General features: G+C 49.9%; 4 protein-coding genes across 8 annotated transcripts in view; all 4 read left to right on the top strand.

The window, feature by feature from the left end:
- Tex45 (testis expressed 45) overlaps positions 1-5711 on the top strand; it is an 11499-nt gene extending 5788 nt beyond the window's left edge. Inside the window, exons 2-8 of the mRNA XM_051162951.1 lie at positions 717-820; positions 913-1013; positions 3177-3289; positions 3381-3490; positions 3764-3965; positions 5038-5123; positions 5484-5711. Of these exons, the coding sequence (XP_051018908.1) occupies positions 717-820; positions 913-1013; positions 3177-3289; positions 3381-3490; positions 3764-3965; positions 5038-5123; positions 5484-5711 (944 nt within the window). The remainder of the gene's footprint in view (positions 1-716; positions 821-912; positions 1014-3176; positions 3290-3380; positions 3491-3763; positions 3966-5037; positions 5124-5483) is intronic.
- Positions 5712-17103: 11392 nt separating this feature from the next.
- Positions 17104-19136, top strand: Znf358 (zinc finger protein 358). Its single transcript, XM_051162949.1, has one exon. It carries the CDS (start codon positions 17377-17379, stop codon positions 19048-19050), a length of 1674 nt encoding a protein of 557 aa, XP_051018906.1. The 5' UTR covers positions 17104-17376; the 3' UTR covers positions 19051-19136.
- A 9418-nt stretch (positions 19137-28554) lies between these two features.
- Mcoln1 (mucolipin TRP cation channel 1) lies at positions 28555-40125 on the top strand. The gene is made up of 14 exons (XM_051162928.1): positions 28555-28780; positions 30460-30627; positions 30712-30877; positions 31475-31583; positions 31826-31922; positions 32101-32200; positions 33517-33623; positions 33737-33886; positions 34010-34111; positions 35226-35348; positions 36335-36550; positions 38250-38380; positions 38480-39028; positions 40012-40125. Exons 1-13 carry the CDS (start codon positions 28691-28693, stop codon positions 38514-38516), a joined length of 1596 nt encoding a protein of 531 aa, XP_051018885.1. The 5' UTR covers positions 28555-28690; the 3' UTR covers positions 38517-39028; positions 40012-40125.
- Pnpla6 (patatin like phospholipase domain containing 6) lies at positions 40046-68727 on the top strand. Of its 5 annotated transcripts, none has more exons than XM_051162933.1 (33): positions 40046-40252; positions 40586-40673; positions 40826-40908; positions 41256-41353; positions 45331-45471; positions 45558-45717; positions 46295-46375; positions 46534-46662; positions 46847-46927; positions 47021-47186; positions 47578-47661; positions 48067-48176; positions 48308-48475; positions 48562-48639; positions 56652-56857; positions 57294-57425; positions 57506-57629; positions 57864-57977; positions 58163-58238; positions 60271-60411; positions 60581-60644; positions 61139-61307; positions 61502-61684; positions 62245-62363; positions 62589-62745; positions 63073-63189; positions 63277-63346; positions 63591-63707; positions 66080-66381; positions 67045-67161; positions 67374-67470; positions 67595-67704; positions 68403-68727. In XM_051162933.1, the coding sequence occupies exons 1-33, from the start codon at positions 40226-40228 to the stop codon at positions 68475-68477; spliced, it is 3984 nt and encodes a 1327-aa protein (XP_051018890.1). In that variant the 5' UTR covers positions 40046-40225; the 3' UTR covers positions 68478-68727. The 5 variants fall into 5 exon arrangements, with proteins under 5 accessions (XP_051018890.1, XP_051018888.1, XP_051018886.1 ...); XM_051162931.1 differs by lacking the exon at positions 63591-63707 and adding an exon at positions 63793-63909 and having other exon boundaries at positions 40048-40252; positions 68403-68725; XM_051162929.1 differs by lacking the exon at positions 40046-40252 and having other exon boundaries at positions 40336-40673; positions 68403-68726.
- Positions 68728-69091: the final 364 nt, after the last annotated feature.

Below are 69091 nucleotides of genomic sequence, written 5' to 3'. Positions count from 1 at the left end.
GCTGCCTGCTAATAAAGTTTGAGAGCTTGATCAATACTTCAGACTTGCTCTCCTTCTTTGTGTCTTGCATTCCAACAGGTGAATCTCCTCCTGAGTTTTAGTCAAACCCTGCAGGCAGGGTCAAGAGAGAAAAGATTAATGGGAACAGTAGACCTTTTTAGACCAGTTCCTTGGAGCAATTCCACTGGCGGAGTTGGCAGGATTCCAGCAGACTCATCAAACAGCAAACCAGCACAGCAGTTCAGCAAAGGGGACTGCAAACTGCAGCAGCCAGAACCCAGAACCTCAAAGCATTTGCTGGAATGGCTCTCTCTAGGAGCATCTTGAAGGAGAGCCATAAACAGCCAACCAGTAGGAAATGATGCCAAGACCAAAAAGCTCAGCCTCTTGTTTTGGGCTTATTCAGAGTCCATACCCAGATGTTGATCAGCTGGCAAAGATCATGCCCCTGCAAGAGGCAGTTCCTCTTCTAGTGGACGAACATCATGTGTTCTCTCACAAGTCTATTTCCAGTAGACGAAACTGCACATCCTCACACAAGTCTGTTTCACATCCCACACTTGGGATCAGAACAGAAACATGTTTACATCCACTACCGATCTAGAATAATCAGGGCTGCCTACTTCCCTTCCTGTGGATAGAATCCCAGGTGGTTTTAAGGGTGCAGAAAGTCAACCCCATTCTCTTCCACTCTCCTCTGAATTTTTCTTCCTTAGGTGGCCCCAACACCCTGAAGTGGAACTACAAAGGACAGGAAGGCACCTCCTACAAGAAACACTTTCAGGCCCTCCCAGGCCCACCCGCCTTGATGTGTAAAAGGGTAAATCGAGGTAGCATTTGGTTCTGCTGGAAGCTCGGGGCAGCCACGGTAGCACGGGTTGTTCTGACCTTTCCATCCTCTTTTGCCTGCAGGCCTCTTCCAGTATAAACCTAGGAAACTGCAAGACTGGCTACAGCCCCCTGTGCTCACTCGTGAAACAGACCTACACACCTCAGGCGCTGTCCCCACACAGGTAAAAAAGGCCGCTGCCTCCCTTCAGTTCGCTTTCAGCAGCATGTGCACCACTTGGGGCTTTGGAACTTCCACTTGCCTTGGCAATGTCCATCCCAAGCTCCACTTCAGTGCCACATTACCTGAGGCTAGGGAGATGGCTCAGCATGTGAAATGGCTCACTGCACATGCATGAGGACCTGAGTTCAAGTCCTCAGCACCTACCTACAAGACTGGCTGTGACCATGTGCCTGTCATCCCTGTGATATGGTGCACACAGACAGGGAGATCACTGGGGCTTGTCAGCTGCCAGCCTAGCTTCAGGTTTAGTGAGACTCTATCTCAAAAGGGGTAAGGAGCGGGCCAATGAGATGGCTCAGTGGTTAGAGGTGCTTGCCACCAAGCCTGAGTTCAGTCCCCTGGAGCCACATTGTGGAAGGAGGGAGCTGATTTCCACAAGCACTCCTCTGACCTCCATGTGTGCACCATGGAACAAACACAGGCAAGTATACACACACACACACACACACACACACACACACACACACACACACGACAGACAGAGAGAGAGAGAGACGCTAACACTTGCACACACCCTGTATATACACAACCATATACTAGCACACATGCCAAAATAAAGAGAAAGAGAGATGTTCCACAGTTAAGAGCACCTGATGCTCTTGTAGAGGACCAGAGTGTAGTTCTCAGCATCCGTGTGGTGGCTCACAACAGCCTGTACCTTGAGTTTCAGGAGATCCAACACGCTCTTCTAGCATCTGCCAGCACCCACATATATGGGGCACATACACACAGACATACAAAATAAGAATAAAAAATATTTTAAAAAACAAATGGGGGGGCTGTTCATTAGTGAAATCACTGGATGCTGTTGCAGAGTACCCAAGGTTGGTTTCCTAGCACCCACGTGGCAGCTCACAACTGTTTGTAACTCCAGTTCCAAGAAATTTGAACACCTTTCTCTTGTCTCCTCAGGCACCAGGCATGAATGTGGTGCACAGATACACATGCAGGCAAAATACTCATACACAGAAAAAATAAAAAAACTTTTGTGTGGTTTTTATGGTTTCTCTGTATAGCCCAAACTGGCCTTGGGCTCACAGAGATCCACCTGCCACTGCCTCCTAAGTGCTGAGACTAAAAACATACACCGCCACGACCACCCAGCCAATAAAACTTTTTAAAAGGGGGAGCTGGATGTGGTGGTGAATGCACTTGGGAGGCAGAGAACAGCACTTCACTGTGAAGTTGAGGCTAACCTGGTCTACATAGTTCTGGGCTAGCCAAGACCACATAGTGAGACCCTGTCTCAAAATAAAAAGACCTAGAGGGGTAGCTCATCAGGTAAGTGTACTTGTTGCTCTTGCAGAGGACCCAAGTTTGGTTTCTAGTACCCACACGGTGAGTCACAATTATTTGTAACCCCAGTTCTAGGAGATCTGACACCCTCATCTGGCTTCCGTAAGCACCAGGAATACATGTGGTATACTTAAATGTATGCAGGCAAACACGTACACATGAAATTTAAAAAAAAAAAAAAAAGGGCTGGGTATAGTGGCATGTGCCTTTAATTCTGGAACTCCTGTCCTATTTGGGTTTCTGTGGCTTTGATAAACACCAAGGCCAGAAGCAACTTTGGGAGGAAAGTGTTGGTTTGGTTTATTGGTTACATTCCGTCACTGAGGGGGAAGTCAAGGGAACTCAAGAAGAAACCTAGAGGCAGGAACTGTAGCAGAGACTACAGAGAAATGCTGCTTACTGGCTAGTTCCCCAGTGCTCACTCTGCCCGCTTTCCAATACAACCCAGGGTCACAGCCCGGGCGTGGCACCACCCACAGGGGCCCATGCCTTTCCACATCAATCATTAATGAGGAAAGTGCCCCACAGACAGGCACCACAGGCCAACCTAATGGGAAACAATTCCTCAGCTGAGGGTGTCTCTTTCCAGTTGGTGCTAATTTGTGCTGAGTTGACCAAACTAACCAACACAGCTCTGAGGCAGAGATAGGTGGATCTCTGGGAGTTCCAGGCCAGCCAGGGCTACATTTCAAAAAATGTATACAAATGATTATTCATGCACCCCAGACTCAGCCATAGGTCACCTGGCCCTATCACCTTTCCTGAAAGTTCTGAGTACCTACCTTGATCCTAACTTATCTTGTCTGAGGTATGACAAGTTCCAGACTGCAGCCCACATCCACAAGGTGAGCATTAGTCCTGGAGACCGCCTGTTCCATGACAGGACCACCATGAATGACCACTTCTACCCCGTGGAGCCAGGTAAGAGCCTACTGCGTGTGCACGCTGGCCCCTGGTTCCCTTTGCAACTCGGACTCTGTTGCTTAACCCTGACACGCCCTCTCCCTGGCAGATCCTTTTGTTCTTCATCACGATAAGACACCGGATTCGCACATCCTGAAAGGAAACTGGTGCCCTGGCCCAGGCAGCCTTGTTACCTCCACAAAGTTCTTCTACGGTGAGGTCAGCTTTCAGCAGAAAGCGGGAAAGGGTGGCAGCGTGCTCTCATCAGACAGAAGGGCTCTCAAAGGCAGAATAAGAGGTGGATTTCAATGTAGACCTGGGTTGGACATACACCAACATCAGCCTCAACGGTTCTGTCTGTAAATACAACATAACTCAACCATTGAAGCCAATGTGGAACCCAGGGGGTGGGAGCTATCCACACGGCACAGAAGGACTTTCCGGGCTGGAGCCTCTAGGCTGGACATACCTAGAAGTCCTGTACTTCTGCAGCCACCTCCTGTGACTCAGCCTTCAAGACGAAATGTGCTCCATGAAAAACTCAAGGATCACGTGACCTTGGGAGACTCAAAGCTGCTCGGAGAATTCTTCCAAACCTCCATGGCCTCTGACTACTGCCCACCGGCTGCCACCCCAATACAAAGGGCCCACAACCCTTCTGTTTGGCAGAGTAACTTCCCAGAAGGCACAGGTGGTGAGTGTGACACCTACCTGTCTTTGAGAGCCCTGCCCCACCCCCCAGAGATCTGCCCTAGTTCCTGGAAGCTCTGCCCATCACGGAAAGTCTCCTCGTTCAGAAAAACCTGTCCCTCCTTGAAGGCTGCCCTGCACCCCATCTCCTCCAACTCTATTTTTTTTTAAGATTTATTTATTTATTTATTTATTTACTATGTATACAGAGCTCTGCCTGCATGTATATCTGCAGTCAGAGGAGGACATCAGATCACATTATAGATGGTTGTGAGCCACCATGTGGTTGCTGGGAATTGAACTCATGACCTCTAGAAGAGCAGACAGTGCTCTTAACCACTGAGCCATCTCTCCAGCCCCTCCTCCAACTCTAAAGAGTTGCTTTTTTTCCCTGGAAGGCCTGTCCATTGATGAAAACAGCACCTCATTCTTAATGCCCCACCCTTCTGAAAGCAGGGTACCAGTACTAAGCCCCCCCCACACACACCAAGCCTCAAACTCAGAGATCCAAAAATTAAAGTCACGAGCCACCAAACACGAGCTTCTTAGACCTAGAAACCCTACTTGTAAGTGAAAGCCTCACTCCATTTCCAAAGACCTTCCTATTTCTGAAGACTCCGCTACAATTTCCAAGCACGGGCTCCCTGGAAGCCTCACCCACATCCCCAAGTTCCTCTCCTTCCTAAAACCCCGCCCCATTCCCAAAGTTCTGGCCCCCAAAGTGCCTCCCACCACCTACCTTGAACTGACCTTGAAAGACAACTCCCATCACCAAGGCTATTGATACCACCCCTTGTGAAACTCCAGCCCTCTGGTCTGGCCAAGGCTCCTCCCCCTTCCTTATTCTCCCTCCTCCATCTCTAGCCCTCCTCCTCCTCCTCCTCCTCTGTCAGTCCTCTGGCACAGCACAGTTCCTTCCCCGGCCCCGCCCACCCTTCAGGCTCATTTGATCTGCCCCCCTCCCATGCTTCACGCCATCCTCAGTCTCAGCTCAAAATCAGTGCTTCCACCCTTAGTTCCTCATATCTCTGATTCATTTCCTCTGCTCCCCAAATTTCCCCAAACCCAAATCTCAGAATTAGACTTTTTAACCACCCACCAAAGGATGATGAAGCCGCATGGACTAGTTCGAGCCTACATCACTGAAGAATTGTTACAGAAGGTGAGCCGGTGGGAATGGATGCATCCCCTCATAAGCACCCTCAAACTAGTGTTAACCCCATAGGTATCTGTGAGTTCAAGGACAGTCTGGTCTACAGAGTAAATTTCAGGCATTCATGGGCATATATATATGAATGGACATACACATGCCATGGTGTGTGTGTGTGTGTGTGTGTGTGTGTGTGTGTGTGTGTGTATACACATATGGTCAGAGGACAACTTGTAGTTCTCTTCTTCTACCATGTGGGCCCCAGGGGTCTCTTCTCGTCCTTCGTGCCCTCCCCTGAGTGGGTCTAGAGGTGGCCAGGGTGAGTCCGCAACCCTAAGGATCTCTGGCAAACTGCTTACTTTAACTTCACAGTGCAAATACAGCCACATAGAGCCCCCACTGGGAGGACAGCGCTTCTTCTCCACCGAATATCAAGACCAGTTTCCTCTCAAGTACCAGGGCCGGGTAGTACAGAAGCTAAGTAACAGACAGGAGAGCCATGTGCCCCTAGGCACGCCCACTTACTTTGGCTGCTGGGGTGAGAAAGTAGACCCTCAGGGTCCCCAGCTCCCTATGTATCCTTGCCTGAGCCAGCAATAAATATCAATTGATTATTAACTCGACAGAATGTATCTTTTTACTTCTTTTGGTTTCTTTGTTTGTTTCCAAGACACGGTTTCTCTGTATAGCCTTGGCTGTCCTGGACTCACTTTATAGACCAGGTTGACCTTGAACTCACAGAGATCTACTTGCCTCTGCCTCCCAAGTGCTGGCATTAAAACTCACATCTGGCTTCTTTTTGGGGGGAGCTGCTTCTTTTTACATTGATTTGGTATGCGCACGATCGTGCAGGTGCCACGGGTGGGGGTTGGGCGGGGGGGGGGGTATCAGAAAACAATTTGCAAGATCTGGTTCTCTCCTTCCACCATATGAGTTCCAGAGAATTGATTTCAGGTCCCCAGGGACCAAGTTTTTTTAGCAAGTGTTAGGATTAAAAATGAGGCGACACACAACAGATATGAAATGGAGAGATTTATTTGAGGGAAGGGAAAGAGAGAGGAGTTGAGGCTTGAGTGAGCCATGAAGGTAGAGGGAGACAGAGAGAGAGAGAGAGCGCACGAGAGAGAGAGGAGAGAAGAGAAAGGAGAGAGAGGGAGAGGGAGGGCAGGAGGAAGAGAGAGAGTAGAGAGAAGGAGGGAAGGAGAGAGAGAGGAGAGGAGAGAATGAGAGAGAGAGATAGGGTGGGAGAGAGAGAGGAGAGAAGAGAAAGGAGAGAGAGGGAGAGGGAGGGCGGGGAGGGAGGAAGAGAGAGAGGAGAGAGAAGGAGGGAAGGAGAGAGAGGAGAGGAGAGAATGAGAGAGAGTGAGAGAGAGAGAGGATGGGAGGGAGGGAGGGAAAGAGAGAGGAGAGAGAGGGAGGGAAGGAGAGAGAGAGAGAGAGAGAAGAGAGGAGAGAGAGAGAGGGAGAGAGAGAGAGAGGAGGCAAGAAGAGAGAGAAGGCGGGAGGAGACGAGCGAGAGAGAGGGAAGAGAGGAGCGAGAGGAGGGAAGAGAGAGAGGGAGGGAAGGAGAGAGAGGAGAGGAGAGAGGGAGAGAGAGAGAGAGAGGAGAGAGAGGGAGTGTGTGTGTGTGTAATACTGAGATTGCCCAGTGTAATACCAAGATCACTCAGATCATGAGACCTCCCCCCCCAAATGGCCACCAGGACTCAATACCGATGCAACATACACAAGGTCCTGTATTTCGGGCTTGAGCTTCAGATCACAATCCTCCTTGACACAGCAGGATAAGAGGGTGACCCCGAGCTTCAAGGGAAATGGGTTTATAAGGAGAAACGCTGTTAATTTGGGGTTCGAGTCACAGGGAAATAAAGAAAAAACCATAAGCGGGCATTGGGTGGGGGGGGGGGCGTCACAGGAATGCCAACCTTCAGGCAGGTTAGTGCTGGACTCAGGCCATCTGAGTCCATCCCTGGAAGCCCAATTGAGAGACAGAGTCCGGATTGGATGCAAAAGCAAAGGAATTTTATTAAGCTGAAGTGCCAGGGTCCACCAATCTCCGAGGAGATGGAAGATCCCGTCCTACAAAACCTCAGGGTTTAAATATCTTTTACAGAAACAGAACTTAGTGACAATGGTTAGTTAAAGAGTGCTAGGCTAACAATAGGAGTCTAAGGTAGTAAATTCTAAGTAGGGTCAGATAAGGGCAGTAAATTCCGGGGGCGAGGTCCAGATGGAGACTAGTGGAGAATTTTTACTTGCTCCGCTCAGTTCGCTGTTATTTTGTTTGCTTTCATTATTGGCCTGCAATTCTTACTTGCTTGCTCGGCTGACAACGCTATTGTCGTGGTGGCTGAGTCCAGGCCACCTGGAATCTTATATTTTCTTAGCTAATAAAACACCATTTCCTTAGCTAATAATGAAACACTTATTCCTTAGCTAAAAATGTCACTGCTGAGTTCAAGCCATCTAGAATCTTACATTGGGTCCAAGAGGCTGACTCTCCAGGGAAGTTGTTTTTATCACAGAGGATCATTGGGAGTTAATTGTATCTAATCGCTCCCAGTGGAATTTCTGGAGACTGCTGGCAGGTCTAGTTTATGGCAGTGCGTGGTCCTATCCAGAACACAGGAAGAAGTGAGGTCACCTGGAGAACAAGTTCTTACAGAACATTCACAGACCATGGCATTAGTTGTTGCAGAATATAGATTAAATATAAAATATGGCATTAATTTTGCCCGAGAGAGAGAGAGACAGACAGACAGACAAAGAGAGAGAGACAGAGAGACAGAGACAGAGGAGAGAGAGAGGGGGAAGACAAACAAAGAGAGAGAGACAGAGAGAGAGGAGAGACAGACAGAGACGAAGGAGAGACAGAGAGAGAAACTAAAAGAGACAGACAGAGGAGAGAGAGACAGAGACAGAGAACCAAAATGTCTGGATTATATAGTGAAGAGCCTCTGGGGGTGAGGAGTTCAAGGGAGGGGGGCACACAATAGGTAGGGACTGAGGAATACTGGAAGAACCGGGAGGCTAAGTTTGCTTTATTATGTTAAATAGGCATATCAGGGATTTGTCCTGATTCTGAAACCCACACTAAGTACCAGCATTCTTCACTGCCTGCCATTTCCTGATGGTGGAAGCAATGTAACGAGCTGCCTCGGTGGCTCCTGTCACCTTTATATCCCACTACGATGAACTGTACCCTCCAACTGTAAGGTTTTCTCTTTCCTTGGTGTATGTGGTTGGTTGTCTGCACACCACATACAGGCATGGTGCCTGTGGAAGCTCCAAGACAATGGCTTCCCTCAAAGCAGAGGGACAGATAGCTGTGAGCCTCTTTGTAGATGCTGAAAATTAACCCCGGTCTTCTGGAAGAGCAGGAATGCTCTTTGGTTGGTTGGTTAGTTGGTTTTTCAAGACAAGGCTTTTCTGTGTAGCCTCTGTCCATAGACTAGGCTGGCCTCGAACTCAAAAATCCACCTGCCTCTGCCTCTGAGTGCTGGGATTAAAGGTGTGTGCCACTGTGGCCCAGAATTCAGCCAGTGCTTGTTTTTTGTTTGTTTGTTTGTTTTGTTTTAAGATTTATTTATTTATTAGCTATACAGTGTTTGCCTGCATTTACACCAGAAGAGGCACCAGATCTCATTATAGATAGTTGTGAGCCACCATGTGGGTGCTGGGAATTGAACAAAGGACCTTTAGGAAGAGCAGCCAGTGCTCTCAACCTCTGAGCCATCTCTCCATCCCCCTCATCCAGTGCTCTTGATGGCTGAGCCATCTCTATAACCCCAAACTGTGAGCTTTTATCAGATATCTTCTCATAGTGATGGGCCAAGTTATTAGAGCAGAGGGCATCTTGCCCTCTCCATCAGTCATCACGAAAGGGGAGGTCTGAAGAAACGCCAGGAGAAGGGGCCATGTTGGAAACACATGGATATGCGCATAGGCACATAATTAAAAACTGAAAGTCAGGAGAAATGGCTCAGCAGTTAAGATCACTGCCTGCTCTTCCAAAGGACCAGGGTTCAATTCCCAGTGTCACATGGTGAATCACAACCAACCGGCTGTAACTCCATTTCCAGGGCATCTGATGCCCTCTTCTGGGCCCTGATGGAACTTGGATCCATGCGGTGCACAGACATACATGCAAGCCAAACACTCATACACAAAAAATAAAAATGAATATATATTTTTCAAATCTTTAGAGTAGTTAATATAAAAAAGAAAAGATGGCTAGTGTTGGACAGAGGCACTGGGCAAGGATGTCAAATGTGATAAAGAGCCCTGGGGCTTCAAAGACAGCATCAATCCAGACTCCTTCAGGTCTTAAATATACATTTAAAAAATTTTTTTTGAAAATATCTATTTTTAAACTGGGCAGTGATGGTGCACGCCTTTAATCCCAGCACTAGGGAGACAGAGGCAGGCAGATTGCTGTGAGTTTGAGGCCAGCCTGGTCTACAAAGTGAGTCCAGGACAGTCAAGGCTACACAGAGAAACCCTGCCTCAAAAAACAAAGAAAAAAATATTTTTAGCCAGGCATGGCAGTGCACACCTTTAATTCTGGCACTCAAGAGGCAGAAATGGATGTCTGAGTTCGAGGCCGGTGTGGCCTACAAGAAGAGTTTCAAGACAGCCAGGGCTGTTACACAGAGAAACCCTGTCTTGAAAAACAAGCATGTATATACTTATATGCGTGTATATATATGTATCTATGTATTGTATTTGTATACATATACACATAATATATAATATATGTGTATACATAAAATATAATATACAATATATAATACTATATAGTATATATTATATATAACAAACATGCATATAATTATATATATAACAGTATAATATATGTTATATATTATATATGATTATATGTGTCTTTGTTGTATCCACAGAAGCCAGAAGATGCCATCATGTCCTCTGGAGCTAGAGTTATAAGGCAGTTGTTGAACCACCCTATGTGGATGCTGGGAACTGAACTCTAGTCCTCAGCAACAGCAGCAAGAGCATTTAACTGCTGAACTGTCTCTTTAAGGCACCACCCCCCCCCCCTCCTAATTTTGGAGACAAGGTCTCACTATGTTACTAAGGCTGGCTTAGAAGTCTCTAGGTAGGTCAGGCTGTCTCAAACTCATAGAGATCTGCTTGCTTCTGCTTCCTGGGTACTGGGACTAAAGGTGGGTACCAGCTTGCCAGGGGTTTTTAAAGTTTATTTTTGTTGTTCTTTTCTTTTGTTTTGCTTTGTTTACATTCATTTACTTAGTGCAGATGACTGGGGGGCACATGTGTCATGTCTCTTGGGCAAAGGACAACTTGTAGGAGTTGTTTTTCTCTCTGTACAATGTGGATGAGGAGGGGGCTTGAACTCAGCTTGGCAACAAGTACCTTTGCCAACTAAGCCATCCTTCTGGCGCTCTCTCGCTCTCTCTCTCTCTCTCTCTCTCTCTCTCTCTCTCTCTCTCTCTGTATATATATATATATATGGTCTCACTATATGGCCTTGGTTAGCCTAGAGCTCTCTGTGTAGACCAGGCTGGTCTTAAATGCCTGGCCATACCATAATCTTTACAATCTAGGGCTTAACATTTCTAGCTCCTGTCTCCTAGCAACAGACCTACATTTGCCCAGACCATCTATCTAGTTAAAAGTCATAACTGAAGAGTAAATAAACCTGAGTGAGGTCTCACTGCTGAAAGTGATGCTTAGGCTCTGTGGATAGGCAGTATTTAGCATGTCAGGAGAGCAGGCAGCTAGAATCCCCCTAGATTAGCCCTGATGACCTAGTTGTATCTCTGCCTCATCATGTTCCTCTTTCAGAATAGACAGAGAATTCAGCACCAGCCGTTTCACGTGGCGTAGAAACCGTCTCTTTGGCAAAGAATGTGTGCAAGAAGCTTATGTCTTTTAAGGTCCACTTCAGGGGCCAGTGAGATGGCTTAGCAGGTACAACTTGTGGCCAACTGGGGAGACTCGGAGTTGCTGCCTGAAAACCTACGTGGTGGAGGGAAAGAACTGACCTGCCAGCTAGGTACACTCTAACCTGTTACGGAAGTTTTGGGTTCCTTGTAAACTCAGTTGCGTTGTGTAAATATGAGTTTGTTTTAATCCCAAGTGTGGGAGGATCTCAGTTTGAGCTTTAGTTTGCCCACACCTGTTAATTGTCTGATTTGAGGTGTGGCTTTTGCCAGCCTGTAAGGCTTTCGTTGTTCCGCATGGAGAGGGGCGTGGTCTAGGGTGCTGAGGATGTAAATGAGAGCCCAGAGAGAGTGTGTCGTGGCGTGTGCCCTGTAGTAGTTTGAAGAGACCAGAGACAGACAGTGAGGGGGTTTGGAGCAGACAGTCAGAGAGGGGCACTTTAGGACACAGCAGGTTCGGGGAGACTGCTGGCTGCATCTGCTATTGACAGAGATTGGCATAGCCCCCAAAGACCCTAAATAGTCAGGAGAAGTAAAGAGGCCCCCTCGCCCCACTAACCTTCTCTCTCCTATGTAGAATTGAGAGGTTGGGAGGAAGGTTGAGGCCTAAACACTCCAATAGAGTTTTTGAAAAATGAGAGTGAACTGGAGAGATGGCTCACAGGTTAAGAGCACTGTCTGCTCTTCCAGAGGTTCTGAGTTCAATTCCCAACAACCACATGGTGGTTCACAATCATCTGTAATGTGATCCGATGCCCTCTTCTGGCCTGCTGGTGTACATGCAGACAGAGCACTGTACACATAATAAATAAATCTTTAAAAAAAAAATGGGGGGGGGGCTACACTAACCTCCACACAAATGCCCTGGCTCATGCACATTCATGCATAATAAACAAATGTAATAATAATAAACAACAAGGAGAAAGGCCACACTGAGGGCTTCATCCAACATCCTGATCTTTTTTCTTTAAAACCACTTAGGCCACATTAAAAAAAACAAAACAAAACAAACAAACAAACAAAAAAACATATTGCTAAGTGCCAAAATGAAAGAAGGAACTGTTTGTTTAGGGTTTGTTTTTTTTTTTTTTTTCAAACCAGATTTCTAGTTTCCTGAGGAATGTTTTCCACAGGGATGCTGTGTACATCCAGGTAGGCTGTGTACTGAGCACACCACAGAATCCCTACTGATTTTATAGTTTCTGTGTCGGTTGGGCCCTATTTCTTGCCTCTCTTCCTGAACTTGGCCAACTCCAAATTTGGCCGACTGCATGATTCAGTATCCTTTTCTTGCTAGGAGGTGATTCCTTTTATTTTGGTTTTGTTTAGGAACGTTTTGTTTTCAGTTTCTTTTGGTCTGTTTCTCTATTTTTGAAACAAGGTCTCCTTTAGTCCCCGCCAACAATGACCTTGAACTTCTGAACCTCCTGCCTCTGTCTCCCAGTTGTTAGGATGATGGTCCAGTGGATGAAGGCACTGGCCACCAAGCCCGAGGACCTGGCTTCATTTCTTGGGACTCTCACGTTGTCACCTGAGTTGCACATATAGGTATGCACTGATGCTTCCCCACAATAAACACGTTATTTTTTTAAAAATCATTTTATGTATATGAGCGTTTGCCTGCATGTATGTATATGCCTGGTGCCCCAGGAAGCCAGAGAAGGGGGTTGGATCCCCCCAGAACTGGAGTTACAGACTCAGTTGTGAGCTTCCATGTAAATACTAGCAATTAAACCTGAGCCCTCTGCAAGAGTTGCCAGTTCTATTAACCCCTAAACCATCTCTCCACACATGTAGGTTTTTGTTGTTGTTGTTGTTGTTTTAAACAAAACTCCACAAACAAAAGCCACAGTGTGGCTTTGTAGCCTAACAGGCACCAAAGTCCTGCGTGGGGTGGTAGATGCCTATCATCCTAGCACTTGGGAGGTGGAGGCAGGAGCATTAGAAGTTTAAGGATATCCTCAGCTACATACTAAGTCTGAGGTCAACCTGGGACACATGAGCCTTTGTAGGGAGAGGCAGGGAAGAAAGAAGGGAGGGAGACACACCTCTGTGTTCAGTAAGAAAGATACCAAAATGAAAAGAGGAGTCTTTCTAGCAGGGGCGGGGGTCTTTAGAGGCTTCTTGGGGGAGGGCAGGCATTGTCTTGTGCTGGGTGGTTTTAGGGAACACGGACACAGTTATGGTCAGTGCCATCTGTGGCTGGGATTCCAGTTACTTTTATCTCAGAGAGATGTGGGAGGGTTGAAAGCGGCTGCAGACAGGCAGGCAGTCATCTGTGTTGTGGGGAAAGAGGGGGAGGTGTGGTCGTTGCAGCCTATTCCCCTGTCTGTCTTTGCTCAGATATGATCAGAGGGTAGCCTTGCTGTGCCATTTGTTTCGCCCTGTGACCACTGTCTGTGCCTAGGCCACAATGTCCAGGTCCAGCTGCCCGCCGCTGCCCAGGGCTTGTTTTCATTCCCTCTGTGGTGAAGGAAGCTGTGGCTTTATGTCACATTTGGCCTAGAGCCTTCCTCAGTCCTGCCTAAGGGCGTTCCAGAGATCAGCATTTGAGCCAGCCTCTTGAAACGGCCACCTGCTGTTTGACTGGGTAGCCGAGCATATGGAAGGGTCAGACGTCAGTATTTGGGGGTCAAGGGATGAAAGGGGAGGATTCTACTAAAAATAAACAACTGTGTGTGTGTGTGTGTGTGTGTGTGAGAGAGAGAGAGAGAGAGAGAGAGAGAGAGAGAGAGAGAGAGAGCGCCTGTACACACACATATATGTGGAATACAGAAGTTGACTCCCAGGGTCTTCCTCAATGGTTCCACACCTAATTTATGTGGTGGGGTATGGATAGCTTCCATGTGGAAGCCAGAAGACTCCTTGTAGGAGGCAGTTCTCTCCTTCCACTAGGTGGGCCCTTGGGAATCCAACTTGATACTTAACCTTTCAGCAAGCACCTTTACTCACTGAGCCACCTTGCTGATCCTCCAACCTTACTGTTCAAGGCAGACTCTTGCGATGAACCTGGAACCCAGGATTCAGCTAGACTGGCTGCCCAGAGACCAACCACCCACCCCCCACCACACACGCCCCGGATCCTCTTGCCTCAGCCACCTCAAAGCTAGGACTCTAGGTGCCCACCACTGGCTGAGTCTGTCTTTCCACGCAGATGCCAAGTCTGAAGTCAGGTCTCAAGCTTCAGTTTACCAGTTGGGTCACCTCTGTAACCCCACTTGTCCCACCACAAACCGTCATCCACTGAGCCATTTTGACAGCCCTAAACTTTTAAAGATAATACTAGATAAAGAAAAGACAAATACTTTGATCGATTGATTTTCCAAGACAGGGTTTCTCTATGTTCCCTTGGCTGTCCTGGGCTTCCTTTGTAGACCAGGCTGGCCTCGAACTCACAGAGATCCACCTGCCTCTGCCTCCCAAGTGCTGGGATCAAAGGCGTGCGCCACCACCGCCCGGCCTGACAAATACATTTTTACATTGTAGGCTTCTCAAAGCCCCGCCTCCTTTACTTTTTGTGTTTGGATATCATGGTAGCTGGTGTTTGAAACAAGATAGGGAAACGGACAAGAAAAGCCAAGACAGAGATAGGCAGAGACAAAAGAAGGCAGAGAAAATGACCGGGCTAGAGGCAAAGAAAACGAAAGAGGAAAAATATAGAGATTATGGTAGAGATAGAGATAGAAAAAAGGAGGACTGGAGGGATTGTTCAACATGTACAGGTGCACCTCCAAGCGTGCCGACACTGATTCCATCTCTGACACCTTTGAGGAGGAAGGAGAGAGCCTTCCTGCAAGTTGCCCTCTGACTTCTCCATGGGCAACACCGCAAGCATACACACAACTTTTTTTTTTTTTTTAAATTGGGTGAAGGAAAAAAGAGAGAAGAGGGGACAGAATGGAAGAAAGATGGGCAGACGGAGACAGTCAAGATCAGAGTCGGAGAAGGGGCCGAGAGAGGCATATGGGTGCATGGAGGGACCGTGCTAGGGTGGCGCGGGCTGGCTGCACGCAGACAAAGAAAAGACGCGCGAGGGACCCGGGTAGCCCCAGCCGGGACAAAGGCTTTGCCCTGGGGGGCGGGGGCAGCGATGGCGCCGGCCGCCGAGGGCGCGGGCGAACTACAAGTCCCAGCAGCTCCCGCAGCGGCCCTCGGCCGGCCCCTCTCGCTCCCCGGGAGAGCCTGGCGGGGCCGCTGGGCCGAGGGGGCCGCCAGCGGGGCTGGAGGGCGGTGGGGTTTCCGGCAAGTCCGGGGCGGGGAGACGCCAGCTGGCCATCGCGGGTGCAGCCAGGCCGGGCAGGGGCGAGGGGCATCGGGTGAGTGACCCCGAAAACGGATCGGGCGGGATTGGGGAAGGCTGGACAAAAGGGGGAGGTGGTTTGGAGGAGGCCCCTACATTTAAGGGAGGGTGCGGAGGCGCTGCCCCAGGATACCTCTATGCACCTTTTGCAGAGTGCGAGCTGTGGCGTCAGGGTGGTGGATTCGGTGGGGGGGGGGGGTTCCTGAGGAGCTCAGGCCTAGTGCATTTATTCCGCCCCCGCCGGGACCACCCCCCACCCCACCCCCCCATCCCTTCAGTGATCCTCAGATCCGGATGGGTGGAGGCGCCCTATAGCTCTGGGGTCCCACAGCACAAGACGCCTTTGCTTCAGGAGGTGATGTGGGGGTGGGGCGGTGGGGCTTGCTTTCTGGAAACCAAGAGACGCCTGGGGTATTGTTCCTCTGATGTGGTACTTGAGAAAAGCCTTTTTACTCCATAGTGTGTTTGTGTACAGGAAGAGGTGTCGTGTTATCTCAAAGGACCAGGGTTGGGGGGGGGGGGGACCACTTATTGTTATTTTCCCTTCCAGTCCTGGGATGTAGAGTTCTGGAAGTCTGTTTTTCCAAGAGATGATGGGGTGCACCTGCCCTTGCCACAGGGGTTCATCTTAAGAGACAGATGGGAGTTTCCATCCAACAAGGGAGTTCAGGAGGCTGTTTCCTTGGAAGGCAATCTAAAACCCCCTTGTCTCCAGAAACCTGGGCGGAGACCCGGGGTCTTGTCCACTAATCTCCCGACAGTGGGGCCTGGGTAGAGAGGCTGTTGAGGGAACTCGGCACCCCGCTGTGTATTGACTCCTGACTATGAGGTTGGGGCCGAGTAGGTCTCCCTGTTCCCCAGGACCCCAGTCTAACAAAGAGTTCCCTGAGCCCCAAGATTGAAACGTGTTATTCTTTCTCTCCGTCTGCCCCCTAGCCTTTCCCCTAACACAGCCCTCATATCCCAATCATGGAGTCTGTTGTTCAGGAATCCCTGAAACATTCCTTCTCACCCTTCTGCTGCTCTGCCGCCCTAGTTCTCTCTGTAACCCCCCCACAGGGCCCCAGCTATTGGTTTCACCAGGGAGGTTAAAATTCACAATTTTCTAGCCAGTTGGAAAACAGATATATTAACAGTTCTCTCCAGCCTCTGACTGTGGACTTCTTATTGCTCCTTGCACCCCGTTCCCCAGGAGAGGCTCAGGTATGCACCCCTCCCTTGCCCTGTAGGACAGGAGAGAATGTATTCCACCCAAGCTGTGAGGTCTAGAGCTCTCCCCTGGGAGTAGACAATGTCCCCTGCCCCTTTTCATCGTAACAGGGAAGGGCTACTAGGTAGCATTAGCTTCCAATCCTTACCCACTTGAGTTGGAGAAGCCACACAAGTTCCTCTCTCCACCGGGAACCTCCACATCCATCACTTTCCAAGGTGGGGCAAGAATTCAGACCGTGACCTCATGAGGAGCGATGATGAGCCTTGATGCCCTTTGCCCTAGATGAAGGTTGTCAGACCTCGGAACTGCCTTCCATAAGACCCAAGTTCCCCTACTACACAGAGCTCAGGATGGGGGCCCGGCGATGACGCTCAGCTGTAGAGCGCTCACCTACCCTAGGGGAAAAACCTTGGCTTGGAGCTGAATGTGGTTGTTGCATACCCTGTGATTCTGCATTCAGGAGGTTGAGGCCAGGAAGATGCATTTAAGGCCACTGTTGATTGCATACGTGTTGATAGACAACCAGGGGGACGCAAGGCCCTGTTTAAAAAAACAAGATCCCAAGATGACCTCCCATCCAGGTTTAAGCTGTAAAGGGAAGGTTCCAGCGTGCCCAGCCTGGGTCCCTCTACTCCAAATCCTGCCTAGGACACCAGTTAGAAAAACTCTTCCTGGGGCTAGAGACAAGGACAAAGATCTGTATGTGTTGAGCAGGGACTTTTGCGTGGCAGGGCCATCCCCCACTCCCTTCCCCAGAACCTCCCTCCACCAACCTCCTGTCCTCATACTGCAGATCCTGTCCCGGAAGCTGCAAGCAGTTCTACTTCCAACATGAGGCGCTCGGTTCTGGTTAGGAACCCAGGCCACAAGAACCTTAGACCCCTTTATGGAGACCTTCCTTCAGACCCTGAGGACCTAGACCCCAGTCCCCAAGATCCAGACCCTATTTCTGAAAGCCCTGAGCCAGAGTCGGAAGACCTCAACACTGTATCAGAAGATGGGGATGCCAGCTTGGAAGACCTGGACCCTGAGGCGGACCCAAGATCAATCTTGGGGAAGCCAGACTCAGATTCTCAAGACCTCGATCCCATGTCTTCGAGTTTCGACCTAGATCCTGATGTCATTGGCCCGGTACCCCTGGTTCTCGACCCAAGCAGTGACACCCTCAGCCCGGCTGCTCCAGACATAGGTTCCCTTCCCTCAGGTCTCACTCCCACCCCGGAAATCTTGGCCACCAGCCCAGCAGTGCTTCCTACCCCTGCCAGTCCACCACGTCCTTTCTCCTGTCCCGATTGCGGCCGAGCCTTCCGTCGCAGCTCTGGGCTGAGCCAGCACCGACGCACCCACAGTGGAGAGAAACCTTACCGCTGTCCCGACTGTGGCAAGTCATTCAGCCACGGCGCCACACTGGCCCAGCATCGTGGAATCCACACAGGTGCACGGCCCTACCAGTGTGCTGCCTGCGGCAAGGCCTTCGGTTGGAGGTCCACGCTGCTCAAGCATCGCAGCAGCCACAGCGGAGAGAAGCCACACCACTGCCCCGTGTGTGGCAAGGCCTTTGGTCACGGCTCATTGCTGGCCCAACACTTGCGCACGCACGGTGGCCCTCGTCCTCACAAGTGCCCAGTGTGTGCCAAAGGTTTTGGGCAAGGTTCTGCGTTGCTTAAACACCTGCGCACCCACACAGGCGAGCGTCCCTATCCATGCCCTCAGTGCGGCAAGGCCTTTGGGCAGAGCTCCGCGTTGCTGCAGCATCAGCGCACCCACACTGCTGAGCGGCCCTACCGCTGTCCTCACTGCGGCAAGGCCTTCGGCCAGAGTTCCAATTTGCAGCACCACCTCCGCATCCACACTGGTGAACGACCTTATGCCTGCCCACACTGCTCCAAGGCCTTTGGGCAGAGTTCGGCCCTCCTGCAGCACCTCCACGTGCATTCTGGCGAGCGCCCCTACCGTTGTCAGCTCTGTGGCAAGGCCTTTGGCCAAGCCTCCAGCCTCACCAAGCATAAGCGCGTGCATGAGGGAGCTGCAGCTGCCGCCGCTGCAGCAGCTGCCGCTGGGCTGGGCCTCGGCCCTGCCTTGAGCCCAGCATCTATGATGAGGCCAGGGCAGATCTCTTTCCTGGGTCCTAATGCTGTTTCTGTGCTGGAATCTGGCCTGGACCTCAGCCCTGGTGCCAGTTCTGCCCGAAGTCCTGACCCTACTTCTGTGCTAAATTCACTCAGAAATCCCATCCTCCACTCAGGATCTATCTCCAGTCCGGATCTTGTTCTGTCTTCTGACCCTAAGCCAGGCCATGATGCTGATCCTGATGTGGTACCCAGTCCTAACCAAGAATCTGATCCCAGCCCTAACCCTGATCTAGTCCCCAGGCTTGACCCCAAACCCAAGTCCCACACTGACCCCTCCTCTCCTACTCATGACAGTCCCAAACCAGCCCTTCCAACTGGAGAGAGTCCCAAATGGGTAAAGGAGGAAGGGGCATTGCTGGGACCTGATGGATAAAGGGGGTGCTGACGTCTATGGTGGTCTGGGAAGGTATGTGTTATATTCATAGTAAAATCTTCCTGTGTCCTGGCTCTGTGTTGTTGTTTGCCTTTTCCAATTCTCCTACCGCAGGTAGGGGTGGTGGGTGGCGTCCTATCTGTTAAGGCACAATCCATAGGCTTCCTAGCTTCCCATACAAGGCCCCACACAGTCTTTCCCAGCCTTTGTCTCTGCTCTCCTGGGTCTGGTCACTGTAGTCAGGTCACTCAACTTTGGTGGGTGTTTTCCATACCCATTTTCCTCCAGTGCTGCGATTCCTGGCATACTGGGGCACTAGTGGGGGCCGCTAATGGCCACCAAACAATCCATGGGATCCTTGAGCTAAGCTTGCCCTTGAAATACCACCAGAGGAGTGGAGGTTGGATGTTCATGTTGCGCACTTTATGTGTTTAGCGAACATCTGTCAGCCTGTAGCGTGTAAGCCTGTCACCTAAGCACTCTGGGGCTAGTAGCAGGGAAATTGGACCATGTAGTAAGACTCTGTCACACACACACACACACACACACACACACACACACACACACACAGAAAAAGCTAGAGCATCGCTTGGTGATTGTTGCTTTATCTTAAAATATTTATTTTATTTGATGTATATAAATGTTTTGCTTATATGCATTATCTGTGCACCATGTGCACGCCACACAGGGCAGAAGAGGACACTGGATCCCTGGAACTGGAGTTACAGATGGTTATAAACCATGATTTGGGTACTGGGAATTGAACTCAGGTTTTCTGTAACAGCAATAAGTGCTCCTAACCATCAAGCCATCTCTTCTATAGTTAAAAGGTACATTGTGTGTGTGTGTGTGTGTGTGTGTGTGTGTGTGTGTGTAGCCTTGGCTGTCCTAGACTCACTTTGTAGACCAGGCTGGCCTTGAACTCACAGCAATCCGCCTGCCTCTGCCTCCCAAGTGCTGGGAGTAAAGGCGTGTGCCACTGTTCCCGGCTAGGAGTTGCTTCTCTTACACGGAGGTCCAGGGGGTTGACCTCAAGTCATTAGGTTTGGCAGCAAGTACCTTTACCTACCGATCCATCTGTTTTATTTTTATTTTATGTGTATGCGTGCTTTGCGTGCATGCAAGTGCATCGTGTGCATGCAGATCCCTCTCTGGGAGGCCAGAGGATGGTGCTGGGTCGTCTGGACTTGCAGCTGTGGGCAACCGTGAACTGCCATATGGCTCCTGGTACTGACCCAGCTTTAGCCGTCGAAACCATCTCTTCACCACATTGTTTGTTTGTTTGTTTGTTGAGATAGGGTCTCATTTTGTAACCCAGCCTGGACTGGAGCTTGCTATGTAGTCTGGGCTTGCCTCAGTTTCCTGACTGCTGCCATTCCAGGTGTTAACCACCAGACCCTAATAAGCATCAGTGCCTCACTGAGGTCTCAGCAGCAAGCACAACTAGCACAATTTGGACACTATTTCAGTTTGGACAGTTTGGAAATATTTCAAAACCAAGGACAGATGGTGGACCATTTTAAAACCATAGCAAGATTTCTGATTTAGATGGAGAAACCACTTCTCCTGAGGGAGATTTGTGTGTGTGTGTGTGTGTGTGTGTGTGTGTGTGTGTGTGTAGGATGTAGAGTATCATTTCACAGACCTAGCTAGTCTCAAAATCCATCTTCTACATGGCCCAGCATGCTCCTGTCTGTGTGTGTGTGTGTGTGTGTTAGCATATGTATTATAGATGTGAATGTGAGTGCCTGTGTTTGTGTGTACACATGGAGGTAAGGTGTCCAGGTTCATATCTTCTGCAATTACTCTTAACATTTTTTTCTTTTTATTTAATTTTATTTTATGTGCTTTAGCATGAGGGTGTCAGATCTCTTGGAACTGGAGTTACAGATAGTTGTGAGCTGCCTGCTATGTGGATGCTGGGAATTGAACCCAGGTCCTTTGGAAGAATAAACAGTGCTTTTAACCATTGAGCCATCTCTCCAACACCCCCCCCCTTTTCTATTTATAATTTTGTTTTTAGTATATATGAGTGGTTTGCTTTCAGGTAAGTCTGTGCACCACAACTAGTGACTTTTGGAGGTCAGAAGAGGAGGGCATTGTACCTACTGGAACTTGTGAGTGTCTACGTGGGTGCTGGGAATTGAACGCTAGTCCTCTCCAAGAGCCAGCACTCCTAACTGATGCGCCAGCTCTCCAGCTCCTCGCCTGTTTTATCCCGGCGCTCACAGATTGGCTAGACTGGCTGGCCCCAGGTCCTAAGGAATCCTCTCATCTGTGCCTCAGTGCTGGACTTGTAGGTACCAGGCCTTCCTTGGTTTTTATGTGAATTCTAGGGATCTGAATTCAAGTCTTTATGCTCACAGGGCAAACACCTGGGTCATTAAGCTGCCTCCCCAGTGCCCATGCACTGAGCCATCTCCCTAGCCTCAATGCCTGGCTTTTGAGGAAGGATTATTACTAACTGCGTGGGCCATCATGCCTTGTTTTTGCAGTGCTGGGGAGTGATCCCAGTTTGTGCATGCTGAGCTAGCACCCTACCAACAGGGATACAACCCCAGCACTGTAAGATGGTCTTGAATTCTTATTTATTTATTTATTTGTTATTACAATGTATTTATTATTTATACAGTATTCTGCTCGCATGTGTGCCTGCCCGCCAGATCTCATTACAGATGGCCATGATCCACCATGTGGTTGCTGGGAATTGAACTTGGGACCTTTGGAAGGGCAAACAGTGCTCTTAACCTCTGAGCCATCTCTCTAGCCCCGATGGTCTTGAATTCTCTCATTTAATCCTTTGTACAGCTCTGGGAGGCAGTTAACGGGGTGAATTCCATTTTGCAAAGGAGACGAAAATTGTTATTGATTATTATTAATAATAAAAAGGAAACAGCATACAGTTTAAAGCACTCTGGAAAACCTTGAGGTGATTTTTAGAAGTGCTTAGAGTTAAACTCGAATTGCCTTTGTTGCAGAACCTGTGCTCTTAACTGTCATATTCCAAGCAAGACTACAAATGCCGAGGCCGTAAAGAGGTGAATGGTGGGAGATAGACACTAGACTAGTGGTCAATTTAAGTGGGAAGTTTTCTGGTCGTTGCAATGCCATGGGAAGCCAGTAGGAGTTTCTAGAAGGTAGGCATTCTTAGGAGGCCCTTCTAGCAGCTCCTAGGAGGCTGGCAGTTGCAGTAGCGCAGAAAGGCCAGTGTCTTTGGGCTGGTGGGAAATGGTTCTATTTGGTTTAGGAAATGCAGTTTTCTTGTAGGTCAAATGGGAAACAGAAAAGGTTTCTGGGAGTGGAGGGGAGGATATTTTTTGGCTTAGGAAGTAAAGTCATCACCGGAAACTATGGAGGGTAACAGATCAAGCTCTGGACATATACGTCATGAGGCTGACGCCCGACCAGTTCGGAACCAGTCCCGGCCATACCTAGAAGCCAGCTTTGTCTCCTAGATCTTTTTGTTAGTGTTGCTTGACGGCACTAGGACCGCGAAACTGCTTTCAGCCTACGAGAGCCTGAAGGCGCGTGCGCGCTGCTGGGGCGGACTCAGCCCTGCCTTAGTGCGCGGTGTCGAGCTGATCACGTGTTCCGTCTCCTGCACCCCGCTCACGTGACCGCGGCGCATGTCAGCTGATGCGGGAGGGTTTGAAGCTACGCCGGGAGCTGGCGAGGCCCCAGTGACCGCGGTGCGCGCTCCGGCCCGCCTGCATCCCGCGCTCACCGTGCGGCCATGGCCACCGCGGCGGGCCAGCGCGGCTCAGGTGAGCGCGGCGGGAGGGCGCGCCCGGCTCCGCGACCTCCGGCAATGAGCCTTCCGCTTCTCCAGTGCTGTATGGAGAGATGGGCGCTCGGCTTCTGGAACTTGGGCTGCGGGTGGGCACCAGCCATCTCCGATCTCAAGCGGAGATCTTCCACAAAGCATAGAATCTGGGTGTCGGGTGGGCATCGATCGACATATCTGACCGTGGGCAGCGAGTGTCAGACTTGACGTTCTGAAGTTCATTGCGGACTTCTAGCGTTCCTATGGGAGAGAGATTGACAGATGCCTCCTAGAACCTGGGCAGGGAATGCGCAACTACGACATCCCCGACCTTGGTCGGCGAGCGCCCAGCTTCCCGTTCCTGTAGTCCAGTATGGACTTCTCAGATGTTCCATAGGGAAGGGATGGGCAGACGGCTCCTTTAGAACCTTGGCGATGTACTCCCAGCTTCCATTTCTGAAGTCCCTCACAGCCCCCATGGGAGAGATGGGAAATCGCATTAAAGAACCTGAGTGACGGGTGGGTACCAAGAACATCTCTAACCGCAGATGGGGAGCCTGCATAGTAGCCAGAACCCAGGTAGTACATGGGTCGAGCATCGCTTGACCTCGAGCAGTGGCTCCTAGAACTGGGTGGTGGGTAAACACCATCTTCCCGACCTCTGCTGGTTTTCTCCTTAATTAAAGCCTGGTGCAGACTTCTTAGGTGCTCTATGGGGCAGAGATAGGCTTATGGTTCCTGGAACCAATGGGTGGGCGTCAGCCTTTAAAACCTACAGCAGAAAGCTGCTGCTGTTGTTAATCCTGAAGGCCAGTACGAAGCTAGTTGCCTTATGAAAGAAAGGCAGATAGTCCAAAAGACTTGGACTGTAGGTGGGTGTAAGATTCTCCAGCTTAAGAGGGCGGGACTCCTGGAAACTCCAGCCTCCACCTCTCTTGTCCTGGGAGTCTAGGTATGTGTCACCGTGGCTGACTTTATTATTATTATTATGGAGCATTCCCTGCCCAAGATTGTTTGTGACCCATGAGAGTGTTGCCTTCCCCAGCCTAGTCTCTGCTCAGAGTTTGTAAACACAGGCCAGCAGTCAGCTTCTCCCATTAGGAGAGTATTAAAGCTCAAGGTTTTTGTTGGTGCTAGTTCAGTTTTGTTTGGGTCTGGGTCTTATTCTGTAGATCCTGAAATTAGTTTTGTTTTCTTTCTCCCCCTCCCCCCCCCAGTTTGTTTTGTTTTGAAACAGGGTCTCTGTAGCCATGGCATTTCTGGCTCCTTCCTCAGCCTCTGAGTAGTAGGATTATAGACCTTATGAAGCCTTCCTCTTCCTCTTCCTCTCCTCCTCCTTCTGGATTGAACCCAGAGCCCAGCTTACTAGGAAAGCACACTACCACTGAGCCAAAGTTCTTGTTGCTTAATTTGCTGGAACTCAGACAGTGACCTGCACCCAAGACCCAAGGTTTCCCTTTTGGCAGCCAATGTCCAAATAAATGTGCAGCCTCCCTAAACACAGGTGGGACGGACTCCATGAACTAGGGAGCTAACTCAGTTACACTTCTCCAAACCAGTGCATGCTTGCCCTCCTAAACTGAGACTGTGGGCTCCCAGCTTCCAGGCCTGTCCCTGGGGGACATCTGGGGATGGCATTGCCTGTTGATCCCTACTAGGTGCTGGCTGCAGATAGTCCAGTGAGAGTCCTAGCTAGTAGTAGTGCCTGGGATGGGTTAGCTGTGATCTTAGCTAGGGAGTTACAGCCTGCCTTTTGGCTTTCCTCCCTGCTAGCTTGTAAACAAGCTCACCTAGACTTAAAAAAAGGGAGGAGCCAGGTTTGTGACTACCTGAGGAACCACAGGTAGTGACATGGCTCAACTTAATCCTGGCAGCTTTAGGGCTAGAAGAATGGCTCACAGAATGTTTGTATAGCATGTACCAGCACCAGCACCAGCACCAGCACCAGCACCAGCACCAGCACCACAAAGAAAACAATCTATTTTGCCTGGCGTGGTGGCGCACACCTTTAATCCCCCAGCACTCGGGAGGCAGAGTTTGGCAGATCGCTGTGAATTCAAGGCCAGCCTGGTCTACAAAGTGAGTCCAGGACAGCCAAGGCTACACAGAGAAACCCAGTCTTGGGGGGAGGGGAATATATATTTTGACCAGACATGGCTGTGTGTATGCCTTTAATCCCAGCACTCAGGCTCAAGATGCAAAGTCAGATGTATCTCTGAATTCAAGCCAGCAGTGACACTCTGTCTTTAAACAAATGAACAAACAACAACAACAAAAACCCCCAAATCTACAGGTACGGGTGAAAGCTAAGAGCAGAGACATGCCTGTGATTCCACTATTTGGGAGGTGGAGGCAGGAGAATCAGCAATTTAAGGTTATCTTCTAATGAGTTTGAAGCCACCTGGACTAGAGCTAGACTAGGACTGAGAGAGAGAGAGAGAGAGAGAGAGAGAGAGAGAGAGAGAGAGAGAGAGAGAGTCCGTGTCCTGAAAAGTCATCCAGTGGATGGAGGTGACTGAACTGTTAGAGACAATCCTAGGCTACCAGGTTCCTGAGCTGGCTGGGACTGCAGCAGTTGCCTCCACCTGGGAACTTCGTTCTTGTACTCAGAGTTGGCTCTCCCACACTGGCCACAGTTGACAGTTCTCCCACCACCAACTCTCAAGTGTTTGGATTGCAGTTGCGAGCACCATGCCCCTGAGTGAGCTGCAGCTGTGCACTGAAGAATGAGTTTTTCCCTGCTTGCTCTGGTGGGACTCTCATAGTGATTTCTGGATCTCAGCCTTAGGGATAGTTTTGTTTTGTTTTGTTGTTGCTGGTTTGTTTGTTTTTTTGTTGTTGTTGTTTAGTGGTTTTTTTGTTGTTGTTTTGTTTTTGAGACAGTGTTTCTCTGTGTAGCCTTGGCTATCCTGGACTCTTATTTGTAGACCAGGCTGGCCTCGAATGCACATCGATCCACCTGCCTCTGCCTCCCAAGTGCTGGGATTAAAGGTGTGCACCACCACGGCCTGGTAGGTGTAGATGGTTTTAATTTCCACTTCCTGGACGAGTTGAGGGAGGTGGACTAAGTGTGGGATTTGGTGCTTGGCTGCGTGATTCCCAGTACTTGATTCCCTGGCGGGTGATGAGTTTGGTGGCTACAGAGGACAACCTGTAGGAATTCATCCTGTCCTTCTACCATGTGGATCCAAGGATTGAGCTGAGGCTGTCAGGCTTGGCCCACAAGCACCTTTACCTACTGAGTCACCTTGCCAGCGTGCCTGTTTTAAGGTTCTTCTGGGTCAGGTTCTATAACCCAAGCTGGCCTGTGTTTCGCTATGTAGTTCAGGCAAGACTTGAACTTCTTCTTCCTTTGGGTGCTGGGCTTGCAGACATGAGTTATTACGTCGGTCTCTATTATTGTTAGGGTCAGACCTGTGGCCTGGGATGGGTTTGGTTCTAATGAGGTCAAAGGGTATTCTTGGAGGGTTTGTCCTGAGAATGCTGGACTATGGGCTCTGCTCTGCGCTAATTACCTGTAGGCTGGAGTTTGGATGTGGGGGGAGGCTCCCACTAGAAGGTTGCTGCATTTGGGGCGTGGGGACCAGCCTCAGTCTAGGCTCTTTGATAAGGGCTATCTGAGTACCGAGTTCTCAGCTTATGGTGGATGATAGCCTCATTTGGAAGATAAGGTTGAGGCTCTGCAAGATTGGAATTTAGGTTGTCAGGTTTCCTAGCAAGCGTCTTTACTCTCTGAGCCATTTTACTGCCAATGGTTAGGTTTCAAACCTGGGACACACGGCTGAAGTGCCCATTTAGCATGTCGAAGTGGACACTGGCTGCCAGGTTCTCCCTACATCCCTCAGCCCCTACCTGCTACGAGGCCTTCCTGGCTGGCATCCCTGGCCCTTTATGTTTTCAGCCCAGAGGCTGGGCTCTCCTCCTCCTACTTAATCCAGCCATTTTCAGGTCCCTGGCCCTTTCGTGTACTCTCTTTTAGGCCTCCTGGCTGCTGCAGCTGTTCCCCCTCCCTCCCTTTTCCCTTCTCCTCCTCCTCTCCTCACATGGCCCTGGGTCATGTCCGCTCTGGACTCTTCCCAGATGCTCCTGCTTTTGGCTACACTCTCCCATGTGTCAACAATAATAAACTTTCTCCTCCACCATATCTAGGGGCACTCATGTTCCTTTCCTTTTCCTTTCTTTCTTTCTTTTTTTTTTTTAATATTTATTTATTATTAGGTATACAGTGTTCCTGCCTGCATGTACACCTCCACAGGCCAGAAGAGGGCATCACATCACATTACAGATGGTTGTGAACCACCATGTGGTTGCTGAGAATTGAACTCAGGACCTTTGGAAGAGCAGGTGGTGCTCTTAACCACTGAGCCATCTCTCCAGCCCCTCCTTTTCCTTTCTTTCCCCTTCTTTCTCTTTAAGACAGAATCCCAGGCTGGCCCCAAACTTGTTATATAGCTGAAGATGACCTTAAACTTCTGGTCCTCCTGCCTCTGCCTCACAAGTGCCAGGATTATAGGCATGTGCCAGCCAGGATCCTTTTTCTTTCTGTCATTGTGTGGCCTAGAACTTGTTTTTGTTTGTTTAGATTTCTTTCTTTCTTTCTTTTTATTTTAATTTTTATTTATTTATTTATTTTGAAACAGGGTTTCTCTGTGTAACAGCCCTGTCTGTCCTAGACTTCCTTTGTAGACTAGGCTGGCTTTGGCCTTGAAATCACAGTGATCCACCTGCCTCTGCCTCCCAGTGCTGAGATTAAAGCATGTGCCACCACGCCTGGCTTGTTTTTGTTTTGTTTGCTTGGGTGGTTTTTTTTTTTTGAGAAAAGGTTTCTCTGTAATAGCTCTGGCTGTCCTGAAACTCTCTTTGTAGACCAGGCTGGCCTCTCGCAGTGATCTACCTGCCTTTGCCTCCTGAGTGATGGGATTAAAGGCGTACACCACCACACCCTGCTGGCTTGTGTGACCTAGAACTGGTTTGTGATCCTTCTCCTTAACTTTCCAGGGTTGAGATGATGAGTTTGTGCCTTCTCCCCTTTCACTTATTTATTTATTTGTTTATTCATTCATTCATTTATTGTGCATTGGTGTTTTGTTTGCATGTATGTCTGTGTGAGGGTGTTAGATATTGGAGTTACAGACAGTTGTGAGCTGCTATATGGGTGCTGAGAATCAAACCCGAACCCGGGTCTTCTGGAAGAGCACTCAGAACTCTTAACCACTGAGCCATCTCTCCAGCCTGCCTTCCCCCCTTTCTACCCACCTCCTCCCAAGTTGTCCTTCCCTCTCGCCAGGGTCTCATGGAACTCAACCTGGCCTTAAACTTTCTGTGTAGCCAAAGATGGACCTGATCTCCCGATCCTCCTGCTTCTAGCTCCCAAAGGCTAGGGTGCCAGATGTGCCAGATGTGCACCACCATGCTCAGTTTCTTTTATGCAGGAGTCAGATCAGGACTTTGTGTATTCTGGGCAAGCCCTCTACCAAAGGAGCTACATCCCAGGCCTGTGTTATTGTTGTTTTTGAATACTTTTTTTTATTACATTCACTTACTGTGTGTGCACGTGAGCTTGTGGGTCCTCCCCTTCCACCTGTGGGTTCCGAAGCTCACACTCAGGTTGTCAGGCTTGGTGGCGAACACCTTACCTGCTGAGCCATTTTACGGTTCAAGCTGTAGTCTCTCTGGAACACTCATTCTTGGTGGTGGCTTGCCTTGCTGGAGAAGCAAGCAGAAGGCACTGTCCATCCCTGATCTCTTCCCATTCTTTTAGAGACGGAGCGGCTGCTGACCCCCAATCCTGGGTATGGGACCCAGGTAGGGACTTCAGCTACCCCAACAACCCCCCCAGAAGAGGAAGACCTCCGCCGCCGCCTCAAGTACTTCTTTATGAGTCCATGTGACAAGTTCCGGGCCAAAGGTCGCAAGCCCTGCAAGCTGATGCTGCAGGTGGTCAAGATCCTGGTGGTCACTGTGCAGGTGAGACCAACATGGCAGGGCCCCAGCCAAATGCCGCTAGAGCCACTGTTCTTGCCTTAGAATAGCCCCTTGCTACCACGTAATGACAATGACAGTGGTATTACCAGTCAGAAATGAGTCTGAGATTTGTGTTCAGTAACTCCTTTTAGCTCCTCGGGATGACTGGCTACTCTTACCTCTGTTGTATACCCAGAATGCCCCTGAGGCTCACACAGTTGTTGTGTAAAGTCACCCCATGGCTGAGCACGGAGTAGATGGGATTTGAGTCCAGTCAATCAGATGCCATCCTTCTGATGTCCCCTCAGCAAAAGTAGGCTTCTAATGGAACCTATCCTGGAGGTGTGGGCTTAGCACACAGCTTGTCAATCAGTAATACATACTGACCGTTCACCACTGCTATGAGGTGTAGTAGTGCCCACCTTGTGTCGTGCATTGGGGATGCTTTGATCCGTGTAGCATGGTGCTTAAGGAGTGGGAGGTGAAGAGACGAAAGTGTGTAATGTTATTTTTACAAAACTGTGTTTGTTTCTCTTAGTTTCTCTCTTAACCTGACTACCAGACAAATAATTGAGACTCGTTTGTACTTGTTTACAAAGCTTCACAACACAATCTCGAGCAGTTTAAATCTGTTCTCAACCCTCTGTGTTCTCCTGGCTCCATCTTTGCCAAAATCCCCAGGTTACTTGCTTTTTAGTTCTTTCTTTGTTGCAGCTGAGTTGTCGTCATCTCTCCTGTGCCTCTGCCTGTGGCTGAGTCCCTATTTCTAGCTCCTCCTTTTCTACCTGACAGGAAGCCCAGCCCTATTCTCTCCCCTCCTCAGCAATTGGCTATAAGCTTCTTTATTGGCATACAAGGGGACAATTGGAGAGCAGAGTTTATACAACATTGAGACAGGAAATTCTCAGAACAAGGCTTGCAACAAGATGTGGCGTATACAGAAATCAGCATTTGAATCACACAATAACCTTACGCCAACGGGCTGGTTTTGATGTCAACTCAGCACAAGCTAGAGGTCATTGGACAGGAGGGAACCTCGATTGAGAAAATACCTTCCTAAGATCTGGCTGTAGGCAAACCTGTTGGGTGTTTTCTTAAATTCATGATGGATTGGGGAGAGCCCAGCCCACTGGGAGTGGTGCCATCCCTAGGCACCTGGGTTCTATAAGAGAGCAGGCTGAAGAAGCCATGAAGAGCAAAGCCAGTAAGTTGTAACCCCCATGGCCTCTGCATCAGCTCCTGCCTCCAGCTTCCTGTCCTGTTTGAGTTCCTGTCCTGACTTTCTTCAGTGATGAACTGTGATATGAAAGTATAAGCCAAATAAACCCTTTCCTCCCCAAGTTGCTTTTTGGTCATGGTGTTTCATCACTATAGTAACCCTAAGACAGCCGGGGATGTGGTTCAGCTGGTACAGTGCTTTCCTGGCATGCATGAAGCCCTGTGTTCCATCCCCACTACTGTATAAACTACGGGTTGTGGTGTACACCTATCATCCCAGCACTTGGGAGATGGAGACTGGATGGTCAGGTTCAAGGTCATCCTTGACTGCATAGCGAGGTACAGGCTAGCCCGTGCAGTGCCAGGAGCATCTTATCTCACCCGGGGGAACATCTCTTGGGCTCTCTTTTTCTTCTTCCTCTCCCTGTGCTTTGCTGGGCAAACCTCTGGCTCCTTCTTGGCAGCTCATTCTCTTCGGGCTCAGCAACCAGCTGGTGGTAACATTCCGGGAAGAAAACACCATTGCCTTCCGCCATCTCTTCTTGCTGGGCTACTCTGATGGGGCTGATGACACCTTTGCTGCCTATACACAGGAGCAGCTCTACCAAGCCATCTTCTATGCTGTGGACCAGGTACAGTGGGCAGCCGTGAGGAGGTTGGGGGAATAGTGTACTGTACAGGTGAGGCTGACAGACCCTCTCCTTCTCTGCCCACAGTACCTGATACTGCCTGAGGTGTCCCTGGGCCGGTATGCCTACGTCCGCGGTGGGGGAGGCCCTTGGGCCAATGGCTCGGCTCTGGCTCTCTGCCAGCGCTACTACCACCGTGGACATGTGGACCCAGCCAATGATACCTTTGACATTGACCCAAGGGTAGTCACTGGTGAGTAAGTAGCCAGGGCAGGGCCTACCTGTTGGGAGTTTAGGCTTCTGGGATTTAAATCCTGACAGAGGGGGTAGAGGTGTGTCTCAACAGTATAGGGCTTGCCTAGAATCCCCCAGTGAGGAGCTAAAGGTGGAAAAAAAAAAAAGAAAAAAGAAAAAGAAAAAGAAAAAGAAAGAAAAAAGAAAAACAGAGAAAAAGAAAAGGAGATCTAAACTCCTGACCTTGTTACATGTCTGTTTGTGTGACTGCCTTCTATAATCATGGATAACTTGACATGTACCTTGTGCTTAGTGGAATGCATGACACTGAGCTTTGGGGGGGGGGCTGTGGAATCTGTGGTCTCTATAGAGTATAAGGAAGATCATACCCTCCCTTGGGTGGAGGCAGCAGAAGGTTAAGTGTGAAGGGATGTTAAGTGTGAAGGGATGGGCTGGAGGTATAGTTCTGGTGGACTCTGGCCTAAAACAGAAGTCCTAGGCTTCATCCCCAGTGTGGAAAAAAGCAATAAAGCATAAAGTGGGAGTTAAAACAGTGAAGAAGGCCTGACGGTGCTGTAGGACTCCCTGAGTCCCTTGTATGACTGCCTGTCCCCAGATTGCATCCAGGTGGATCCTCCTGACAGACCCCCCGACATCCCCAGTGAGGACTTGGATCTCTCGGATGGCAGCACCAGTTACAAGAACCTCACGTTGAAATTCCACAAGTACTGCCCTTTCCTCTTGAGGGGCCCAAGGGTCCAGCTGAGGATGGAGTGGGTCGAGGTGGTAGGAGTCCAGCCGTCTGGATCTGAGGCCACTTTCATGGCATTGGTAGGGGAGTGGGGCCACCACACAGTGACCTGGTGGGTAGCTGAGTGAGCCATTTCCTCCGCCAGCTGCGGAGTCAGCACAGAATAGGAACGGCTTGACCTTGGGTCCTGCCCCTCACCCACGCATCCCCCAATAGGCTGATCAACGTCACCATCCACTTCCAGCTGAAGACAATTAACCTGCAGAGCCTCATCAACAATGAGATCCCAGACTGCTACACCTTCAGCATCCTGGTGAGCAACTGGGTTACGCTCGGGACTCCCAAGCTCCCCTTGCCTGGCTGAGGGACATCAGAGAAGTATTCACCCAAGATGGTATGCGAGCCACGGGGTAGAGGATAGGCCAGCCTGCCACGGGGGCTGGGGTTGGTGCTTGGGGATGCTCTGGCTTACTCTGCCCTTACCCCTTCAGATCACATTTGACAATAAAGCGCACAGTGGACGGATCCCCATCCGCCTAGAGACCCAGACCCGCATCCAGGAGTGTAAACACCCCAGTGTCTCCACACATGGTAAACTTTCCTACCCTAAGACAACCCCAGTATCCCCAAAACAGTCCTGGTCCCAGGCATTTCCTGGGCCTCAGATGCTACTGTCCAGGGGCCCTTACCACCCTGCCTTACCTGTGACCCACGGAGCAGTGTTGTTCAGGCTTCTTGTCCTGCCTGGGAGTATCCTGGGCCCAGTCAAGTTCATTGAAAGGGAACCAGGCCTCTAATCCCAACTGTTCAGGAGGTTGATGTAGGATGCTCACAAATTCAAAATCTGCCGGGGCCACTGGGCTACAGAATGAGTTCAAAGGCAGCCTGGGCAGTATTGAGGAGACCTTGTCTCAAAACAAAAAGTAAAAAGATGACTGGGGAGGGCTGGGTGTGGTTGTGGATGCCTATCGACCCAGAACTCCAGGCACAGGCAGGTAGACCTCTGTGAGTTCAAGGCCAGCTTAGGCTACAAAGCAAGTCTAAGACAGCCAGGGCTGTCTCCAAAAAAAAAAAAAAAAAAAAAAGGCTGGGGATGTAACCCAGTGGTACAGTAGTTGTCTACCATGCTCCTCAAGGTCTTAGATTTAATCCTCAGTACCTCAAATAAATACATAATCATAGCACAAGGAGTTGAGGATCATCCTTGTCTACAGAATGGATTCCGGGTTATCCTGGGCAATGTGAGACTCTGTCTCAAAATAAAACAAAAAGTGCTGGAGATATAACTCAATGACAAAAAAAAATTCCTAGTAGATATGAGGATCTATGTTCAAATTCTCAGGGCTTTGAAATGTTTTTTAAAAATTGCTTTTCCTAGCCAGCTGGTGGTTGTGCACACCTTTAATCCCAGCCCTCAGGAGGCAGGGGCAGGCAGCCTGGTCTACAGAGTGAGTTCTAGGACAGCTTGGGCTATACAGAGAAACCCTGTTTAGAAACACCCCGCCTCTCCCCGCACCCCCCAAAAAATTTAGTTTCTTGTAATCCCAGTATTCTGGAGGCTGAATTCATCAGCAGCCTTGGCTACATAGTAAGTTTGAGGTCAGCCTGGGATGTATGAGACCCTGTCTTTGAGACAAACAGCAAAACAAAACAGTGTGGAGATAATATTTGTAGAGTGCTTGGCTTAACCAAAACCAACCAACCAACCAAACAAAGGGTATGCTCCATCCCAGTGTTTTCATCAGAGATTTCGACACTCTGCCCCTAAGTGTTCTGATGGCCCGACACAAGCCATACACGCACAGACTTCTCCCTGTCCTCCAGGGCGCCTTCTCTGCCCCAGACCCTCGCCCCAGCCTCTTATGGCCCCACATGAGTTTTGATCATATTCACCCCTCTCCTTACAGGAGACAACAGCTTCCGGCTTCTGTTTGATGTGGTGGTCATCCTCACCTGCTCCCTGTCTTTCTTGCTGTGTGCCCGCTCGCTGCTCCGTGGTTTCCTGCTCCAGAACGTGAGGCCCTGGTGTCACGAGCGCTGGTGCCCGCCTTGCCCAGCCCCGGGGCTATGGTGGGGGTGATGGCTTAGAGGTTTCTAGGCAGACCCTCACCTGGGCTCCTCCCATAGGAGTTTGTTGCATTCATGTGGCGCCGGCGGGGTCGGGAGATCAGCCTATGGGAACGGCTGGAGTTCGTCAATGGCTGGTACATCCTCTTGGTCACTAGTGACATACTTACCATCTCGGGGACTGTCATGAAGATTGGCATCGAGGCAAAGGTGTGAGTCCTACCAGTGCCCTGTTCCGTGTCTCTGCCTCCGGCTCTTTTCCTGTTTGGGGCCCACCTTCCCCCTAGGTAGAGTCCAGCCCATGGGTTGACCCTTTATTCCTCCTGCCCACAGAACCTAGCCAGCTATGACGTCTGCAGCATCCTCCTGGGCACCTCCACACTGCTCGTCTGGGTTGGTGTCATCCGATACCTGACATTTTTCCACAAGTACAATGTGAGTCCTCTCTGCACCTGAGCCCCACCCTGGGGAGTATCTGCTCCATGCCTCTCAAAGAAACCCAAACACACAAAGCAGCCACTAGTTCCTGCCAGTCAATGACTTATCACAATGACTTATGTCCTCCTCCTCTCCTTCCTTCCTTCCTTCGTTTCTTTCTTTCTTGTTATTTTTAAATTTGTTTTCAAGACAGGGTTTCTCTTTATAGCCTCAGCTGTCCTGAAACTCACTCTGTAGACCAGGCTGGCCTGGAACTCTTAAGATTTGCCTGCCTTGGGCTGGGTGTGGTAGCATATGCCTGTAATCCCAGCACTGGGAGACAGAGGCTGGCACAGGTGGATCTCTGTGAGTTCAAGGCCAGAAGGATCTCTGAATTCAAGGCCAGCTTGGTCTACAGAGCCCTAGACAGCCAGGGCTACACAGAGAAACTGTCTCAAAAAACCAAAAAGGCCTGCCTCTGCCTCCCTGAGTGTTGGGATTAAAGGTGTCCACCACCACCACCACCACCACCACCTGGCTTTTTTTTTTTCTCCTGAAGATTTATTTATTTATTATCTACACAGTATTGTGTAGATGTTCCTGCAGGCCAGAAGAGGGCACCAGATCTCACTGTAGGTGGTTGTGAGCCACCAAGTGGTTGCTGAGATTTGAACTCAAGACCTCCAGAAGAACAGACAGTGCTCTTAACCTCTGAGCCATCTCTCCGGCCTGGCGCCTTTCTTTCTTTCTTTCTTTCTTTCTTCCTTTCTTTCTTTCTTTTGAATGAAAAGACTAGCCCTGCTGTGGTTGAGGATGACCTTGAACTCCTGTATGCCACGATGCTTGGCTTGATGTAGTCCCCTGTGCATACTAGACACTCTACAATTGAGCTATACTACCAAACCACACATCTCTTTCCTATACCCACCTACCACAGACACATGTGTCCTTGTACCTGGGCAGGACCATGGGAGCCTGTCCCTACCTGCCCATCCAGCTGAGTCCAGCTGTGGTATGTCCTAGACTCCTCCCAGCAGCTCTTCTGGCCACAGTGGTGAGGCTTTCCCTGCCATCGGAGATCTAGTTGGGTTGTGGCCATGGCCTTCACTGTGGTCCCTTTATCCCTCTGCAGATCCTGATTGCCACGCTGCGCGTGGCACTGCCCAGCGTCATGCGTTTCTGTTGTTGTGTGGCTGTCATCTACCTGGGCTATTGCTTCTGTGGCTGGATCGTGCTGGGGCCCTACCATGTGAAGGTATCCTTGGGGCTGTGGGGACTTGTGAGCTACCATCAAGGGGTCCCAGGTCCCCAGCACCCTCCTACTCCCTGGTCTCTTAGTTGTTGACCTGATAACCTGAATGACCCCACCTTGACCTCTGGTACACCTACAGACTTGTAGGTTTTGTTTTTTCACTTTGTTTTTCATTTGTGTAAGTAAATGTGTTCGTGTGTGTGTGTGTGTGTGTGTGTGTGTGTGTGTGTGTGTGTGTGTGTGTTGGAAGCCAGAGGTCAGCCTTTTCTGCCATTCCAAAAAGTCATTCACCTAATAGTTTTGTTTTGTTTGGAGATAAGGTCTCAGAGTGTAGCTCTGACCGTCTTGGAACTCACTGTATAAACCAGGCTAACCTCAAATTCACAGACATGTATGTTTCTGCCTCCAGGATGCTGGGATTCAAGGCATGTGCCACTATGTCCAGCCCCACCTTGGTTTTTATTTGGAGACATGGTCTAATTGGCCCCTAGCTCATGATGAGGATAAATTAGCTGGCCTCTGAGCCCCAAAGGACCCTCTTGTCTCCACCTCCCCAGTGCTGGGATTACAAGCACATTTTCAGACCCAGCTTCTTACGTAGGTGCTGGGGATCAAATTGGGGACCTCAGGCTTTCTAGTGAAGCACTTGACCAGCTGAGCCACCTCCTGTGCACGTTGTAGCGGTTTCCTGTCCTATCCTTTCTGACTCCCAGTGGTCCTGACACTGACCCTGTGACTAGGTCAATCTGTTGTCACTGATGACTGACTGTCTTGGCCTGGGTTACTCCGCCTGTCAGTCCCTCTGACTCTTGAGGAACCATTCCTTGGCCCTGTGACCTTTCTGTTAACTCCATGACCTTGCCATTGATACGATGACCGTCAGCTGGGCTCAGCTGGGCTCAGCTGCCAGTCTTTCTGCCCACTGACCCCTAGTGAACCTGACAGCCTCCAGCCATACCTGTCCTCTAACCCCAGCTCACTGCCCACAGTTCCGCTCGCTGTCCATGGTTTCCGAGTGTCTCTTTTCACTCATCAACGGGGATGACATGTTTGTGACGTTCGCTGCCATGCAGGCCCAGCAGGGTCACAGTAGCCTGGTGTGGCTTTTCTCCCAGCTCTACCTCTACTCCTTCATCAGCCTCTTCATCTACATGGTGCTGAGTCTCTTCATTGCACTCATCACTGGCGCCTACGACACCATCAAGGTCAGCCGCCGTTTACCCTCCTCCCCCACTCCCCTACCCCCTCACCCCGAGAGTCCTGTTTCCCCTTTCCCCTCCCCCGAACATAGTCATCCCTGAGTTCCAAGGGCTGCCTGGCTTCACAAAGGTGTCCTGGGGACACAGTAGGTGTAATTGGGGAGACCCAGAGGCTGAGTGAAGTCCAAGGAGAGAGTAGACTGGAGCTGGGTTTAGGGTAGTTGGGGTTGTCAGGGTCATTCTCAAGAGCAGCCTAGGACTACCACAGCTGGAATCATCTGGATGGGCAGGAAAAGACAGGCTCCTGTTGTCCTGCTTGGGTACAAAAATGTCAGTATCTCTCTCTCTCTCTCTCTCTCTCTCCCCCCCCTCGTTCTGTGTGAGTGTGTGAGCAGTTGTACAGGTGCATCTTGTTACATGTGTGGAGGTCAGAGGACAACCTACAGGAATTTGTTCTCGCCTTTCTCCACATGGATTGTGGACCTGAACTCAAGTTATCCGTCTTGGCAGCAAGTGCCTTTACCTGCTGAGCCATCTCACTGCATTCCTCCTTCTCCCATATGATCTTTCTTTTTTAAAAAAAAAAAAAAGGCTTACTTACTTGGGCGTTGGAGGGGGCTGTGCACAGCACAGTGTGTTTAGAGATTAGAGAACAGCTTGTGGAAGTCAGCTCACTCATTCCTTCCACCATGTGCAATCATCAGGTTTGGTGGCAAAAAAAAAAAAAAAAATTCTTTCTTTCTTACTTTTTTTTTTTTTTTTTTTTTTTTGAGACAGGGTTTCTCTGTATTAGCTCTAGCTGTCCTGAAACTCAGTTTGTAGACCAGGCTAGCTTGAACTCATAGAGCTCACCCTGCCTTAGGATTAAAGGCATGTGCCATTGCCAGGCTGCAAAAACTAACTCTGTGAACCATCTTGAACTCCTCCTGTCCTGTTTCTGCCACCTGAGAGCCGGACTTGTAGGTGGAGGCATACTGCCACATCCCATGTCTGTGGTGCTGGGGGTGTCACTCAGGACTTCCTGCGTGCTATGCAATTACTTCTACCAACTGAGCCACATCTCTGGCTTAGAAGCTTTTCCAGGCCCACCCTAATCCCCAACTACAGGAGGGTCCCACTGTAACCTCCATGCTCCCCTTAAACCTATTGCTAGCGGCCATCCGTCCATGCACCATTCCTCACTGACGACCAGTTGATTCTCCCTGGTACCCAGTACACGCCACACTCCTTAGAACATGTTTGCTGAATGGATGCTGCCCCCCCCCACCCGCCACCCCACACAGTGTTCTTCGCCTTCTCTCATCCGGCTCCCCATAGCCTGCAGGAAACTACCTTTTCTTTGCACCCCTAAGACACAGGAGACATACACTAAGCAAATATACCTAAGCATCATACCAAAAGCCAGTGCCGCTAGGTAGCTGCTTAGAATATTCTTCTTGTGGCTCTGTGTTACATTATTCCAACAGGGAGGCTAGATTGCCAAGTACCCAATCTAGGCTCCTGGCCTGCAGCAGAGGCCACTAAACCAATAAACCTGAGGCCTGTGGCCATATCCGGGGGTGGGAAGAATTTCTACAGGGAAGCAAGCCACATGGCAAAGGTCCAGAAGTGAGACTCACAGAAACAGTGGGATGCCTGGACCTTAGGAGCTTTAGAGGTCAGGACCAACTTTCATGCTGGGTTTTGGGGGCTCATCTCTCCTCAGCACCCAGGAGGTACTGGCACAGAGAAGAGTGAACTCCAGGCCTACATTGAGCAGTGCCAAGACAGTCCCACATCTGGCAAGTTTCGTCGTGGAAGTGGCTCGGCTTGCAGCCTTCTCTGCTGCTGTGGAAGGTTGGAGCCCCAGGTCTGGGTTGTGGATTGATAGCGGCTGGAGGAAGAAGTGTGTGCCACAGAGATCCGATGCGCCTTCTTGCCTTTTCTCTCTTCCAGGCTCTCCCCGGAAGACCAGTCGCTGCTGGTGAACTGATTCCAAGATGATTGTCACTAGACTTTATCCTCTGTCCTGCTGGGACCCCAGCTTATTTATTTTTAGACTTTGCTTTTAAAGAGCTGCTTCTGACAGGCCTTGTGAGGGCGTAGGCTGGTCAACTCGGACACTGGGGAAGGGAGGGCATGTCGGGTGGCTGTTAAATAAAAGGGAACCTAAATGCGGTGGTCTAATTTGTAGCGGGAGAGGTAGACCTTTCACAAGTTGTCAGCTCCTTTAAGAGGCCGCCACACTTGGCGTGGCTGGCGCAGTGCGACCTTCCAAGCATGGCGGGAGGCGGGGCTGAGGCTGGGGCGTGCCCTGCAGCGGAATAATTTAAAGGTGCTGCGTCTAAGGCAGCGGACAGAAAACTAGGGGTGTTGACCAACGCTGGGTGGACACTGGTTGCCACTCCTGGATGATCCGAGTTTCCATCGACCGAGCAAGGGTGTCCCTTCGAGGACCGTTAGCGAACTTCAGCTTTGCCCCTGTTCGATTTGTCCTGATTCCGGGTAGGTCCCGACTTTCTGATGCTCTAATCCCACCCCACCCCCAGTTCCTGAGTTCCTTGCTCCGGTGTTTCCGCGTCAATAGCAAGGTGTGTTCTGGAGTACGGAAGGGGAGTAATCAATCTAACAATTTTCCAGGTAAATTCTCAGGGACCTGCGATCCCTCTAAATTTCCATTAATAGTACCAGGGCATCAAAAAGATCTCTAGCATCCCAGAAGAGTCGCGGCAGCATTCCTCCCTCCCTCGGTATCTTCCAGGAAGCCCAAGTGCCCTCCCAGCTCCTAGACTACGTTAGTAGTTATGTGTGCCTCCGTTAGTAGTTATATATGTCTCCGGATCTCTCAGTAACTTTCCAGTGCGCCGTTCCTCCTACCTCCCCCAATTCCGGCGTCCCCGGTTACTACACCTGCATCATTCCATTAGTCCCAGGGATGCTCCACACATCGAGACCCTGTAACCTTCCTTTTGCGTGACAGTTCTCCAAGCCTAAGCCTATAACACTTTGAGAGCTCATCCTACCCCGAGAGCCCTAGAGCCTCTTTTCCAAGAGAGTCCATGACAGTGTTCTTCTACCCCCTGTCTCCAGCTTCCTCGATGGGCCAGGCTTGAGTCAGAAGCCTCAAGTCCAGTTGTTGCCTCAGCCTCCTGTCTTATGGGTCCTGGTTATTCCCGGAGTGGGACATCAAGTCTTTATAGGGTGTAGAAGGGGGTCCGGCCTGAGGATTGGTTGGTCCAGACCTATGGAAGGCCAAGGCTAAGGAAGAAGCCACTGTCAGAAGAGATCATGGCCTAAGGACACCTGTTCTAGGAGCAGCTGAGTGTGGGTTTCAGGACCCTTTGGCCATTTGGTGCAGATGAATGCGTTGGAAAGTCTGGTTGGCTTTAAATATAAGTGAAGGAAGTCAGACAAGGAGCTGGGGGAATGGTCTTTCTCACCCCTTGATCTGAGCTAGGAGGTCAATTTGCTGCCATTCCTCTGTCCAGCAGCACCCCTTCTAGCCGCTGTCTCCCCAATCCTGTCGAATGGAGATGTCACTCAGGCCAAAGGTATCTGGGGGCGTGGCTTGTGAGAAGAACCGGGGGAAGAGCCTGTGGTCCGGGCTGGGTAGGCTTCATTGATGCCTTGCTCTGGTCCTTTCTGCTCCTCAATTTCCAGGACTGCGTACCATCAGACCTGCTACCTAATCCGAAACAACCAATGGAGGCCCCACTGCAAACCGGAATGGTAAGGGTTAGGGAATTTGCGCACAGGACTACAACTCCCGGCGGGCTTGCCGTGCGCCACGCGATTCTCCCCGAGAACCAAGTGTATGCAGACGGAACTACGTTTCCCGGCATGCATCGCGGGAGAGCTAGCCTCAGTGAAGACGCGGTCGCTCCCCCCCACCCCCACCGTGGGGGGTGGGAAGGAAGCCCGCATTGACCCATTCTGCGGATGGGGACACCGAGTCACGAGCTGAATACGACCTCCTCCGGGGCAGAAGGGATCTCAAAGGCCCTGGAGGAGGGCTTGGTGAGACCGACATGCGGTTCCCAGCCTGTGCCGTTCGTTCCGCAGGTGCTGGGCGTGATGATCGGCGCCGGAGTGGCAGTGCTGGTCACCGCCGTGCTCATCCTCTTGGTGGTGCGGAGGCTGCGGGTGCAGAGTGAGGATTCGGAGGGCCCCTTGCGGGGGAAGGCTGTAGGGATGGAGGGGGAGCTGCAGTCCCGCTTAGACCACAAACGGCAAGGGTGGGGAATTTGCTGGAGCCTGAGCGGAGTTCAAAGCACCCCCGTCTCATCTCATGCCCATCCCCAGAAACTCCAGCCCCGGAGGGCCCCCGGTATCGGTTCCGGAAGCGGGACAAAGTGCTTTTCTATGGCCGGAAGATTATGCGGAAGGTAAATTCCAGGACCTCCTGCTGGCCTGGCTGACCACCGAAAGCCCTGCCCTTTTCCTATTTACACTTATTAGTGGGCATTTCTGCTTTTATTCAGGTTCCCTTCGATCTGCCCTTCCGCTCTCTCGAATTGAACCCATTTGTTGTTGTTGTTGTTGTTGTTGTTGTTGTTGTTGTCTTTGTTTTTCGAGACAGGGTTTCTCTGTATTGCTTTGACTGTCCTAGACTCGCTTTGTAGACCAGGCTGGCCTCGAACTCACAGAGATATGCCTGCCTCTGCCTCCCGAGTGCTGGGATTACAGGCCTGCGCCACTGCACCCAGAGAACCCAAATTCTTAATTCTCCCAGGTGTCACAATCCACTTCTTCCCTGGTGGACACGTCAGTCTCCACAACTTCCCGGCCCCGCATGAAGAAGAAACTGAAGATGCTTAACATTGCCAAGAAGTAAGTGCTGGACAGGGGTCAGTTCACACCGAAGTATATGTACTTTAGAGTTCTTTAAACATATTTAAGACTGACACTGAGTGTATCGGGTGCTGGACAGGGGTCAGTTCACACCGAAGTATTTGTATTTTAGAGTTCTTTAAACATATGGACTGTCTTGAGAATCTTCTCACATTAGAACATCTCAAGGCTGTCACTCGGCAGGGACTATGTCAAAGTTATGGCATCCGAGACATGACACTTCTGGTGTGGGCATGTTGTCACTTGAGGCTTGTCTCAACAGTGTTCCCCTGACCCTGAAGGCTATCAGCCATATGTTTAGGTATCTATAGGTGGTATCTTGCCATACTGGAGATCTTATTTAAGGTGGTGTTTGTATGGCTAACTTGAGGGGCTGTTTCATGATTCTGTTCTCCAGGGACACACCATCCGTATAGGACAGCATCTCCTCTGAAACTCTCTGTGTTGTTCACCCTGGGTAGTTCTTTTCCCTGGGGGCCTGTCTCAAGTGGGGTATATGGGGGGTGGGGGGGGGTGGTTGTAGTGGTTTGCTTGGGTTTGTTTTGTTTTCTGAGGCAGGGTCTCATTTAGCCCAGGCTGGCCTGGAACTTTCTATATAGTCAGGATTAGCATTCATTCCCAGTCCCCTTTTGTGTTGGAATTATAGGCATGTGTCACCACGCCTGATCTATATGGTACTGGGCAAACACTGTACTAACTGAGCCACATCCCTATTGATTCATTCATTCAACCATTCATTCATTCATTTTTGTAATCACTCTGCCACTGAACCCAGAATTTACTTATTGTATATGTGTTTGTATGTCGTGTCATAGCATGTGTGTGACAATTGGTTGTCTCCTTCTACCATGTGAATCCCAGCAATTGAACTCAGGTTATAAGGCTCTGCAGAAAGTACCTTTACACATAAACCATCTGGCTGGCCCTACTTTTTTTTGTTTTATTGAGCTTATTTAACTTACTTTGTGATATACAATCTTAGACTCAGAGACTTAGCTTTTACTAGTGAGCCAAACCCTATACTTTTTTTTTTTTTTTTTAAAGACAAGATCTTGGTAAGTCGTCCAGTCTTCTCTGTAACTCAGACAAGCCGTGAAGGTGTGATCCTTCTGTTACAGCCCCCTGGGTGAGGGGAATGATTGGCCTGTGCCTATCATGTTTGCCTCTTCAAGGATTCCTTTGTGGGCCAGTAAGGTGGCACAGCAGGTAAAGGCACTTGTTATCAAGTCTGAAGACATGAGTTCTACTCCTAGAACCCACATAGGGGAAGGAGAAAACTTACACACACGCGCATGCACACACACACACAGATAAAGAAATATAAGTTAGAAGTTTTAGGAAAAAATTTTTTTGCAGCCAGACGTCGTGGCACACGCCTTTAATCCTAGCACTCGGGAGGCAGAGGCAGGCGGGTTGCTATGAGATCGAGGCCAGCCTGGTCTACAAAGTGAGTCCAGGAAAGCCAAGGCTACACAGAGAAACTCTGCCTCGAAAATAATAATAATAGTAATAATAATAATTATTATTATTACTATTACTATTATTATTGTTGTTGTTTGTATTAGAAACATAGGAAGGTTATGTCAGGTGTTTGTCAGTGTCTTTGAGAAGGCTCTACCAGAGATCTCTGTAAGTTCAGATGTGATTCTGGCATCTTCTTGCATCCTGAGGTCCACCTGAAGGTCTTCCTCAAGGGTGTATTTAACACCAGGGCGTCACCCTTCCCTTCAACTGTGTGACAAGCCATGTTACCACAGAGCTTTCTGTGGATCTTGTAAAAAGGCTGTTTCTAGTATGTCACGATCAGGCTAGGGAGATGGCTTGTATTGGTAAAGTACTTGCCTTGCAAGCCATCAGTATCTGAGTCTGAGCCTCAAAACCCATATTTAAAAAAAGAAAGCTGGTTATAGTAGCTCACTTGTCATCTCAGCACTGGAGAGGTGGAAACAGGCAGATCCCTGGGTCTCACTCATTGGTCAACACAGGCTACTTGGTGAGTTCCACACCACAGAGAGACCCTGTCTCGAACAAATAAGTTGGTCAAGATCTGAGGAACTATAGCTGAGGTTGTCTTCTGGCCTGTAAACACACACACACACACACACACACACACACACACACACACACAGTTGCACTCATGCACATGCAAGCACTCACGCACGTAAAATAGTATCTTTAGCTTTTCTGCCCTATGAGCTGGATGTGGTGATCGTATGATGTTAAGAAGCTGCCCTGATGTCTTTGTGAGTTCAGGATGATCATATCAGAACTTTGAACCAGGGAAAGGCTTACCATCTCCTTGATAGAAGAATGCCCTCTGAGCCTAGCGTGGTGCATACCTGACATCTGTGTACTAAAGAGGCGGAGGCAGAAAGATCGGGCATTAATGGTCAGCATTGGCTACTTAGGCAAGTTTGAAGCCGGTGTGGGTTACATGAGACACAGCCTAAAAACACCAAAAAAAAACAAAAACAACCCCAAAACCCAACAACAAAACGGAAGCATTCTATCTGGGGCTCTCCATATTGCTGAATTGAACTCGTATGAAAGGGTCTATCTCATGACTCCTGTGCTAGTGAAGGGGCCTGCCCCACAGCCACTGTGACTTACAGGAGCAAGTTCTGCCGAGTTCTTAGAATAGCTGCAGTGTCTGCATTCTCCACACTGGAGGAGGGCTAGCTCAGGCTAGCTCAGGCATCTGTCATCATCAGATCTGTTCACTGAGACCCAAGAGGAAGCTAGCTCATGGGCCTTTTGTTTTCTCTCTCTCTCTCTCTCTCTCTCTCTCTCTCTCTCTCTCTCTCTCTCTGTTTTACTTTTTTCTTCTAGTTCCCCTTCCTGCCTTCTGTTTTAATTAATTAACTTAGTGTATATGTATGTGTGATGTGTGGGTACACAGAGGAGATTTGTCAGGTGTACTGCTCAATTGCTCTGTCTTATGCCCTTGAGACAGGGTCTCCTTGCTGAATTTGCAGCTCACGGTTTTGGCAAGGCTGGCTGGAGTGACTGACTTTCAGGTCTTCTGCGGCAAATACAAGTTTTCTGCCGAATCTCAGATTGCCATTAGGAGTCAGTCATTGAAATCGCAGAGTCCAGGGAGAGGGGTTCCTGAGGCTCCACCCCTCCCTGGGGAGAAATAGGCTGTCAATGATTGCTTTGAGCCATAGTCCTCGATGGTATAGTCACTGGCAGGTTGCCCTTGCTCAAGTAAATAGCCCCCATCCTATGCTCCTGCAGGTGCCTCTAATTAAATGCAGTGGGCCACAAAACCAAGCAAAATACCCCATTGAAGTAAGAGGGGGACTTCCCAAAAAGGAAGGGTTTGGCAGAAAGAGGAAAAAGTTAGGATGACGGAGGGTGTGATCAGAGTACATTAGATATATGTGTGAAATTATGAATGAATAAAATAAACCCCTAAGAAACTAGAGGGTCCGTTCCAGAGCCCTGAAGTCTACACCATAAATTTCCCCTGTAAAAGGGCATGCAGTAAACAGTTTAGGCTTTGTGGGGTGTATACAGTCTCTCTGCTGGGTAGTCAGCTCAGCCACTGAAGTGAGAAGATGCCATGAATTAACATGGCAGTGTGCCAATAAAACTTTAATGGTAAAAGTAAGTAGAGGGCCTGATCCTGACAGTGGGCCAGGGTTGGCTCTGTATAAACCGGAGAGAAGGGGTAAATGGGTACGTTAGTTCTGCCCGAGTCTTACGTCTTCCTCTAACCCAGCAATTCTCAACCTGTGGCTTGTGACCCCTTTGGAGGTCAAATGCCCCCTTTACAGGGATTTGCCTAAGATCGTGAGAAAACGTGGGTTCATAACAGTTGCAAAAATACAGTTATGAAGTAGCAATGAGAACGATTTTGTGGTTGGGGTCAGCACAACATAAGGAACTGTATTAAAAAGGTCACAGAATTAGGAAGGTTGAGAACCACTGCTCTAACCCCCTCCTCCAATCAGGATCTTGCGTATCCAGAAGGAGACTCCAACCCTACAGCGGAAGGAGCCCCCACCTTCCGTGCTGGAGGCTGACCTCACAGAGGGCGACCTGGCCAATTCCCACCTGCCCTCTGAGGTGCTCTACATGCTCAAGAACGTTCGGTAAGTGTCAGGGTGTTTTCAGGGCTCCTGCAGAGCCTGGGGCTGCTTTGACCTCTTCCGTCCCTTTCCCACTGCCCATCCTATAGGGTGCTGGGTCACTTTGAGAAGCCGCTCTTCCTGGAGCTCTGCCGGCACATGGTTTTCCAGCGCCTTGGGCAAGGGGACTACGTCTTTCGGCCTGGTCAGCCAGATGCCAGCATCTATGTCGTTCAAGATGGGCTCTTGGAGCTCTGCCTGCCAGGGCCTGTGAGTGGACCTTGCAGGGTGACCGTGGGAGGCTGGGCACTGGGCGTTTCCCCTGGATCTAGGATGTGTACTCTGAAGTCAGGTTAGCAATGGCTTAGTGTGGAGCTCAGTGGTAGAGCCCCTGCCTAGAATCCCCTAGTGAAATACTCACTGATGAGTACTTGACTCTGGATTCTAATTCTAGTGCTATATAAAAAAATATCAAAGGGGGCTGGAGAGATGGCTCAGAGGTTAAGAGCACTGTCTGTTCTCCCAAAGGTCCTGAGTTCAATTCCCAGCAACCACATGGTGGCTCACATCCATCTATAATGAGATCTGATGCCCTCTTCTGGCTTGCAGGCGTACACGCAGTCAGATGCTATATACATGATAAATAAATAAATCTTTAAAATAAATATCAAAGGACCGAATGACCATTTGGAAAGGTCCACACAGATGGGCAAAAAGTGATGCAGAGGACACAGCAACTGGTTAGGGGAGTTGTGAATTCAGTTATTACTGGGGTAAGTTGGGAGGTGAGATCCAGTGGCAGCCACTAGGAGGAGGTTGGCACTGGTTTATGGCCCCTGTGTCTCAGGACGGGAAGGAGTGTGTGGTGAAGGAAGTGGTTCCTGGAGACAGCGTCAACAGCCTTCTGAGCATCCTTGATGTCATCACCGTGAGTGACAGTTCCATGCTGGGTATAAAGGTGGGAGGCCCTTATTTCACCAGCTCTGGTGGTGCTGCTTGTGGTCTCTCGAACCAGGAAGGCTGCAAGAAGCAGTGAGTGGCCTCACAGGTCTTCACCGCACATCTCTTTGTTTCCACGTCTCCCAGGGTCACCAGCACCCCCAGCGGACTGTGTCAGCGAGGGCTGCGAGGGACTCTACAGTACTGAGACTCCCAGTAGAAGCCTTCTCCGCTGTCTTCACCAAGTACCCTGAGAGCTTGGTGCGAGTGGTGCAGGTCAGCTGGCCTTTCACTTCCATGGGTGGCAGAACACCCCACTCCTGTGCCACCACACCTATCCCAGGCATCAGTGCAATGGTGGTTAAGCAGTACCTGCTGCTTCTCCCTGGTGAGCAGCCAGACCTCCATGGAGGCCGTTGGTGCTGCCTGCCTGCTCACTTGCCTGACCACGCCCCTACAGATCATCATGGTGAGGCTGCAGAGAGTCACCTTCCTGGCGCTGCACAATTACCTGGGTCTGACCAACGAACTCTTCAGCCATGTGAGTTGAACGCAAGCACGAGAAAACGTGGGGACACAATGGGGGACACTCGGATAGGCTATAAATTACTCCCTACTCCCACCCCCACCGCAGGAGATCCAGCCCCTCCGCCTGTTCCCTAGCCCTGGCCTCCCAACCCGCACCAGCCCTGTCCGGGGCTCTAAACGGGTGGTCAGCATGTCAGCTACCGAGGAAACCCCAAAGGAGACCTCTGGCCGTCCTGTTGACCCCACTGGAGCCCCACTGCCGGGACCTGCAGGTACCTGAGGTGACTCCTACCCGCTACTCTTGGTCAGGGATTTGAAGCCATTTATCCTAGTCTCTGGGCCTTGTGTTCTCTAGTTCCTCAGGTGTGTGTGTGTGTGTGTGTGTGTGTGTGTGTGTGTGTGTGTGTTTTAACATTTGTTTGTTTATGGGGGAGAGTATACACACAACATAGCAAGCTGTGCCAGTGAGAGAACAGCTTGAAGGAGTTTGTTCTCTCCTGGGGCTAGAACTCGGACGGCAAGCTTGATGCACCAAGCTCGTGTTGATCCTAATTTTGTGGATTTGAATTGATCGTGCCCCAGGTGCCTCTGGTTCTCACTTCCTCATCCTAGCTTGAGGCCTGTGGAATTGAGTGTAGCTTCCTGAGTATTTGTCTCCGCCAGGGGATCCTGTGAAGCCCACATCCCTAGAAGCCCCCTCAGCCCCTCTACTGAGCCGCTGCATCTCCATGCCAGTAGACATCTCAGGTTTGGAGCCCTGTCTGTGGGGGGGCAGGGGAGGAGTGGCTGGTGTGGAAAGGACTGTCAAGGGTCTGTATTTGAACCCAGGACATGCCATTTTTCAGTCCTGACTTTGTATCCTTACCTACAAAATGGGTGTAAAAATTCTATTTCCTTGGTTCTTATTTTTGGTGGGTATGTTAAGATGCAGAGGTAAAATGTGGCCAGCAATTAGTCCTGTCTGTCATGGTTGCAGCATTAGCATGGAGTTAAGACTACTTATAGCTGTAGTTACTAACCTACTTTTTTACTTATTTTTCTTGGAGCTGGGGGTGGAACCCAGGACCTCACACCTTCTAGGCAGATATTTCCTCATTAAACTCCATCCGAGTTTCATCTTTGTTGGCCTGATTGCTTCTCCTCCATGCATAGGCTTACAAGGTGGCCCACGTTCTGACTTTGACATGGCCTATGAGCGTGGCCGGATATCTGTTTCCCTTCAAGAAGAGGCATCTGGGGGACCTCAGGCAGCATCTGCTAAGGTAAGGTCCTCTATTTTCTCCCATCTTATCACAGCCCCCCTTTCAAAACTCTGGTCTTGACCAGTTGGTGAGTCACTTGAAAAGGCCAATTGGGAGGGCACACAGGAAGTCACAAGTCCTCCCTTACTTAGACCCCCACTCAGGAACTACGGGAGCAACCAGCAGGTGCCTGTGAATACAGCTACTGCGAAGATGAGTCAGCCACAGGTGGATGTCCCTTTGGGCCCTACCAGGGCCGCCAGACAAGCAGCATCTTCGAGGCTGCGAAGAGAGAGCTAGCCAAGTTGATGCGGATTGAGGTGGGCAGACTGTGGTGGGAGGTAGGGCGTGAGGGAGACAGGTTGACGACCTGGCTGGGTCCATCTCAACTCCCCTCCCTCCCCAGGACCCCTCTTTACTGAACAGCAGAGTCTTGCTACATCATGCTAAAGCCGGCACCATCATAGCCCGCCAAGGGGACCAGGTGAGGCTGACCTTTGACCTGTGGTACCCATATCTCTTCCTCTGACCTCTGACTCCTGGCCTTTATGTAGTGATTGCTGCTTTCCTTCCCCAGGGGTCAACTTCTCATTCTGCTAGAATAGGTGCTCATTAATAGGTAGGAATAGGTCTGGGGATATGGACCAATTGATAGAGTGCTCTCCTAGCATGCATGAAGCTTTGAGTTAAGCTCCACCCCCAGCACAAGATAAACTGAGCATGATGGTGCTCAGTCATCCTACCACTTGGGAGGCAGAGGCAGGAGGATCAGACGTTCAGAGTCATCCTCAGCAACATAGTGACCTCACACTTAGTCTGAGCTACATGAGACCTGGTCTTCAAAAGCAAAAAAAAAAAAAAAAAAATCTATCTATATATCTTTATATAAAAATAAATATTATAGCCAGGCAGTGGTGGCGCACGCCTTTAATCCCAGCACTCAGGAGGCAGAGGCAGGTAGATCGCTGTGAGTTTGAAGCCAGCCTGGTCTACAAAGGAAGTCCAGGACAGTCAAGCCTACACAGAGAAACCCTGTCTCGAAAAACAAAAACAAAAATAGTGAGGGGGGGGGGTTATAGAATTGACCCAGAGACCATAAATTCTCAACTCTGCTAAGAAGGATGCAAAGAGCCAGGCGTGGTGGCACGCATCTTAAATCCCAGCACTCAGGAGGCAGAGGCAGGCGGATCTTTGTGAGTTTGAAGCCAGCCTGGTCTACAAAGTGAGTCCAGAACAGCCAGGAGCCAGGGCTACACAGAAAAACTCTGTCTCAAAAAACAAAAACAAAAAAAAAACAAAACAAAACAAAAGGATACAGGTGAAGGATACAGTTATCTTTTAATTTTGTCTGCCATTGTTGTGGTACTTGGCATGGAGTTAGGTTGGTTTTTCATTCATCTTTATAATTATTACTACTACTTCTAGTAATATTGGCACTGGTGATGGAACCCAGCACTTCACACACAAAGTTAGGCAAGTGCTTTGCCACTGAGAACACTCCATTTCCATCTGTATTGTTTCTGTTGTCTCTATGCAGTCACAGGCTTGTAGCGTGGTTGTTCTTTAGCCCTGGGGCACTGTTGGGAGCTTTCAGAGCATCAGGGGTGTGGCAGTATGTCTTTCCATCTCGCTATTCTTTATACGATGACTCTGAGGTCCACCAATGGAAGAAGCCATGAGGCTAGGACCTCACATTCAGATATGGAGGAGGGAAATCCAGGGTGAATGGATGTGAATTGAAATCTACATTCCTTCCCCGCCCCCATGTTTTCATGTGTGTGTACGTGTGCATATAGTTTTTTCATTGTGTTGATGCATGTACACATGGATGCATGCATGCGTCTGCAGGCTCATGGTAGATGTCAGCAATTATCTCTATTGACATCTCTCATTCCTGCATAGAATTTACCAATAAGCGTAGTCTCTGGCCACCCTGTGCTGGTGATGCAGTGTCCTCCTGAGGCTGAGCTTCCAGGCGGTCTGCCATGCCCACCAGGCATTTGTGGAGGCTCTGCCACGTACGTAGGATTTGAAGTTTCAACTTCACACGTCAGTAGGAAGAGCTTTAATAGCTGACTTGGCTCCCAGCCCCTGAGCTGAGATCCACACTTTGTCTCCAAGTCCTTGAGTGACCCTGGGCAAAGACTCTAGAAAGTTCTCAGCTTCCTTGGTCTATGGAAATGAAGATAATAAGCAGAACCAATCAGCTCCTTGCACCAGTGCCAAGGTAAGCACCCAGGAAAAGCTTCACAAGGGCTTGTAGCTTGATGTGTCTTTAGTGACAGTTGGCGCCATCTATGGAACTTGGGCTGGAGTTGGGGGTGCTCAGGTGGAGAGTGCTCCCTGTTGTCTGCTTGAGAGGCTGTGTCCCTTGATGAGCGTGTTCTACCATCCCTTCTACTACTCACAGCAGGCACAGGCTCCTTTCAGGATGTCAGTCACTGTGATCCCAGGTGGATGAGCTGAGGAAGTGCAGACACAGAGCATCCCCTACCCACCCATCCCCACCCAGGGATGGTACTGAGTGGAACCCAGCCCTTGCCTGCAAAAGGGCCAGAGTGGTCTGTAGCCCCTGCAGGAGGCCTTGCTTTATTGGTCCTTTTAGCTTTGTTGGGAATGATCTGGAGTTAGAGATGGCCCTGAGTTGCTAATTGTGCGTGCTGGGAACTGAACCCAGGTCTTCTGCCAGAGCAGCCCAAGGCTCTTAGCCACTCAGCTATTCTCTAGACCTCAGTGACTCCTTCATATTTTTCTTTAAAGTATGTGTCTTAGGGTTTTTATTGCTGCAGGAAATGCCATGACCTAAAAGCATGTTGGGGAGGAAAGGGTTTATTTGGCTAACACTTCCCTATTTTCGCTCATTATTGAAGGAAATCAGGACAGGAACTCAAACAGGGCAGGGTCCTGGAGGCAGGCACTGATGCAGAGGTCATGGAAGCGTACTGCTTAACATCTTGCTTCCTCTAGCTTTTTTTTTCTTCCTGTCCTTAGCATCTTTTTTTTTCTTTTTTAATTTTAATTTTATTAATTTATTCAGATTACAACTCAGTTGTTATCCCATCACTTGTTTCCTCCCATTCCTCCCTCCCTCAGGTGCTTTCTTATAGAACCCATCGCAATAGTGTCCACCCTTACCCCTCGTCACATTTTTGTTGTTGTTGTTATGACTTGGGAAGGTGTCATTTGTGTGCCCCCTAGCCCAGGATGCTGGGATCCCTGGGCAGTGCAAGGAATCATCCAGACTCAAGTATCAATAGTGTCAACACTGAGAAACCCTGTTGTACACAAGAATCTTCCCAGGTGAGTTTTTTGCACCATCTCTAAGGCTCAGCATCCGTAATGGAAAATGTCATATCCACAGTGCTCCCAAATCTAAAACCCCTGTGTCAACATGGTGACGGAAGTAGAGAGGTCCTCTCCTGACCTGGCACAGACTGTAGTCAAACAGAAGCCGGAAAAATAGTGGGTGAAGTTACCTTGAAGGGGGTAGGAAGGATGGCATGGTTGGGAAGGCGTGTGCTTTGCAGGCACAAGGACACAAGTTTCATCCCCAGGAACCACATACACACATTAGAATGCAGGGCCTGATGTGGTGGTATTTACCTGTAATCCCAGCATTGGAGAGGTGAGGTAAGAGGACAGCCCTGGCTGTCCTGGACTCACTCTGTAGACCAGGCTAGCCTTGAACTCACAGAGATCCACCTGCCTCTGCCTCCCAAGTGCTGGGATTAAAGGTGTGTGCCACTGCCACCACCGCCACCGTGGGGCGGTCTTTAAAAAGTAAACTAGAAAAAATTAGCCCAAGGTCATGCATATAAGGCAGGTATGAGACAAGATCAACGCTTGTTTGTACCTGACTTGTGTCACCAAGACACCTCACTTCACTTCTGTGAACATTCCAAAATCCTGGGGGAAATTGCAGAATACAAAACACTTGTAGTCCCTAAGTGCTTTGAATATGGAATACTCAGTCTGCATAAACAAGGGATCTGGTGAAACTGGTTTTGAGGACTAATCTTTTATCCATTTTTGGAAATTCTGAATGAATTCATTAGCATGCTCAAGTCCTACACTGAACTGTTCCTCATCTAGGGTTGGCAAACCATTGATAGCCCATTGGTAAGCTACCTAGTGTGCAAGCAAGCCCAAGGACAGGAGTTTGAATCCCCAGCACCCACATGAAAAGTTAGGATAGTGTTTGTAAGCCCAGCCCAGGTGAGGCTGAGGCAGGAGGAGACCTGGGCCTTGCGAGCCACCCAGCCTAACCTAAGCAGGTACCAGGTCCCAGTGTTAAACCTTGTCTCAAAAAACAAAAGGTGAGGTAGGCCAGGTGCAGGGCCCACACCTTTAGCCCCAGCATTGGGGAGCACGAAGAGATGGACTTCTATGAGTTTGAGGCCAATCTGGTCTGCCCAGCGACTTCTAGGCCAGCCAGGCATACATAAGGAGACCCTGTCGCAAACAACGACAAAAGCAAGGTGGACAGCACGTGAGGAGCAACAAGCTAGAGTGTCCACCTGGCTTTCGGATGCACACATCCACCTGTGTGCACACATGCACACTCCCAATCCAGAAACAAGTGATGCCTTGATTTTAGTAATGCCTATATGTAATCCAAACACTACCTGGAAGTTGTCTTAGAAGGTTCTGGCATGTATGCATGTGTGTATCTTTCACTTTGTCGTTCCTCCCCCCCCCCCATCACTGTTGGTGCTTTGCCTGGCATCAGACAAGTTGAGTGGTTGATGGAGAAAGATCTTCCCATGTCCAGGTGGTTTCAATTCCTCATTTATAGAGGGGTGGGGCGACCCACAAAAGAGAGCTACATTCATTTACTGAGCATCTGCCACCATGTTGGGGATCCTGTCCTGCCTGCTAGACAGGAGGCAAGAAGAAACTATATGCCTTTGGCGCTCATGGACATCACTCAAAGAAGCATATAAATCCTTGTAAACTCGGAGGGCTTAGAGCTACAAAGGGCATATCCTTGACACTACAAAGCCAGCTTAAACAGGGCAGTGCCTCTAAGGAAGTGACAACCAGCAAAGGAGGAAGGGTAGGGCAGTTCATTAGGTATAGATGGAGGAAAGGTCAGTCTAGATTGAGAGTGAATTGTGACACTGTCTAGCTTTTGAGTGGCCAGGAATTTTCTTTCTTTTCATACTTATTTTGTGTGCGCGCGCGTGTGTGTGTGTGTGTAAGACAGAGAGCAACTTGGGGGAGCCTGTTCTTTCCTTTCACCATGTGAGACCTGGGATTGAACTCAAGTTGTCAGGCTTGGAAGCAAGTACCTTTATCAGATGAGCCCTGTTTTGTTTTGTTTGTTTGGTTGGTTGGTTTTTTTTGTTTTGTTTTTAAGGTTTCAAGAAGCCCAGGCTAGCCTGGAATTCACTGTGTAGTCCAGGCTGGTCCTGAACTAGAGCTCCTCTTGCCTTTGCTTCCTGAGTGCTGACCTCAACACTACACCTGGCTGAAGACTGATAACTAGCACTGGGTAGGAGGGGCAGTGAAAAAAGAAAAATACTTTAAAATATCTTGGAATGGAGAGAAAGATGCCTCATGTAGGAAACAAAATCAGTTGGGGGATCAAATGGAGTAATTTCACAGTAGCAAAGGGTGTATTGCTTTAAAGTTTTTCTCTTTTTCTTTTTTTAATGTAAGTATATTATGTGGGCATGTGTGCCACAGCATGTGTGTGTAGGTCAGCAGACAGACTTTGAAAGTCAGTTCTCCCTCCACTGTGTGGGGTCCAGCAGTTCAGTTTGGCTGAGAGCAAATGTCTTTACTCTTGAGTCAAAAACCTCAAAAGGGGTTTTTTCAAGGAATAGTAGTTCATAACTCATACAGTTTGCCTATTTAAGTGGACCCTTTACTGAGCTTTTGTATATTCAGTGAGTTGTGGGATCAATTTTAAGACATTTGATCATCTTGAAAAGGTCTCATTCCTTTAGCTACCAACCTCTTATCCCCAGGGCTGGCAATCACTAATATTTCTGTCCCAAAAAATGTGTCTGTTTTATTTTTGTGAGACAGGTTCCTACATTGTCCAGGCTGGCCTTAAACTCTCTATGTGCCTGAACATGGCCTTGAACTCCTCATCTTCCTTTTTCTACCTCTCAAATGCTGGGATTACAGGCATCTGCCACGGGCCTGGCCCTGGGTAGGTTTTTGTAGCCTTCCTGCTGGGTTTCTTTTCCAAAGAATCCATGGGCCTTAATCTGGGCTAAGAGTTTGGTGATCCATTAGCAATGTCTGTACTGGGTATAGATTCTAGTGTTGATACATACATAAAATCATCCTGTCTACAAAATTCAACCAGCAAGGACTGAGAATGATTTCATGTGGCTGGAGAGATGGCTAAGGAGCACTTACACAGATCCAACTCCCAGCTCCCGCATAACTCACAACTGCCTGAAATTCCAGATCCAGGGGATCTGTTGCCCTCTTCTGGACGCTGAAGGCACCAGGCAGGCACATGGTGCACATGGTACGCGCAAGCAGAACCTTATACACATAAAACAGAAACACATTTAAAAAAAAAAAAAAAGGCTGCACAAGCCTTTAATCTTAGCACTCTGGAGGCATAGATAAGTGGATTTCTAGAGTCAAGGCCAGCCAGGTCTACATAGCAATTCCAGGCCTATCAGCTAATAGTGAGACCCTGAAAGAACAAAATAAGTAAACCCTAGATAGATGTAAGACTAGTGGGTCTCACCTGGTCATGATGGCACATGTATTTAGTCCCAGCACTCGGGAGGCAGAAACAGGCAGATCACTGTGACTTCGAGGCCAGCCTGGCCTACAAAGCAAGTCTAGCACAGCCAAGGCTACACAGAGAAATCCTGTCTTGAAAAAAAAATTTTTATTTAGTTTATTCAGATTACATCTCAATTGTTATCCTGCTTGTCTCCTCCCGTTCCTCCCTCCCTCCCTCTTTCACCCTATTCCCCTCCCCTAGGTCTGTGACAGAAGGGGACCTCCTCCCCCACTATATGGTCACAGCCTAGCAAGGCTTATCTTGGTAGCCTGCTTATCCTTTCTCTGAGTGCTACCGGGCCTCCCCACCAAGGGGAAGTGGTCAAATATGGGGCACCAAAGTTCATGTCAGAGTCAGTCCCTGCTTTCCACACAACTGTAAATAATGTCCTGTCCCTTGGCTAGATTTGAGTAGGGCTTTAATATTTACTGCATGTATTGTCCTTGGTTGATGCAGTAGTTTGATTAGACCTCCCTGAGTCCAGATGTACCAGTCATGATGTTCTTCTTGTAGGTTTCTGGGACCCTCTGGGTCCTTCTATTTCCCCATTCTCCCATACTTCTCTGACCTAGAGTCCCAGTAGGATGTCCCTGCATCTATCCCAATCTCCTGGTAAGTGAAGATGTTCAGGGGACATCCCTGTTGGGCTAGTGTCCAATTATAAGTGAGTATATATCATGTGAGTCTTTCTGAGTCTGGGTTAACTCACTCAGTATGATTATCGCTAGTTCCATCCATTTGCCTACAAATTTCAGGCTTTCTTTGTTTTTAATAGCTGAGTAGTATTCCATAGTGTAAATGTACCACAGTTTCTTTATCCATTCTTCAACTGAGGGACATTTAGGTTGTTTCCAGGTTCTGGCTATTACAAATAAGGCTGCTATGAGCATGGTTGAGCACATGTCCTTATTGTGTGGTGGAGTATCTTCTGGGTATATTCCAAGGAGTGGAATAGCTGAGTCTTGAGGTAGGCTTATTCCCAGTATTCTGAGAAAGTGCCAGATTGATTTCCAAAGTAGTTGTAGAAGTTTCCACTCCCACCAGCAATGAAGGAGTGTTCCCCTTTCTCCACATCCTCAATAGCATGTGTTGTCACTTGAGTTTTTGTTTTGTTTTTGTTTTTTTTGGTTTTTCAAGACAGGGTTTCTCTGTATAGCCTTGGCTGTCCTGGACTCGCTTTATAGACCAGGCTAGCCTCGATCTCACAGCGATCTGCCTGCCTCTGCCTCCCAAGTGCTGGGATTAAAGGCGTGTGCCACCACGCCCAGCCTGTCACTTGAATTTTTAATGTTGGCCATTCTCATGGGTGTAGGATGGAATCTCAGGGTCGTTTTGATACGCATTTCCCTGATGACTAAGGATGTTGAGCATTTCTTTAAGTGTTTCTCAGCCAGTCGATATTCCTTTGTTGAGAATTCTTTGTTTAGTTCTGAGCTCCATTTCTTAACTGGGTTATTCGGTTTGGTGGTGTTTAATTTCTTGAGTTCTTTACATATTTTGGACATTAGACCTTTGTCAGTGCTAAATGCTGGGATTGTAGGTGTGCATCACTGTGTCTGTGTGTGTGATGCTAGGGATGGCAGCCAAGGCTTCCTATGCAAGCTCTTTACATTGGAGCTATATCCCCAGCCGTTTCTTCCTAACTCTCTTTTACGTTTTCCTGTGGGGTGCGCTTACCCAAGTTTAGGGGAAAGGTGCTGTGACTGGCCCATCTCATCTCCAAATCTCTCTCTCAACAGGATGTAAGCCTGCACTTCGTGCTCTGGGGCTGCCTGCACGTGTACCAGCGCATGATTGACAAGGCTGAGGAGGTGTGCCTGTTTGTGGCACAGCCAGGGGAGCTGGTGGGGCAGCTGGCCGTGCTCACTGGAGAACCCCTCATCTTCACACTCCGTGCCCAGAGAGACTGCACCTTCCTGCGGATCTCCAAATCTGACTTCTACGAGTAAGGCTGGGATAGGGGAGGTGGATACATGTGGCACCTGGGTGACCAAAGTCCAATTTTTTTTTTTTTGGTTTTTCGAGACAGGGTTTCTCTGTGTAGCCTTGGCCATCCTGAACTCGCTTTGTAGACCAGGCTGGCCTCGAACTCACAGCGATCCGCCTGCCTCTGCCTCCCGAGTGCTGGGATTAAAGGCGTGCGCCACCACGCCCGGCCGTGACCAAAATCCAATTAATTTTTGGGGGAGCGGGGAGATCAAGACCTCATCCCCTACCCCATTTCTAGAAGAATAGAAAAGAGCACCCAGATTGGGCCTCCCAACAACTTCTAGGGCAGATGTGAATTCTTCCTGTTTCATTCCCAAGCCAACACCCATTTTCTTCATAACATGCTCCAGGAAGACTTGCTTCCACATCCTCCCCCCCTTTTTTGCTTGCAGGATCATGCGTGCACAGCCCAGTGTGGTACTGAGCGCGGCACACACTGTGGCTGCAAGGATGTCCCCCTTCGTGCGCCAGATGGACTTTGCTATTGACTGGACGGCTGTGGAGGCTGGTCGTGCGCTCTACAGGTACCACCCCCATCCCACTTGACTGCTCAAACCCTATCTATAATGTCGTCTGACCCTCCTCCACTTTTTACCCACTCCAGGCAGGGCGACCGCTCGGACTGCACCTACATTGTACTCAATGGGCGTCTCCGCAGTGTCATCCAACGAGGCAGTGGCAAGAAGGAGCTAGTTGGGGAGTATGGCCGTGGGGATCTCATTGGTGTGGTAAGGGCAGCCACCATATCTCCCCTTGGGCCTTCACCTACGTGCATACCATCGGAGCAATCTGATGGAAATGGAGAATGCATCTCCAACTTTAGCCCCGTCCCAGACCACTTGGCTTCTTCTTGTGAGTCAGAAGCAGTCAGTCGGGTAGAGGAGGAGTCTGCACTCCATCCTCAAATATGTCACTTCAGGTCCCTTTTATCACCTGTGGTGAATTCTTATTTTGTATCCCAGGTGGAGGCTCTGACCCGGCAGCCACGAGCCACCACTGTGCATGCTGTGCGAGACACGGAGCTGGCCAAGCTCCCTGAGGGCACCTTAGGCCACATCAAACGTCGGTACCCACAGGTACAGCTCCTAGCTGGGGAGGTGGACAGCAGGGGCCGGGAGCCTCTGTGTGCCCGGCCGTCCTAGTAGGGGTGCTGCCCAAGTAGCAGGATTTCTAGCCTCCCAGGTGAGGAAGCGAAGGTGGGGCCCTTCCATCTCATTGAACACTATTTCCCCTGGCCCTTCCCCAACCCTCTGTACCTCAGGTCGTGACCCGCCTTATTCATTTGCTGAGCCAGAAAATTCTAGGCAATCTGCAGCAATTGCAAGGACCCTTTCCAGGTGAGCCAGCCCCAGGGGTTTGCCAGCCCTAGAGGATATTGGGGGATTTAGTCGGATGTGCTCAGAGCAAGCTAAACAGCATGATGGGAAACCAAGTTCTATGGTAAATCTTAACTGGGGGTGGGATTGGGACCTTGGATCTAGTGTATGCTGGGAAATGTAGTCCCTGTTTCTAGGCCATTTGTTGATTGGTCTAAAGTATGCTAGTGGGCAGAATTTAAGGGCAACACTTTTATAACACTTATTTTGTGTGTGTGTGCGTGCCACATATGTGTGAAGGCAAGAGGAATCAGTTTTCTACTTTCCACCCTATCAACTCAGGCCATCTGGCTTTGCAGAAACACCTTTACCTAATGAGCCATCTCTCAGGACCATGGGGGTGGGGGGCTGCGGGGGTGCAGATTCTTCCTGGTCCCAATAGAATCACACTGTCATAACAAGAGAGCTTGTGAGTGGCATATGGTACTAGGGACACCTTGGGAAATGGCTTTCAGTGTTAAATCAGTCAGCTAGGAAGTGTGGTTCTTCATACTGGAGTGTGGCTTCTGTGAGATAGAATAATCACGGTGCAGTCTGTTCAAGCCACGCTACCAAATGCACCTGAGCGGCTACATTTTTGCTAACCTTTCCCTCACATAACCTTCACATTCAGGACGTAAAGGTCGAAGTCATGTAGGTAAGAAAGACATCATATGCAAAACATACATGGAGATCCCAGTGTTAGACGCTAGTAAGTACAGAGGGAGAAACAAAACAAGGTCATCACACAGGGCTGCAGGCAGACGGCAGGAGAGAAGGAAGGATCAGAGGGCTTTCTGCAGACTGTGGGTCGAGCCTTCAGTCGACCTTAAGCTGGATGTGGAAAGGAAGTAGGAAAGTCCACACACGGTTTGGTAGTTGGAGGCCTTTGTTTTGTTTTGACATAGGGTCTCGTGTTGCTCAGGCTGGCCTTGAACTCACTATGTAGCCAAGGATGACCTTGAATTGTTGCCTCTACCATCTGAGTGTTTAGATGACAAGAATCTGCCACCACATCAGGTTTATGTGGTGTTGTGGAGGGTACTCAGAGCTTTGTGCATGCTAAGCCAGCCACTCTACCAGCTGACCTATAGCCCTAGTCCAGAGTTTGGTGCTTTTGAGCCACTCAAGGAGTAACTTAGAGGGGGGGCGGTTGAGAAGTATTAGAGCTCATAAAAGTCATCATATGGGGGAGGAGGACCAACCAGCAGGTACAGTCCAAAGTAAGGCCAGGGCAAGAGATGGGAATGACACCTTTAATCCCAGCACTTGGGAGGCAGAGGCAGGCGGATCCCTATGAGTTCGAGGCCAGCCTGGTCTACAAAGCAAGTCCAAGACAACCAAGACTAACACAGAGAGACCCTGTCTTTAAAAAAAAAAAAAGAGGAAGAAGAAGAGGGGGGGTGGAGAATGACATCTCCATCTAGGCTGTTAGCTGAGAAGCTGAAGTGACAGAGGAGGCAAAGCTATATTCTTACCTAGCTCAGTGTTGGGACATAGTAGCCCAAGACAGAATGGACTCTACATAGGCACAGTGAATTTGAATGGCTCTAACATTGCATAGTGGGTAGCTGGGTATAGTAGCACATGTCTGTTATCCCAGCACTTGAGGGTTGGATGCAGAAGGAGAGATTTCAAGGTTATTTTTTGCTGAGTGAGACCACGTCTCAGAAAGAACAGCAGCAACTAAACTGCATAATGGGTCTCAGTAAGATTAATGTCAAAATTGAATGGTGCCAGCCAAGAAGAAATGAGCAAGAGTGGAATTTTATGCTGGGCACTCCAGCCCTGGCCTTAGTATGGTGGTATTATAGCTCAGAGCAGTGAGAGCCTGTAGGCTGCTGGTAAAAGGCAGGGACAGAGGAGGGTGAAGAGGAAGTAGAGGCCGTATAGGGGGTGGGAAGAGATGGGGAAGAGAGATAGGCAGAGGCAGAGAAGGGGGTGGTGCGGAGAATGAGGGTACCTCTCCAGACAGAGTTGCTCAGCCAGTCTGCTGCTGGTGTTGTCTCCACAGGCTCTGGTCTCAGTGTGCCACAGCACTCAGAACTGACCAACCCAGCCAGCAATCTGTCCACTGTTGCTATCCTCCCCGTGTGTGCTGAAGTGCCCATGATAGCCTTTACTCTGGAACTGCAACATGCTCTGCAAGCTATCGGTGAGCCGGAAGTCAGCTGTAATGAGTGGTATCCCTTGGTGTGGGCACGTTGTGAGTGGGATGGAGAAGGATCCTCTGCCACAGGGATGGCTGACAAGTACTCTGTTCATGGAGAGGCCGCCCAAGTGTTGAACTAGATCCCTAACGTCCATTCCTCTACTACCACTAGGTCCTACGCTCCTCCTTAACAGTGACATCATCCGGGCACGCTTGGGGGCTTCAGCGCTGGATAGGTGTGTGGGCATTGGGGATTGGGGCTGGAAAGGTGGAAGGCGTGTATTGAAGATTCTTCCAGATTGGGTTGGAATGCTAGGCTTCTGAGTCAGGGTGTCCCATCTGCTGGGTCAGTAGGGAGACAATGTGGGCAAATCCCTCACCAGAAACCCCAGAGGCCCTTGCAGCTCTCACAGTTATGAGCATGGCTTAAAACATACTTAGAATATTGTGAGGGGTTTTTTTTTAATTGTTTAGATTTTTTCTTTATAACTCAATTTCATGGTTCTTGAGCATTAACTTTGTAGCTTTCATGTGACAAAATAATGCAAAACAAATATGTGAAAATAAACATTTGTATGCCCTTGTAACACATGAGTCCCTATTTTGACACATACCCCTTATCCCCACCCCACACTTTGGCATGAAGTTGAATTGCTGGGCACTATCTGTATATTGGGAGAGGTTGTGGGACCCCCAGGGAAGTTCCCATTTGACACTCATCTCTTCCTAGCATTCAAGAATTCCGGCTGTCAGGGTGGCTAGCCCAGCAGGAAGATGCCCATCGCATTGTACTTTACCAAACCGACACGTCGCTGACGCCCTGGACTGTGCGTTGTCTACGCCAGGCTGACTGCATCCTCATTGTGGGCCTGGGTGACCAGGAACCCACAGTTGGTCAGGTGTGGAGACTGTGTACAGTGACACCCCACCCCCACCCCTTGCTAAATCCTCCTGCTGGATCCCATCCCTTGCCCTCCTGTGCCCTTTTAAGGCCATGTACACTTGCATGTTGTTGTTCTGTGATGGAGCTGAGCTTGACCACGTGTGGGCAGAGAAGGTATCCATGACCTTCGCCTGTCTCTGTCTTCCACAGCTGGAGCAGATGCTGGAGAACACTGCCGTGCGTGCCTTGAAGCAGCTGGTTTTGCTGCACCGGGAGGAAGGCCCTGGTCCCACTCGCACAGTGGAGTGGCTCAACATGCGCAGCTGGTGCTCAGGGCACCTGCACCTGCGCTGTCCACGCCGCCTCTTCTCACGCCGCAGTCCAGCTAAGCTGGTGAGGGGCAGAACCTGAAAGAGTGACCCCAGGGGACACTGGCTCTCCTACCTAAGGCCTGGGCTTGGGCGTAACATGAAGAAGAGCTAGCCTTCGGCACACTTTCTTCTTGGAGTATAGTTTGGGGGATACCTCCCCTCTAGCAGCGGCGGGGCAAGGGGGATTGGGGAGGATAATTGTTCCTCCTTCTGCAGTGGAAGTTTGGGCGTGGGCTTGGAGAAAGGCCCTGAGTGGCATGCCCTGTGTTGGAGTTTAGGGACACACCCCCTCGATGGGTGGAGTTTGGTACAGAGTCTCATCTGCCTAAAGTTAAAATTTAGGGGTCCAGGCTGCTCCGCAGTGAGCCAGGGCAAGGCCTTGGCAGAGCCTGGAGAAGGCCCCTAGGAGGCATACCCTTCTCTGTCTAGGAGCAGGACTTAGGAAGCTGACACGGAGTCTGGACCGGTGCAGGGGTGGGGAGGAAATGTGGGTATTAAAGATCAACAATGTACCTGAGCAATCTGGTCCCTCTTGCCGCAGCCTAATGGCCTAATGCATCTTCATTCTCTCCTGGATCCCAGCACGAGCTGTATGAGAAGGTTTTCTCCAGGCATGCAGACCGGCACAGTGACTTCTCCCGCTTGGCAAGAGTGCTCACAGGAAACACTATTGCCCTGGTGCTGGGTGGTGGTGGAGCAAGGTGAAGGGGAGGGGCATATTCAAAGACACATCTTCCTTACTCTGCCCTAAGGTGGGGGGGGGCGGGGCAGGATGCTTAAGGGGTGGGGCTAATTACGTAGGCGAGCTCCAATAGCCTGGTAGCTGGGCACAGTTTTCTTAGCCAGGAAGGGAAGTACAGGAGAATTACCTGGGGACAGGTCCTAGCAGACCCCCAGCTTTTCACCGAGTACTTTTTATTCTGCAGAGGCTGCTCACATATTGGGGTCCTGAAGGCATTAGAGGAGGCAGGGGTGCCAGTCGACCTTGTGGGAGGCACATCTATCGGCTCCTTCATTGGGGCACTGTATGCAGAGGAACGCAGCGCCAGCCGTACTAAACAACGAGCCCGGGAATGGGCCAAGGTGTGTTTTGTGGGGGTCTGAGGAGATGGGGCTGTAGGGCCCCAGAAATGCAGGGAGACCTGTGATGATGCCAAAGCCTGATCTGGTAGTGTGGGTAGATATCCCATTGAAGATTCTGCCTAGATTATTACAAAAATATCACTGAGACTTCAGGTGACCCCCCCCCCCCCCCCCCCGTGACTTCTTAGCTGATGACTCTAATCCCCAAACCCCAGCCATAGCAATCAGGTACTGAGCGACACTCACAATCCCTGTGTACGTGCACGTTCCTGAAGCAATGATCTCGCTGTGATTCTAAGCAACTCCTTTTGACCATTTGCTCCTCAGAGCATGACTTCTGTACTGGAGCCTGTATTGGACCTCACATATCCTGTTACCTCCATGTTTACTGGCTCGGCCTTTAACCGCAGTATCCACCGTGTCTTCCAGGATAAGCAGATTGAGGTATGCCACCCTCACACACACACACTGGGCCCTGTCACCTCTTCCCATGGGGTTTTCACTTTCTACCTTGGTTTTACCCCATCCCAGGACCTGTGGCTACCTTACTTCAATGTGACCACAGACATCACTGCTTCCGCCATGCGTGTCCACAAAGATGGTGGGTGCCATCCTGCCTGGCCCTGCTACCACCGTGTTGGCCAGTTGTGTGAGGGTGGGCTATAGGGGAGGGGCAGCTGAACATCTGGGACGTTGTTAACACAAGTGACCGTCCACCTGGGCCCGTCCACCGACCACTAACCACCACCCACTAATGTCCCGAAGGCCCCAGGTATGTCCATTCTCAGGGGTGGGGAGCTGGGAGGCTTGTCGGGCACCTCACCCCCTCCCGCCATCCCCCACAGGCTGCGTGTGGCGTTACGTCCGGGCCAGTGCCTCCTACTGTCCCTACCTGCCCCCACTCTGCGACCCCAAGGACGGGCACCTGCTGGTGGACGGGTGTTACGTTAACAACGTTCCAGGTCAGCGAGCCCAAAGGCTGGCCGGGCCTCCAAGTGTGTCTGAGCGTGTCTGTGCGTGTCTGTGTCTGTGTATCCCACCGGGCAGGCTCCCTGTGGCGGTATGTGCGTGCCAGCATGACGCTCTCGGGCTACCTGCCCCCGCTGTGCGACCCGAAGGATGGGCACCTGCTCATGGACGGTGGCTACATCAACAACCTGCCAGGCAAGTGGCTGCCCACTCACACCCGCATGGACATTTGTCACCAGGCACATGCTCAAGCTGACTTCTGCACATGCAGACTCGAAGAGGCAGGGACATATAGATGGACAAACTCAAAAAGATACATAGAGTCTGTCAAAGATACAGAGTGACAAATGCATGCATGTATCCATGTACACTATTATGGGCAGCAACATGAACATTTGAAAAGGACACACATCAGACATAGTAGCACACACCTGTGATCCCAGCACTTGGAAGGTAGCGGTAGGACAATAAGAACCTACTTGGCAGTGGTGGCATACTCAGGAGGCAGAGGCCAGCCTGGTCTACAGAGTGAGTTACAGGACAGCCAGGGCCGCACAGAGAAACCTGGTCTTGAAAAACAGAAAAATAAAAAGTAAAAAAAAAAAAAGAAAGAAAAGTCCTCAGTCTCAAAAGTGTACATCCCAGAAATGTAAGTCACACATAAGCACACACACACACACACACACACACACACACACACTCATAGACCAGGAGCTGGCCAGCTATAGCACATTGTGGCTATCTGGGCCTGTGCTTGATATGTGTGTGCAGGCACACACATACCACAGCACATAGGAAGGTCAGAGTACAACTTACAGGAATTAGTTTTCTCATTCCAAACTATGGGTCCTGGGGTTTGAGCTCTGGTCGTCATGGTTTGGTGAGTGCCCCTACCTACTGAGTCATCCCAGTGGCCCTAAGGTTTTATTTTTGTTTGTTTGTTTGTTTTAAACTGGCCTCCAACTTGCTACATAGCTGAGGATGATTTTGCATTTATAGTCGTCTTGCGTCCGCTTCCCAAGTGCTGGGATTATAGGCGTGAGCCTTGATTATAAGTAAGGTTTTATTTTGATAGCCATGCCCCGTGATCTGCTTCTTGTCTGCAGCAACAAGGGCAAAAGCCCAGGGTGGAACCCAAGGCGTTTTCTAATGGTCCTTTGCGGAGTCGGCCCATGCCTGCCACCATTGTAAATGTGCTATCCACGTAAACACTGCCACAGTCCCTCACAGGGGCAGGTGCTCACAGACTTACAGACACACTTGGATATGCAGACACATATGGGGCTGGGAAAATGGCTCTGTTGATGGTACAGACATAACCTGAGCTCCATCAAAGTACCCATGTAAAAAAGATGGGTTCAGGGGTGCACACCCATAACCCTATTCCTGTGGGGCGCAAGCAGCCAGGAGGATTCCCTGAGCACTTGCTGGCCATCCAGTCTAGTGGAATGGATGAGCTCCAGGTTTAGTGGGAAACCTGTCTTTAAAAAGAAGGTACAGGGCTGGATTGATGGCTCGGCAGTTAGTAATGTACACTGCTCTTGCAGAAGACCTGAATTTCCAGCACCCACATCCTCACAACTACCTATAACTCCATCTCCAGGGACATCTGGTGCCGCTGCTGGCCTCTTCAGGCATTGTATACATACACAGAAATAATTTTTTTCAAATTTGTTTGTTTTGTTTTGTTTTTCAAGACAGTTTCTCTGTGTAGCCCTGGCTGTCCTAGAACTCACTCTCTAGATCAGGCTGGCCTGAAATTCATAGATCCGCCTGCCTCTGCCTCCCTAGCGCTGGGATTAAAGGGGTGCACCACCACTGCCCAGCCTAGTCTTTTTTATGTTTAAGGTGCCAAGTGATAGAGGAGGACACTCAGTGTTACCCTCCAGCCTGCACACAACACACACACATACACATGCATATGCACACACAGATAAACATCTGCTGACGTGGATTCAGATAGGCCTAGCCAGAAATGTAGGCACAGCAGACATACTGCTTCCCACAGAGTCTCACACAAGAAGGGCGTGAACAGACACTCACAGGCATGTGCACAGGATAGGCACACAATGTTGAATAGGCAGTCAGGTGTTTCCTTGGGCTGGAGTTGGCTACAGGACAGTCTCTGTAGTACACAGACATGCAGTCAGACAGCTACAGACATAACTGCCATTCTCACTGGTCCATCGTCCCTTGGCTTCATTTGCATAAATTTCCACCATTTGCATGACAGCATGGTGTTTGCATGCCTCCACCCTCACCCCCCCCCCCCACCCAGTGTGGCCATTTGCATTGTGGTATCTTTGGGACTGGGTTGGGCATCCCTTCCCTGTTGGGAGAGGCTGCTGACCTCCTGGCTCCACAGCGGACATCGCCCGCAGCATGGGGGCCAAAACAGTCATTGCCATCGACGTGGGAAGCCAAGATGAGACAGATCTCAGCACCTATGGGGACAGCCTGTCTGGCTGGTGGTTGCTGTGGAAACGGCTAAACCCCTGGGCAGACAAGGTGAAGGTGCCAGACATGGCTGAGATCCAGTCCCGCTTGGCGTATGTGTCATGTGTGCGGCAACTGGAAGTCGTCAAGTCCAGCTCCTATTGCGAATACCTGCGTCCATCCATTGACTGCTTCAAGACCATGGACTTTGGAAAGTTCGACCAGATCTATGTGAGTAGGTGGGCTGTGAGAAATAGATAGGTTATCAAACAGTAGTTAAATATGGATATGGCTGTGTGTATTTTATGTTTGCACTAAATTTGTTATGTGCCAACTGCAGTGTCTGAAGCGCTGTGTAGTGGTTTCTAATGAGTGGAGAAGGAAAGCAGTGATCAGTTAGTAGCGTCTGCCGTAGGTCTGGAGAGGAGAGCAGCAGAACATGCCGCAGCCCACACCAACTGAAATTGATCAGTAGTCGCTGCCCCAGGCCCGGGTTAAAATGTCTGATGTCCCTCTGGGATCACTAGAAGCATGTGCCATAATGGATTAATGTCTACTGTAGGCGTGCAGCATGGCGCTGTTCACAAATGCGCTGCATACTTGCAGACCTTGAAAATGATTTTGCACATTACCATCTTGTGTTAGTTGGTACTTGAAGTACCTCATGGGGCTGAGTGGGAAAGCCTTGAAGAGAGATTGATTGGTAATGTCTGACAGGAACACCAACTGGAAATCTCTGGGCAGGTAGGTATGCTACACATCACCCTGAAACAGATTTGGCCCAAGTGCCTGCTCTCCCGGAAGGCAGGCATTCCATGGGCCGATTGAAGGAAGCTGTGTGTAAATGCACAGGTGATGGTCTCAGGCATAGCCCCTTACCCCTGTTTCTTACAGGATGTGGGTTACCAGTATGGGAAGGCTGTGTTTGGAGGTTGGACCCGTGGTGAAGTCATAGAGAAAATGCTCACAGACCGGAGGTCTACAGACCTCAATGAGAGTCGCCGTGCAGACGTAAGCCTATAATGCTTCTACTGGGGCCAGTCTAACCCAGGGATTCCAGAAACCCAAGCCCCTCTATTCTGGAAATCTCAGGTGATCCAATACATCCCTTGGGTTTTCCTGAGCCCATCAGGTGTCAGGCACCATCTCGGGGGTCCCCTCTGAGCTCTTAAGACCCTTTGGACCACACCCACTCCCAAAGCCTCATCAGCCCCACCCCACAGATACTCGCCTTCCCAAGTTCTGGCTTCACTGACTTGGCTGAGATCGTGTCCCGGATTGAACCCCCAACAAGCTACGTCTCCGATGGCTGTGCTGATGGTAAGGAGCTGAAGGGACCCTTGAGAGTTGGAAGTGCTGGGTCTGGAGATGGGGACCATGCACTGCTGGAAATACCAGCCCAGTCCAAGTCTCCTCACATGCACCCTGCTACTTCCCACCCCAGGAGAGGAATCGGATTGCTTGACAGAATATGAGGAAGATGCAGGACCAGAATGCTCAAGGGATGAAGGGGGCTCCCCTGAGGGCGCAAGCCCTAGCACTGCCTCAGAGGTGGTAAGAACGGACAGCCCAAGGACCCCTGAGGGAGTGAATGAAGTCTTGGGGGGTGGTGCTGGGGGACATGGGAACACAAGTTTGAAGATGTGGGCATTCATGTCTTGGAACTGACAGACTAAACCCACATTGGTTTCACTTCTGTTACTGTGACAAAATACTCTTCAAAGCAACACAGGAGAGAAAGGGGTTTATTTATCTCAAAATTCAAGGTTATGCCCAGTCTTTAGAGGGAAGACAAGGAGGCAGGAGCTCGGAGAACCAGTAGCATTAGGTCTGCAGTAGGAAGGCAATAGGTGCGTGCATGCCTGCACTCAGCTCATTTCTCCACAGCCCTGCATAGGGAATGGTGCCACCCACAGTAGGTAGGTCTTTCTACTACGATTAACATAATAAGGATACCCCCCCCCCATGCTCCCAGGACAGCTTGATTTAGGCACTCCTTCACTGAGACTCATCCCCAGGATTTTCCAGATTGTGTCGAGTGTGTTAATGTCCCTGAGCCAGGAAATGTGTCATGGATGTACAAACTGGTTGTTTCTAAGGTGACATTTATCAAGCAAGGCCTGAAATGAAACTGAGTTTGAGAGGTGAGGGCTGGACAATTCTGTTTGTGGCTAGCATGTGAGGTCACAAAGTGGGTGCCATGGCTGACATTCAGCCCGTCTGGGAACACACAGCATTGCCTGTCCCTACAGGAGGAGGAGAAGTCCACACTCCGACAACGACGCTTCCTGCCTCAGGAGACCCACAGCTCAGTAGCAGATGCCTGAGGAATGAGGACCTTGGCAGGGACCCCTGTTCCTAGACCGGGGTGTGGGTGGGCCTGTGGGGGAGCTCACACTCTTCTTCCTGCTGCTATACTGTGACACTTCCTGGGCCCTTCCCCCTTGGCTCCACGGCCCATACACTGGACTAACTTGTTCTGTCCCTGATGGGAGAGCAGAATTGCACTGATGACCTTTGACCAACTATATATTACCTTACCCCCAATAAACTGTCACCCCTTTGGAAGCATCCTGGAGCTGTCTTTGGTTTTTCCGGAGCTCCTCACCACCCAGTCTGTGTTCAGTCTGAAGGAGCCTGCACTTTGTCCCTCTGCAGTGACAATTCCCATGTGGGTCTGCTGCACACTGGCTTCAGTCAAGCCGTGAGCATGCTTTGTCCCTTCTTGCCAGGCTTTTGGATGATCCCAGGGTGTCTCAGGCACCCCTTACCTTCCTTGTTCAAGTCACACAGCCAGAGGTTAGAGAGTTCAGAAGAGGCACACTGTGCGCAACTCTTGTAGAGGGTCTGAGCTGGACTCTTAGATCCCACCCACCGCAAATAGCTCACAAGTGACTGTAACTCCAGCTCCAGAGGATATGGTACCCTTTTCTGACTGTCT

Source organism: Acomys russatus, chromosome 19, assembly GCF_903995435.1.
Source record: "Acomys russatus chromosome 19, mAcoRus1.1, whole genome shotgun sequence".
Lineage (NCBI taxonomy): Eukaryota > Metazoa > Chordata > Mammalia > Rodentia > Muridae > Acomys > Acomys russatus.
Note: the sequence above shows the minus strand (reverse complement) of the source record. Positions and strands in the feature narration are given on the sequence as shown.

Bases quoted from the DNA above. Each gene is read 5' to 3' on its own strand.
- Mcoln1 (XM_051162928.1), top strand. From the start codon at position 28,691: ATGAGTCCATGTGACAAGTTCCGGGCCAAAGGTCGCAAGCCCTGCAAG. The intron at 33,624-33,736 runs GTGAGGCCCTGG...CTCCTCCCATAG, and splicing joins GTGGTTTCCTGCTCCAGAAC to GAGTTTGTTGCATTCATGTG. The intron at 36,551-38,249 runs GTCAGCCGCCGT...ATCTCTCCTCAG, and splicing joins GCGCCTACGACACCATCAAG to CACCCAGGAGGTACTGGCAC.
- Znf358 (XM_051162949.1), top strand. From the start codon at position 17,377: ATGAGGCGCTCGGTTCTGGTTAGGAACCCAGGCCACAAGAACCTTAGA.
- Pnpla6 (XM_051162929.1), top strand. From the start codon at position 40,463: ATGGGGACACCGAGTCACGAGCTGAATACGACCTCCTCCGGGGCAGAA. The intron at 48,476-48,561 runs GTGGGCAGACTG...CTCCCTCCCCAG, and splicing joins CCAAGTTGATGCGGATTGAG to GACCCCTCTTTACTGAACAG. The intron at 63,190-63,276 runs GTATGCCACCCT...ACCCCATCCCAG, and splicing joins TCCAGGATAAGCAGATTGAG to GACCTGTGGCTACCTTACTT.